We start from the raw sequence: 56,274 nt of genomic DNA, 5'->3' as shown, positions 1-56,274 counted from the left end.
GGGTGATTTATGGCAATCACAGGTGAAAACTGCTTCTTTCCATTCCCTGGAGAGACGAGGGAGACTGATTTACTCCCCATAATCAGCCTCAAATTACCTCGTGCGGGCTGGATGGATGGTATTATCCACCATCTTCCAAGGTGCCCCTAGCGGCCCTGACTGTGTGGCCTTTTCAGTCCTCTGAGTTCGAGGGGGGGGAGGGAATTTCCCACCACTTTCGATTGGAGAATCTCCAAAACACTCCCTCCCTCCTGGTTGCCTAGCTGCAATCTCAAAGCTGTCTAACTCTTCCCCCCACTGTGTGGCCTCTAAAACTGCTTCTGGGAATGTTGAAGGAAGATGGGGGATGAATCCTCCCCATCTTTCCCTGTTACAGGCTGAACTGTCTGCGACTGGTTTCGCCCATCTTCAGGGTCAGACCAGTCTCTGGCATCCAATTCAGACCAGCCCCTGAGATTGGATGCTTTTGTGTGTGTGTGTGTGTGTGTGTGTGTGTGTGTGTGAACCAGACACTCTTCACATTAAAAGAAAATATAAGCAAGCCTGGAAGCAAGATGGTGGTGTAATCTAGAGGCAAACCCAGTATTTCCTGGGACTATCTTCAAAGAGGGCAGATCACTGCCATGGTCTTCCTGGCATTCAAAAGTGATAATGGGATTTAGGATAGTTTAGCCCTCTGGGAATGGGGAAATTTATCAGTGCAGTGGACAATGTACTGCAATTCAGTTGATATCCAAGGGAGTATTTGTTGTTGTTGTTGTTTAGTTGTTTAGTCGTGTCCGACTCTTCGTGACCCCATGGACCAGAGCACGCCAGGCACCTCTGTTCTCCACTTCTTCCCGCAGTTTGGTCAAACTCATGCTGGTAACCTCGAAAACACTATCCAACAATCTCGTCCTCTGTCGCCCCCTTCTCCTTGTGCCCTCCATCTTTCCCAGCATCAGTGTCTTCTCTAGGGAGTCTTCTCTTCTCATGAGGTGGCCAAAGTACTGGAGCCTCAGCTTCACGATCTGTCCTTCCAGTGAGCACTCAGGGCTGATTTCCTTAAGAATGGATGCGTTTGATCTTCTTGCAGTCCATGGGACTCTCAAGAGTCTCCTCCAGCACCACAATTCAAAAGCATCAATTCTTCGGCGATCAGCCTTCTTTATGGCCCAGCTCTCACTTCCATACATCACCACTGGGAAAACCATGGCTTTAACTATACGGACCTTTGTTGGCAAGGTGACGTCTCTACTTCTCAAGATGCTGTCTAGGCCTGTCATTGCCCTTCTCCCAAGAAGCAGGCGTCTTTTAATTTCGTGGCTGCTGTCACCATCTGCAGTGATCATGGAGCCCAAGAAAGTAAAATCTCTCACTGCCTCCATTTCTTCCCCTTCTATTTGCCAGGAGGTGATGGGACCAGTGGCCATGATCTTCGTTTTTTTGATGTTGAGCTTCAGACCATATTTTGCGCTCTCCTCTTTCACCCTTATTAAAAGGTTCTTTAATTCCTCCTCACTTTCTGCCATCAAGTTTGTGTCATCTGCATATCTGAGGTTGTTGATATTTCTTCCGGCAATCTTAATTCCAGTTTGGGATTCTTCCAGCCCAGCCTTTCACATGATGTATTCTGCATATAAATTAAATAAGCTGGGAGACAAAATACAGCCTTGTCGTACTCCTTTCCCAATTTTGAACCAATCAGTTGTTCCATATCCAGTTCTAACTGGAGCTTCTTGTCCCACATAGAGATTTCTCACATAGAGATTCCAGAGCAATACCTCACTAGCCTCTGGTTCCTCTTTCAACAGGAGAATAGATCTGTTTCTCACAGATGAAGCAGACCTCTCTGGAATTACTGGGAAGCCTGAGCTGAAGATTTCCAAGGTAGGCTTCTCAAAATTCTACAGGTTGATCTATATTTTCTTACATCCTCCATTTTCCACCAGAGGTACCCTCGTGTCTGAATTATGTTCAAATGAACATAATTTAGGGTACTTGAACCACAAAGCCACTTCCGACGTAGAAAGGAGGTGGGGTTGCGGGCTTCACCTTCTCACCATGGGCGCGGGGGCTGGCTCTCAGCCTCCGCGCGATTGAGGCTATCCCAGATCGCGTCAACCCCTGGCCAGCCAATCGGCTGGCCTGGGGGGCATGGCCTGCTCCATTTAACGCAGCGGCAGCCTGGGATCTCCCTCTTTGCCACTCCCAGCTGCTCCAGTTTGTCGGAGATCTTATCTCTGCGTTGCCTGCTCTGGAGCTCATGTGTCTGCTTATTCTTTCCCCCTTTGCTTTTAGTTGCTGTGCCTGCTGCTGCCTGCCTTTTCCGGCTGCTGCTTTCCCCCTTAAGAGCTGCAGTTTGCCAGCAGGAGTCGTTTCTTTTCCTGTGAGTAGCGCTTTGTCCTGCAGCCCTCTGCTGCAAGTCTCTTTTCCTGGCTTTGGAGCCTTCCCCTCGTTTCAGAAGCCTTCCCCTCGACCCTGGGTGCTTTGGAGCCAACGCTTCCTAAGGTTTGGAGTTGGTGTGGGGCTGACCAGGAGGGACTGCAGAAGGAGTTGGGGAGGAATTTGTTGCAGCAGCTTAAGCTATTGGTGGCAGGGTTGCCCGAGGGCTCGGGGTTGTGCCGGCAAAAGCCTGTTTGCTGTTGCAAAGGGCAGCACGGCATGTGGAGCTTTTAAATTGGTCACTGTAGAACACGGTCAGGAAGCACTGGGGTTGCTTTTGTGTACATTGTTCTTGTTTGGGGGGGGTGAGGCAAGCGGGGAAAAGGGGTTGTTCTGGGGACTGCATTACCAGCCCGTTTATCAGGTTTCAGCCTAATTCCCCTCCCCCCCATGGCTCACATGCTGCTGGTTCTTTATTGTTGTCAGGGTTTCCGCTGCCTGGCCGTCACCATTTTGTTTTCACCACGTGGTCCAGCACGGGCAGCCATTTTAAGAGAGGCAGTTTCTTGCAAGGCTGACCCCCCTTTTTCACATCCGATGCATTTTGGGTTTTATTAGTATTATTATTATTAAGCTCCGTTGCATGCGAGGCCCTCTGGGAACTTGAATTTATCTGATCATCAGCTTTACTTACCTCCTGTGGGCTACATTGTTTAAAATCTAGTTTAGCTTCTCTGTGCTAGCAGCTTTATATTGTGACATAGCTGGCTACATTGGTATTTAATTGCCTCACATTTCTTAGCCTGCAGTCCCTATTGCATTGTGGGGCAAAAATAAATAAAATTTATATATATATATATATATATATATATATATATATATATATATATATTATAAAAAATAAACTACAGTGCTTTTCATTAAAGTTAATAGGGAGAACCGAACGCAGCTGACTACACAGCATAAAAACAAAATAAAATAATTTAAACAATAATAGTAATAATAAAATTTAATTATATCATTGCAGTTTTATTGCCTTTACGCCTGGCACAGTTTACTTGAATACATTAATTTATTATAAGTGATTTGGAGTTATTTGTTCATAAAGGCTGGTGTTTGTTTTAGTATCTTTCACGTCCCCTTTTGAGGGGGGGAAAGGTAATACAACTCTGTTCAATATTGAGTTGTTATAAACTTGAAGCAGCTGGGTTAGCTCAGTCAGTAGAGCATGAGGCTCTTAATATCAGAGTTGTGAGTTTGAGCCCCATATTGGGCAAAAGATTCCTGCCTTGCAGGGGGCTGGACTAGATGACCCTTTTAAAATACGTAAATAATAAACAAATTGATCAAATTGAAACAAAAAGGCCTGCGGTCTTTAACCTGTGCACCTGGTCTTAACCTTGGCCATTGGGGATTACTGGTTTTTGAATCTGATTTCTTTCCAGGTGTGGTCACTTTAATCAATACTGAACTAGGCCAGCTGGGCTACAGTGTCCTCTTGTAACAAAGGCTTAATTTAAAAAGGAAAAGGCACAGGCTTGTGGTTCTAAACAGTGCTCGGTCTGCTTGACCAATTTGCACAATTAAAGCTTGGAGTACAAGGGTTACTGTTGCGGGCGATATAATGGCTTCCAAGAGAACCCAACAGGCACAATCTTCTGTTTCTCCCCAAGAACTCCCCAATATAAGTGGGTCCTGTGTTCAAGATGGGTCAGGAAAGCCTCCTGTGCCCTGCAACCCACAGGCTTTGTTGCAGTTTTTTCTCTGCTTTTGAAACCCTTTACCAACAATTCAGGCCCATGGTCACTGCGTCCTCTTCCCAAATAGTGAGTGCTCCTGATTGCATACCCATTACTGCACCAAGCAAGGAGGTGCTTGCACTTCTGCCTCCTTATTTAGTGTTCCACATTCAGGTAGCAATCCACCTATGCATCCTCGCACGCGATCACAGTCTACGCGTCCCTGGGCTTCCAGTGCCAGATCCTCAGGTGGTAGGGCTCATGCTTCCAGTTATAACCTTTCTGCCTCTCAGTCTACCCCAGACTTTCCCAGTATTCTACAGGATTTACAACCTCAGCCTTCACCGCGGAAGGGGGCTCCGAAACATCATTGGAGGAAGAGATGCCGGGGCAACAGGAAGTGTCAGCGGCTGCAGAACAGCACCTGGTCACCAATGATGGGCAAGGGAGAAAGAAGTCAAAGAAGAAGCAAGAGAAGTAAGCCTTCTGATTCCGAGGACAATTCAGAAATGCTTCCCTGCTGCCCACCACCCGCTGGGACCTGAGTGACCAGAATTACTGGATGGAGCATGTGGGTCCCTATGTGGAAAAGAAGCAGCCAGATCCCTCTAAGTTTGGAAATTTGAAGCTAAGCGAGTCCCTCACTGTGAGGTTTTCCGGGAGTACAAAAGGGGTGTGTGCCAGGGGCCGAATTCTAAGTATGAGCATGAATGTGAGAAGTGCCTAGGTAACCACCCAGCATCCTCATGTTTTAAAGGTAAACAGCCCTTTCAGAGTGGTAGGGGGCATTTCCACCCGGCGTCTTGAAATGCTCACAAACCCGCCCAAAGAGAAGTTGCAAACCTGTATTAATTCAGCCACAAACTGGTATTAATTTGGCCCTTGGTTTTGGCGTTCTCTTCTGTTAAGCTCTCACCTCTTAGAACCCTTCTCGATAAATACCCTAATAAAGAGGCAGCAAAGTACCCTTGGGAAGGGTTTTTCTTATGGCTTCAAGATCCCTGTTTCATTCCCTCCTAACTCAGGGGACCCCCAAAACAAAACAAAAACAGTTAGGGAAATGCCAGCTATTGCAAAAAAGAAAATAAACAAAGAAATTCTAGCTGGGATTACACATTTCACCTTTAGGTATCGTCCCTAAAAAGACTCCAGGAGAGTATCGTATGATCCACAACCTATGCTCAGTCAATGATACCATAGGAACCTTGTTCTGTGAAATATGCCTCCTTTGAACAGGCTATAAAGGTTATTCGCAGGTTCAGCAGGGGTGCGCTCTTGGCTAAGTGCAACATTGAGTTGGCCTTCCGCCTCCTGCCAATTCACCCAATTCACCCTGTGGCTAGGTTTTAGGTTGAGGGGGCCTATTTCATAGGCAAATCTATGCCAATAGGGTGCTCAGTAGCTTGTGCAGCTTTTGAGTCATTTAGTACAGTTTTGGACTGGGCCCTTTGCTTTAGAACTGGTTCTGAAGGGGTGACCCATTACTTCAATAACGTTTCGCTCATCATTAGTAATAGCCCTGATTGCGCTTCTCTTTTAGAGGCTTTCACCTCCCTGGCTGAGGACCTTGGGGTACCTTGGTGGCAGACAAAACAGAGGGTTCAGTTTCAACCATAACCTATTTTGGGTATTGAATTGGACACAATAGCACAGACATCCGCCTACCAAGGGAGAAGCTAGTAGCACTTAAGGAATTAATTCTGCAACTTCTTCCTCTCAAGGAGGTCACCCTTAGGCAGAGTCAATCACTCTTGGGTCACCTCAACTTTGCATGCCGGGTAGTGTCCCCTGGCTGCCCCGTTTGTGGGCGATTGGCTAAGCTGTCAGCGGGACTGCGTGCTCCTCAACACAGAGTGCGCCTCTCTAAAGTGGTCAAGTCAGACCTGGAGGTTTGATTAAAGTTCCTGGATAAGTACAAGGGCATTTCTTTGTGGCAGGACAATTTGATGCTGTGTTCAGACTTTCAGGTACAGTCTGATGCAGCTGGTTCCCTGGGGTTTGGTGTCTACTTTAGGGGGCGCTGGTGTGCTCAGTGTTGGCCTACCAGCTGGCAAGGAAAACCTATCACGCGTGACCTCACCTTCTTAGATTTTTTCCTATCGTAGTTGCGGTGCACTTGTGGGCTGATGAGTTCAGGAATCACCAGGTATGCTTCTGGACCGACAATCAAGCGGTTGTCAGGGTCCTGTCTAAGCAATCATTGCACTCTCCTAGGGTGGCAAACCTGCTCTGGTCCTTTGTACTTTATTAAACATCTATTTCTCTGCCATACTTACACCTACTGTTAACAATGACATCGCGAATGCTATGTCTCGTTTTCAGATGGACTGCTTCCGCTCATTAGCCCCAGAGGTAAAGCAATTTCCACAGCCATTCCTGGAGCACCTTTGGAGCCTTGGGGACGTGACGTCCTGAAGGGAGTATTGGCTGAAGTAGTCCCGTCCATGCTTAGATCTTATAAAAAGGCTTGGACGGACTTTATGAAGTTTTGAGGCAAATTAAAAAATGCTAGGCTTGACACCCCACCACCAAGGCTGAAGTTCTGCAATACTTGGTACATTTGAGGGAGCTGGGTCGCGCAGCAAAGACTCTTAAACATCCAGTCAGCTGCAATCACCTTCTTCTGTAATGCTATTTACTCCATAGACCCTTGTGCGGATTTCTTAGTGTGAAGGGCACTGGAGGGCTGGCGCAGGCTGCAGCCTCCCAGCAGTGAGGTTAGAAGGCCCATAACCTATGACATTCTATGCCATATCCAAACAACAACAATAAAAATTAAGAAATATCTGTTGGTCCAAGTACAAGGCCTGGTTATTTTTCAGCTGGCCAACAAGATTCTGCTGCCCGGGGAAGTTTATTGAGAGACCTGACCTTGTCCAGATCCAATTTATTTATTTTTTTAAAATAATATTTATTAAACTTTCAAATAGTACAAAAAAGAAAAAGAAAAAAGAAAAGAAAAAACAAGGAAAAAAAAATTCACTCATTACAGTCCAAATTTTCAATAACTTCTTTCCACAACTTCCCCTCACCTCCCCTTCTTGTATTCCATGTCCAAATATTTATCCAACAAGTTCTTATCCCTAAATTTTTAACCTTAATTTGTTATTATATTTAGTTCAATTTATATATCAACTTTTAACTTATATACATCAATCATTTATGCTTAAAGTTTTTTCCTAAGGTCGACCCAGTTTCCCTTCCACGAATTCCCCATTTTTATACTAATAACAACACAAAATTAAAAAGAAAAAAGTAAAAAAAAAAATCAGACACCCTTTGGATTTCCAAATCCCACCCTCCCTTCCCCGGTTTCGATCCCCAAACCGATGTCCATTAGTCCATCTATTATCAGCCTGGCAACCTCACGTCTGAGGCCCTTAAATCTCTCTCAGTCCCTCTCTGCCGGTTTCTTTGGAAGTCCTTTGTGTTTAACACCAAATCTCGGAGGGGCACTATCCCTATAATGTCCATGTTCCTTCCAGCCAGACCTCCCTGTTTAAAGGTGGAGCTCAAATCTTGTTTTTTAATCCTTTTAAGTCCAAATAATCCAAAGGTTCCAACTTCCACCTTGGTCACATTTATAGTCCATAGATCTTCAGATCCCCACAAAAGGAGATCTTTCCATTCCTCATTTTTAAATTCAAACCAAATTTTCCTCTTCCAGTCTTTATTTTCATCCATCTTGACAGGCCTCCGGCTCTCCTTTGCCTTCTGCAGCACTGCAGCCCCTCCTTCCTGTTCCTCTTGTTCAGCATATATCTCTTTCTCCACTTCCTCAATTTTCTCTAATTTCTTTTCTTGTTCAGCTGCCTGGGTTTTATACATCAAGTCCTTTTCCAACTCAGTGGATACATTTACTGTTGACTTCGAAGTTACGGCGCATGTAGACAAAACATGACCTCGCTCATGCAACTTTTGCAACTTTCCCAAGAGAAAAGCAACCTCGTCCAGGTCAGCTAGTATTTTCCGACCTATTTCCATTCTTGTAATGTCCCTGAACCCCCTCTAGAGGGATTCTGGTTATTCAATATTCCTTTCACTTCCCACCCAAAAGTCAAGTTAGTTTGTTTCAGTCCTTCTTTATTTTCAGCAACTTGTAACTATGTTGTATCTAATGTAACCGGCAAAAACATCAGAAATAAAGTTCTCTATTTTTCCGACTTTGACAGCTAATCTGACAGCTGTCAAAATCTTCTGTGTCTCCTCAGCAGGCTCCTCTCGCAGATCACTCCCGGGGGTGGGGGGGTGGCACTCTAACTCAGAAAGTTAGCTCTTATCCTCCAGCACAATTACTTATTGTATCAATCCGTGCAATTAATAACTTTTATCCAATAAAGAATAGGCTCTTCACTCGACCTTAGTTGTCAAATCCTTGCTTTAAATTGTTTACAATGGGGGGGAGACGGACTTCCTCTTTGCACCTCCCCCGCTCGTACCAATCCAAAAAATTTTTTAAGTCCAATTTCCAAATTACTCACGGGTTGTTGTTTTTAGTTTTTAGTCCAAATTTTCAGAAGAAGAAGTCAGCGCTCTCCGTCGAATGGCATGCGGCTTCGCTCGGCAGGGGAAGCAGAAGACTCACAGCACAGCACCGCGCCGCTCCCCGTCCCTCGCTCCGTAGCCTTTAAAAAGGCTCCTTCGCGGGTCGGGGGGGCGCTAACAGTGCCCGCCGAGTCACCAGGTCCACGGGCTTCCGCGCCCGTGGTTTTTGAGGGTCCCCGCGTCGCCGGTGCAACAGGACCCGACCCCTGCCAAGCAGATTCCCTCCAGAGCTCGGAGGGAATCCGCCATTCGGCGATGGCGCCAACCCGGAAGTCTGTCCAGATCCAATTTAGTCCTGCATGTCTGATGTTCCAAAACTGATCAGCAGGGAAAGGGGGCCCTTATTCGGCTCCAAGCAACTAGTCAGAATGGGCCATGCCCAGTAAACGGCACTAGACATTTCATGTATGTGAGACCGACCGTCTCAGGCCCATTCCGCATACATTCGGATGGCTCCCGCTTTGCACTGCATCAGTTCATGCGCGCTATGCGAAGGGCGATTGCTGCCTGTGGTTTACCCCCTGCTGAATTTGTGGCCAACTCCTTTCGGATTGGGGCCGCTACCACAGCAATGCATTTGGGACTCTCAGCTGAAAGGATGAAGGACTTGGGGCGGTGGAAGTCTGATACTTTTAAGGGATATATTCATAAGACCTTGTGATTGTTCACGGTATACCTGACCTGGCTTTGTTACCTTCTTTTGCTGTCAGGAGACGTTGTGGTGCACATTTGGATTACAGGCCACAGCATTGTCCACTGGGCTAGAAACTGTGCCGGCAACTGTGGCCTGGGGTGCAGGCTGGATCTTCCACTAAAAAAATAAAAGTTTCCTGAATCTCATGGAAGGGGGAGCGCTGGGCAGAATTTATGCCTGCAGTGAAAGCCAGAGCGACTTTGGAAGGTCCCCTCATGCTCTGGTTATTCAGCTGGGGGGAAATGACTTGGCCTATTGGAAATGCATGGACTTGATGTGGGACTTTTACAATGACTTCAATGAACTGATTGCTTCATTGCCAGATTCAACCCTAATTTGGTCACCACTGCTGGAGAGGCGTGTATGTCAGTGCCCTATTGCTATAAACAAAGCCAGGGAGCTTTTGGAACATTTGGTGGCGCGTAGAGTGGCAGCCCTGGGGGGTTGGGTCATTGACCACCCCAACAACCAGTTCAACTAAGTGGCCCTCTACTGAGAGGATGGCGTACATCTATCCGATGTGGGAAACAATGTGTGGTTGGCAGATATGATGGCTGGGATTAGGTATTGGTTGCAGGTTTGAGGGTATTGGCGGCAAGCTTTTGCTCGAGTGGCAGTTAGGCATTGGTATTGTTATTGTTATGAAGATGGAAGGGGGGGAGGAAGCGCCATCACCTCCCTCGCATATCAAAGGGTAGTCTGATAAAGGATTCCGGGGGGGGGGGGGCGTGGCCCTTCCTGACCAAAGCCTGTGGAGGTGAGGGCCTCCCAGAGGAGTTCCTATTTGATGTGCATCAGCAGGACTCCCCCTACTGATGGTTAACCCTTCCCGGACTTCAAGCGAACTGGCTGAAGCCGGATAGTCGGTTAGGACCAATGCCTAAGCCAATACCACTCATCACCTGAAACCAATAAAGTTGTGGCCATATTTAGCCCATTAACCTAAAATATCTGTGTTATGTGTCTTTATTTCCACTAGGGGGAGGTGGGAACTCATCATGCAATCTCATCTCTCATGGAAAGGAGGAGCCAAAAATATTTGCTATTCCAGCTATGATGATTAAGAGGCACCAAAATCCTATCTCTCCCTCTGCTATAGCCTAATGGCATGAGTTGAGATGGGACTTGATGAGATGGGACTTGGTGACAGTTGAGGGGAGAGCCCCAATGGAGCTGGTCTCCCAACAGAACTGATGGAGAGACTCTTAAGCCCCAGCTCTCCCTCTTCCCTTGGTCATGCTATCTGGGGCCAGTGGCGTAGCGTGGGGGGTGCCAGGGGTGCCGGCTGCACCGGGCGCAACATCTGGGGGGGGCGCGAGTCCAGAGGGAAGGGACAAGTTCCTTCCTCCGCCGGGCTCCCCGCCGCCACTGCCAGCCTTGCGCCCTAGCGCGTGCGCGTCCCCCGCCGCCGCTGCGGCTGCGCTCCACTCATTGCTCGCAGGAGGAGCAGCCGCTGCAGCAGCGCCGACGCTGTGTGTGTAAGCAGAAGCAGGGATGGTTTGTGCTGCTGGAGCGGCTTCTCCTGCTTTTGCAAAGCAGCGCAGGCGGAAAAAGGAGAGCGAGAGGCTGGGCAGCGGGCGAGGCAGCGGGAAGTGTGTGTGAGCGAGGCGCCGCCGTTGCGAAGCATGTTGTTTACATGCCAAGGGGGTGCCTTGTGGAAACAGGGTGGCGAGGGAGCGCGCAGGAGAGGCAGCAGCAGCGCAAGGCTGACATAGGCTGAGTCAGAAAGTTGGGGGCTTGGAGCAGGGATGGGGTTGGGGGGTGAGAAAGAGGCAGGCGGAAAAGGAGCCACGGGGGGGGGGCAGCACAAGTGTGTGAGTGTGAGAGAGGAAGTGTCGGAAATAGTGAATCTTTAACAGTGCCTGGGGCAGTGCAAGTGTGTGCGTGGGAGCCACTAGGGAAAATTGATAGTGCAAGACAAACAGGCTGTGTGCTTGAAGCAGGGCAGGTGTGAGCGTGTGTGTGTGTGTGTGTGTGTGTGAGAGAGAGAGAGAGAGAGAGAGAGAGAGAGAGAGAGAGAAATGAGATGGGACACTACAAATATGTGTCTCTGTATGTTGTGAAATGAAAGCATAATCAATGCACATGCATGCTCTCGCTCTCTCGCTCTCTCTCACACACAGACACACATAGAGCATGTGTGTTGAAACTGGCAAAGAGGATGTGAAAAGAGGGAGAGAGGAATTTTGTGTGTGAGAGACAGCAAGTGCATGGGTGCGAGTGCTTAAAAAAATAAATGTTAAAAGATAGTTGCATGCCTGGCGCCAGACGTGTACAGGGATATAAATTGCCGGGTTCTGGGAAGGATCGCTCTGTGAGGGGGTCGCTCTGTGTCCCCAGGATGCTTTGGGGGAGGAAGCCATGTTGCTTTACATGTATGGTACACAGAGCCTCAGTCGCTAAACCTAACCTACCTCAAGGGCAGGCTGTGTGCGTGGGAGAACCATGCATGCCAACTTGAAGTGCTTGGGAGGATAAAGAACTAACTAGAGGGGAGCAAGGGAGAAACACCATATATTGATTAAAAAACAACAACACATGGAGATTGTGAATACATGTAGACACCGATTTCTTTCCATACATCCAGTGGCGTAGCACCACCGACGCCTGGCCGGGCACAGGCAGCCTCCGCACCCCGCCGCCGCCGCCATCCCCTCGGCCCAGCCACAGGCGGCGGCTGCTTTTGCCGACTGGGAGGGAGGAGAGCTCCGAGGGGCCTCGCCGCGCCCTGTGCTCCCCAAAACCCTCCGAGAGGAAGCCGGCGGGCGGGCGAGGGTCTCCCAGCGGAAGGGGGCGCCGCTGGCTCCGGCTCTCAGCGCAAGTCTCAGCCGCGGGGGGGGGGGGGGGCGAGGACGGAGCACAGCTGGAAGCCCCCGGACCGGCCGGGAGGAGGAGAGGCGCTCGCCAAGCCTGGATCTGGAGCTCCACCTACAGCCCAAGGAGAGGAGGGGGCGGGGAGGCGCCCGAGGGGAGGGGGCTTCGGCTGCTTCGGCCCGCGGGGGCTCCGCAAATAATAAATTTAATAAATTCCTGCTGAGCCTTTGGGGGGGGGTCCTTGGCTCCTTCGCTCGCCCCCAGCCCCAGTGGCGTAGCGTGGGGGGTGCAGGGGGACCCGGGCGCAACATCTGGGGGGCGCGCGCTCGCACTCGAGTGCTAAAATCCACGGGTTAGGGGGCGCAAATTACTTGCCTTGCCCCGGGTGCTGACAACCCACGCTACGCCACTGTCTGGGGCTGATGGGATCCAAAAACATCAGGAGGGCCACAGCTTCCCCACCGCTGACACAGAATTTTCAAGAGCAGATGATTTGGCCTTTAATGTTTTTGTTAAAAATTGGAATTGCTGTCTCTTTTTTATCAACCTGGGTAGGACTTCTTGTAAAATTATTATTTCTTTTCCATCTATGGTTAACTTGTTCTTACTCTTTGTTTGGAGGATCTTATCTTTCATCCAATTTTCCTTATTGCTGCTTTTCCTCCTTTGTCCATTAGGTGTCACTGTGTTCTTATTTATTCAACTCGCTAGCTTCTATCCTCATTTAAACCTCACTTTCACAATTTTGTCTTTGTCACTTCCTCCTTCTCAGTGATTACTCAGCGTCTTCAAACCCTCGTCATCATCTTATTTGTTAAATTCCCTTCCTTCAACTTCAAAGTGGCTGCTCTACTCTACCCAGCTACAATAACAGGCAGCCTGCACCGCTCTGCATTTTCTAGTAAGTCTGTTTCAGATGGTGTGCTTTTCAAATAGTTTAATTGCAATCTGAGTGATTTCTTTACACTCTTTCTATATTTTTTCTGTTCTTCTGTCTTCCCTTTACTTTTGTGTTAGCATTGTATCCCCTCCGCTATTTTTACTCTTTATTTTGTTTTGGGTTTACTCACTCCGCGAGGGGTCCCCCCCCCCCCCCCGAGTTCCCCTTTTTTCTTCTTGTCTTATTTCCTTTTAGGTTTTGTTGCTGCTGCTACCACTTTACATTTATTTTAATGTAGAAATAGAGATTTTACCCTCTTGTCGATGCTTCAGTGATGTGAGGCTTTTCACTGGTCTGTTTGATCTTCTTCTCTGTGCCTGGATTGCCCCCCACCTCTGCCATTTTTCCTTCGGCGAGGGACACCAAAAAGACACTGCCGAAGTTCCTTTGGCTTGAGCTTCCTTCCAAGACTTTTCAGGGGTCGTTTTGCCAAACGTTGCCCCTCACAGTACCGGTGTACTTGCTTACTGCGATCGGAGCTCACCCGTTGCAGTTGTGGTAAAAACCTATGAGGGAGTCCACTCCACTGTTGGACAGCTCTTACATCAGACGGTTATTCCTAACATTTGGTCTGAATCTCCCTTTTTTTTGTCATTTGAACACATTGGCTTTGGAGCAGCAGAAAAACAACGACAACGTCAACATAACCAACCATGCATGTAGAAAGTCAGTAGGGACATGGAGGGATTTTCAGGGTTTTGCACCCTCGGCCCTATGTATGATTATCTCCCCATGGGGCAGAAGTCATGGATTATGTCAGAGGTGCAATGCGTTCCTTGTCCCCTGGGATCAAGTTCATTCCTTTGAAGCCAAGGTGGCAGAATTGGAAAGTGTACGAGAAGCCAAGACAGCGGTGGAGAAGGCCTTCGGGGAGGTGGTAGCTAGGTCCGGCTCCCACAACGACAACCCCACTGCTGTCTGTCAGGGAGAATGAAGTTCTCAAGGAAGGAGAACATCACTTTGAGGAAGAGGAAGGAATTCCCATAGAAGGGACCTATTCCTTGGGGGGTTCTAATGTAGCCTCTCATGCCAAGGGTACCTCTCCAGTGGGTTGGTGGGGAATTGTGGTAGTTAGGAATATATGTATGCGATGGGCATACAGACTGCAGGAGGAATTGCCTGCCTGGTGTGAGGATTGCAGATGTTGCTTGTCGCCTAGATAGCCTGGGGCCTAGCTGGGAGTGAGCCCCACTTCATTCAATTATACATGGATAGGATTGTGCTCTGAGTCCTTAAGCTGCCACAAAACTCTTTGCTCCAACGGACAGGGAAACAGCTGCTTGCTAGGTGAAAGAGGTTTGGTATACTGCTTTCTTATCACAAAGAAACACAAATGTGCACACACAAACAATCTTGCTTTATTTTACCTCACTCCAACCTTAATAAAGGCTTTAACAAAGATCACTATGCTTCTAACATTCTGCCAAAAGAAAAGAGAGTTTTTTAAACATCCTGCCAGAAAAGCATATAAGAGTTGAATGAGTGAAAGGCAAGCCATTGCAATGATGAATTTTGAATGCGATTTGTCTTCACAGACGACTTCCAGAGGAACACAATGTCTCACCTCTGCCTGTGTTTGCTTTTTGCTGGTCTCTGTGCTTTTGCCCAATGTCACTATACCCCTGACCACAATGAGGATCATGACCATGGCCGTTCTGCTCCTGCTGAAGGTGAAAGAGATCTGCCCTCTTTGAAGATAGCCAGAGGAAATGCTGACTTTGCCTTTCGATTCTACCACCACGTTGCTTCGGAGAGCACTGAGAAGAACATTTTCTTTTCCCCTCTGAGCATTTCCACTGCCTTGGCCATGGTGTCACTGGGAGCTAGAACAACTACGTTGAGTCAGCTTTTGTCAGGACTTGGTTTTAACCCGTCAGATATCACTGAACTGGAAATACATGAGGGTTTCCATCATCTCTTACGTATACTGAACCGCCCCAATGCTGAACTCCACCTGAGCATTGGGAACACCCTATTCACAGATGACCAAGTGAAACCCCTGAAGAAGTTCCTGGATGCTGCCAAACATTTTTATGAGACGGACGTTCTTCCGACTAACTTCAAGAATTCTGCAGTAGCTAAAAGTCAAATCAATAGCTATATAGAAAAAAAAACGAATGGGAAAATAGTTGATGCTGTCAAAGGTCTTAACCCAGAGGCTGTAATGGTTATTGTGAACTATATTTACATGAGAGGTTAGTCAGATGGACTTGTTTTATACAGGTTTTGCTTCTTGGATGTTCTCAGTTTAAGGTTTAAACTTTAAGCTGTGGTTCAGATTTGTTGGTGCTTTAGTCTGGAGTCATCATCTGCCCATTGTGTGAGAAGAATCTTCTCAGACTTCTCATCACAAAGAAGTTCCTTTAATCAATCAGAAAATTGACCTCCACCATTATCGAAACAAATCAAATATATTGTGAGTACCTATTCCTGGAAATGAGATTAAGTAATTGGGAACTAGATTAAGAACAGAGCTATAAAGGCAGGTATCTCAGCACAGTAAGATGCCATTAAAACAGGAGCTTTTATTAAAAGCTCTGAGTATGACAATTAATATATTGAAGAATTAAATGCCATGTATGCTGTTATTGTTCTTTCCATAAGCCAATTGGGAAAAGCCTTTTAATTCTCTGCATACAAGAGTAGGAGACTTCTATGTTGATGAGGAAACAATGGTGAAAGTCCCTATGATGAACAAAGTCAGCTGGTTTGAGACTTACCATGATAAGATCCTGTCCTGCAAGGTTGTGAAACTCCCTTTCAAGAGCAACGTTTCAGCATTATTTATTCTTCCTGACCAAGGAGAAATGAAGCAGTTGGAAAATGCTCTTAGCAAAGACGTTTTGTTAAAATGGATGAATTCAACAAAATCACAGTAAGTGTAGTACATATGTGTAGGTGTAAATATATTGTTATGAGTTTGAGGGGTAGTGATAGGCTGTGTAATGACCAAGTCCCTTGTAATTCCAGAACAGGATCAATTGAGCCTAGATATTGCTGAGACAGGAGTGCAAACATGTTAGGAATGTGGGCTTGGGAGAGCACATCTTTGATTAGAATTCTGTCCTGCCATATGACACCCAAAATCCTCCTGGCACATTTTTTTCAAAGCAATACCTCACTAGCCTCTGGTTCCTCTTTGAACAGGAGAATAGATCTATTCCTTCCAAGGTTTACAATCTCTGGCAACTATGCTATGAAAGGGATCTTAAGAAGAATGAATATTAAGGAGGTATTCACAGATCAAGCAGACCTCTCTGGAATTACTGGGAAGCCTGAGCTGAAGATTTCCAAGGTAGGCTTCTCAAAATTCAACATGTTGATCTATATTTTCTTGCACCCTCCATTTTCCACCAGAGGTATCCTCTTGTCTGAATTATGTTCAAATGGACATAATTTGGGGTACTTGAACCACAATCCTATCTCTCATGGAGAGGAGGAGCCAAAAATATTTGCTATTCCAGCTATGATGATTAGAGGCACCAAAAACCCATCTCTCCCTCTGCTATAGCCTAATGGCATGAGTGGTGCTTGATGACAGTTGAGGGGGAAGCTGGTCTCCAATGGAGCTGGTCTCCCAACAGAACTGATGGAGAGACTCTTAAGCCCCAGCTCTCCCTCCCTCCTTGGTCATGCTATCTGGGGCTGATGGGATCCAAAATCATCAGGAGGGCCACAGCTTCCCCACCTCTGACACAGAATTTTCAACAGCAGATAATTCGGTACCAATTGCTTTGCAAAGACTGCAGTTAGCATTGGAGAAGGAGGAGAAATCTGCTTTGTGCAGACAGTATCGTTTATCACATACCTGCTTTAGTCTGACCTGTTCAGGCACTGTAATTTTGGAGAAGATTGACATCAAGATTTTCAGAAAATTCCTTCAGTTCCTTGAGGCTGACTGATACAAAAATATGATGCTTAGAACTGGTTAGAGGAACCAGATCAATAGGTAATCAGAGTGAGAAACGACCACATGATGTTGTTTCTTAAGACATTCAGTGGATTTGTTTGTTTTGAAGGCCTAGATTTTCTCATAATAAAACCCTGAGTCAGACGCAATCTTGCACTAATTTTTGTTGTATTTCTTTGCAGGCTATTCACAAAGCTTATTTAAATGTCTATGAGAATGACACTGAACCTGCAGCAACTGCTGCCATTGAAATTGTTCCTATCTCCCTTCCTCATGTAATAATTACGCTCAATCGCCCCTTTCTGTTGGTGATTGTTCAGGAGGAAACTGGTACCTTCATCTTCATGGGAAAAGTCACGAATCCTACTGAGGCATGATTGCTCAACTTGTGTTGCAGCACAGAAAACATGGAGTTTCCAGTACGAAGCATGATTGATAAGATGCCTTTAGGTTTAAGAGTGATTACTGTCACATGTTCCCAAACTGAACAAATAAAACACTGATTGAGTTGTCTGCAAAATCACTTGGCATTTTTCTTTCTTTTCTCACAATCTTAAAAAATATGCTGTTTATTTTAAGTGTGCTCTCTAGCGTTCACTCCATGATCTTTTTTTTTGGGGGGGGGGTGGATAGGTGTGCCATTTGAAAGATCAGGTTAGCAGTATTTTATTATTATCTCTTATGCAGGTGTAGTATCCACAAGTAGCCAACAGTTGCAGGGAGAAGGTCAGGTAGCTCAAAAGCTCAGAATGAGCTGAGGCTTTCAGGACAGGTTACAAATAATAAAAGAGGTTTCTTTGTCTATGCCCAAAGCTAGAGGAAGAACAAGCAAGTAGTAGGTCCTCAGGGTGCAGAACAAGCAGAAATTATATTCCGTGTCAGGGTGAAGGCAGACCTGCTCAACACATACTTGGCCTCTGTCTTCACTGAAAAGAAAAGCAGTGCCCAACCTGGTGATAACAGGGGGGGAAAGTAATCCATAGAGGGAGCTGCAGTCTAAGACAGGGAAAAAAGATGGTAATGGAACTTCAAATGAATTCAGATCTGCAGGGCCTGGTGAGCTGTATCCAAGAGCCTCTGTCTATAATCCTGGGGAATTCTTGGAGAACAGGTGAGGTCTTTGCAGTCTGGAGGAGGGCAAATGTTTTCCCCATCTTCAGGAGGGGGAGAAGACATTGGCAGTGTCCTTGACTTCAAGGACCTAGAATAGATAATTAAACAATCTGCCTGTGAGCACTTAGAAAAGGATGCTGGGATTACCAAGACGCAGCATGGTTTTCTCAAACAAATATCTGTATATTGTGTCTCTTGTCATATGTCTTAGGCACGTGCATTTTACCCTACAGTGCTTTGGCTTCCTTGGATTGCTGTTAAATGCCCCTGCAGTTTCATTGCCTAGTTGCCATCTTTCCCATTTAAAGTGTCATAAACATTTTCACTCTTATCGCTATTGGATGTCAGATACGCAGGCAGGCATCGGAGTTTCCCCTCTCTCTGGGAGCTTCCGATAAGGATTAAAGAACCTCAGGCAGGTTTATACTTCATTTGATTTACAACAACAACTACCGAGAGCAGCCCTGGGCCATCTTCTATCAGGATGTCAGTTGCTCACTCTGAATCCCCTCCCCTTCCACAGCAAGAAGTGCCCCAAAGGTCTGCTCCCCACCCCTGTGCTTCCAGTGTTCATTAACCTTTTCACTCCTCTGAGTTCAAGGGGAGGGAGGGAATTCCCCACCACTTTCGATTGAAGAATCTCCCAAACCCTCCCTCCTGGTTGCTTAGCTACCATATCAAAGCTGTCTAACTCTTCCCCCAACTGTGCAGCCTCTAAATCTGCTTCTGGGAATGTTGAAGGAAGATGGGGATGAATCCTCCCCTTCTTTCCCTGTTACAGGCTGAACTGTCTGCGACTGCATTCCCCCATCTTCAGAGTCAGACCAGTCTCTGGCATCCGATTCAGACCAGCCCCTGACCTTGGATGCTTTTTTGTGAACCAGACACTCTTCACATTAAAAGAAAATGTTCTTATAAGCAAGCCTGGAAGCAAGCTGGTGGTGTAATCTAGAGGCGAACCCAGTATTTCCTGGGACTATCTTCAAAGAGGGCAGATCACTGCCATGGTCTTTCCGGTGTTCAAAAGTGATAATGGGATTTAGGATAGTTTAGCTCCCTAGGAATGGGGAGATTGATCAGTGCAGTGGACAGTCTGGCTTCTCTCTGTCACCAGAGAAATAAACCTGTCTCTCTCACACATAGAGGGAGACACTTCTCCCCAAAACCAAGACCTTCTCTTAAGCCCTGGAAGTTTTTTTTACTACAGGCATGAGTTCCCTCCTTTTCCTTCCTCCCCCTTCCTCCTTGGCCTGCCTTCAGGACCTTTAGAAACAGCAGGGTTGGCCCTGTTGATTTGTGCCAGAGTGCCCCTCTTAAATGGGACATTCCAGGATCCAAACAGAATCCAGGATTGGCTTCTGTGATTCGTGATGTCCCACTTAAAATGGGACAATTGGGGGTATGAGATTGCCAGGAGAACCCATTGACACCCCCAATTTTATCCTCACTAGAGGGAACAGTACGCTGTAGACTTGGGACTATTGGTATCCGAAAGAGGTGGCGGAAGGTCAAGATGGCGTTGTTAGTGGTAGCATTGACTTGAGCTCCGCATCAGTTGATGCGTTTTTTATTATTTTTATCAGTCTTTTATTAGCTTTTATCAGCCGCAGTATTTTATCTCTGTCATTTGGCAGCTTTTTTTTTTATAATAAATTTTATTAGTTTTCATCCAATTATACATTTTGTCCAGAATACAATAAATTAAGACTGTTTTGGACTTCCTTCAGCGTCTCTGACAATCATCCATAATTATAACTTTAATACACATTCCCTTCTTTCGTATTGTCATTGTTCCTCCCTATTCCCATTGTTTCTAATAAACAATACTTTTTTTTTTAACAGTGCCTCTTGAAATCCCACTAGCATTGTATTTACGCCACATATGTTTTCCAGATAATCCACAAATTTTCCCCAGTCCTCGATGAACTTTTGATCTTTGGTATATCTAATTTTCCCAGTTAATTTATCCAGTTCCGCATAGTCTGTCAGTTTTAATCTCCATTCTTCTTCCGTCGGTATTTCCTCTTGTTTCCACTTCTGGGCCAACAAGATTCTGGCTGCCGTTACAGCATATTGGAAAAGCTTACAGTCCTTTCTTCTTATGTCCTTTCCTACAATGCCTAAAAGAAAAGCTTCGGGTTTTTTCACAAAGGTATATCTTAACATTTTTTTCATTTCATTATATATCATTTCCCAAAAGCTTTTCACTTTCTTACATTCCCACCACTGATGAAAGAACGTCCCTTCTTTATCTTTGCATTTCCAACATCTGTTATCAACCTTATACATCTTTGCTATTTTTACAGGTGTCATGTACCATCTATAAAACATTTTCATCACATTCTCTTTCCACAATTTTTCCCATTCCTTAAATTGAATATTGCACCCAAAATCTTTTGCCCACTGTATCATTACCGATTTAACCTCTTCATCTTTTGTATACCATTCCAACATTATCTTATACATTTTTGACAGAGTTTTGTACTCGTTATTTATTATGTCTTTTTGGAAAGCTGATTCTTTTTCCGCATAACCTTTTTCCTTCAAATCTTTTTTAAACATTTCATTTACTTGGAAATAATGCAGCCAATCATATATATACTCTTTAACTTGTTCATATGGCTTCAGTTTCCATTTCCCTCCTTCATTGGTTACCAGTTCTCCATATGTACCCCATTTTTCTCTCATATTAGTCTTCTTAACACTCATTACCTCTAGCGGGGACAACCAATGTGGGACTTTTGGTTCCAATATATTTTTATATCTGTCCCAAACCTCTATTAAAGAACCCCTGAAGATGTGGTTTCCAAATCCTTTGTGAACCCTCTTTTTATCACACCATAAGTACGCGTGCCACCGAAATCTGTTATCAAAACCTTCAAGGTCTAATAATTCCTTGTTTTCTAACTTTATCCATTCTTTTAACCAACATAGACATGCTGCCTCATAATACAGTCTCATATCTGGCAGGGTGAAGCCACCTCTTTCTTTTACATCCGTCAGTAACTTAAATTTTATTCTAGGCTTCTTCCCCTGCCAGATATACCTTGAGATCACTTTTTGCCATTCTTTAAAGGTTCCTGTACCCTTTATTATGGGTATAGTCTGAAATAAAAATAACATCTTTGGTAGCACCGTCATCTTTACCGTAGATATTCTTCCCCAAAATGATAGTTTCATTCTGGCCCACACCTCCAGATCCTTCTTTATTCCCTTCCAAACCGGGATATAATTATTTTGATACAAGTCAATATTCTTAGGTGATAACCAAATTCCCAAATATTTAACCTTTTTCACCACCTCTATCTCCGTTCGTTGCTGCATTAGTTCGATCATATTTTGTTCCATATTTTTTGCAATCATTTTAGTCTTTCTCTTGTTCAATCTGAATCCTGCTACCCTTCCAAATTGTTCCATCTCATCCAATACCTCCTTTACACTTTCTATTGGTTCTTCCATAGTCAATACCAGATCATCGGCAAAGGCTTTAACTTTATACTCATTTAGACCTACTGTTACCCCTTTTATTTGCTTGTTTTGTCTAATTGCATTTAAGAAGACTTCCAGAACCGTTATAAATAACAATGGCGAAAGTGGGCAACCTTGTCTTGTTCCTTTAGATATTTTTATATCTTCTGTAATAACATTATTCACTATCAATTTTGCTCTCTGTTCTGTATAGATTGCCTTTATGCCATTGAAAAACTCTTGTCCCACCTCCATATGTTCTAAGTTTTTCAACATAAATTCCCAAATTACGTTGTCAAAGGCCTTTTCCGCATCCACAAACATTAAGATTGCTTGTTTATCACCCCTATCAGACAGATATTCTATAACATTAATTATATTTCTTATGTTGTCTCTCATTTGTCTGCCTGGTAGGAAACCTGCTTGATCTTTGTGTATAAGTTTTGTTAATATCTTTTTCAGTCTCTTCGCTAGAATTCCTGCAAAGATCTTATAGTCTGTTTTCAGTAATGAAATAGGCCTATAATTCTTAACTTGGGTTAAATCCGAATCTTGCTTTGGGATTAATGTTATGTATGCTTCTTTCCACGTTTCTGGAATGTCTCTTTCTTTTAAGATGTTGTTCATAACTTCAATCAACGGGTTCATCAACACATCATTTCTTTGTAATAACTAGATGTAAACCCGTCAGGACCCGGAGCTTTCCCTCTCTTCAACTCCTTTATCACCTCTTTTACTTCTTCTTTTTCTATTGGGGCATTCAGCTGGCCTTTTTGATCTGTCGGGATCTTCCGCTCCATTTTCTCTCTTCGATATCTTTCTATTTTCTTCTTATTGTTCCTTTCTTTATTTCTGTATAATTGCTTATAGAAATCCAAGAATCCTTTCCTGATTTCTTTCGGATCAGCTGTCTCTTCTCCATTTATCTTAATTTTGTTAATTGTACTCTGCTCCTTTCTCTTTTTAAGTTGCCACGCAAGCCATTTTCCTGATTTATTTGCAAACTCAAAGTTTCTCTGTCTTAACCTTTTGATGTTCCATTCAACTTCTTTGTTTATTATCATTGCAAATTGAGTTTGCAGAGTCTTTATTTCCTGCTTTATTTTCAAGTTATTAGGTTTTTTGATCAATTTTTGCTCATTGTCCATAATCTGTCTTAAAATCTCTTTTGTCCTTTTTTCCTTGTTATTTTTCTTCAATGAGTTCTACTGGATAAAGAATCCTCTCATTACTGCTTTGCTTGCGTCCCAAACAATGCTTATTTTCGTACCTTTGTTGATGTTGTCCATAAAATATTCAGATAATTTCTTTTGTGATTTTTCAACAATCTTCTGATCATCCCACAGATTATCATTCATTCTCCACCTAAAAGTTCTTTTAACTCTAATTCTATTGGATTGTGATCTGAAATCACTTTGGCCTGTATTTCAATTTGTTGGATTCTTGGAGTCTGTTCATTCGATACCCATATTTGATCTATTCTTGACATTGACTGATTCGGTTCTGAATAGTGTGTGAATTGCTTCTCCAATGGGTGTCTAAGTCTCCAAATATCAATCAGGTTACAATTCTTCGTCATTGTAAAAAATGTCTTAGGCAACTTCCCTTCTTTGTTCTTTACTTCTCTTAATCTGTCCATTTCCAATGATACCACACCATTCATGTCTCCCATTATTATAATTTTTTGATCCATGTGTTCAAATAATTTTTCCTCCAATAATCTGTAGAAATCAGTCTTATTTCCATTTGGTGCGTAAATCCCGACAATTATCAATTTTTCGCCTTGGAACAATTATCAATTTTTCGCCTTTGAACTGCTATGATTCTCCCTTCTTCATCTTTGAATAATTGATGAGATTCAATTTTGTTTTTGATATATAAGACAACACCCTTTTTTTTCTCTTTATCCGAAGATATGAATTCGTTCCCTAATCTTTTGTTGATCAGAATTTTCCTGTGTCTTTTTGCCACATGAGTTTCTTGTAAGCATATAATGTCCAAATTTTTCTTTTTTAGAAATTGTTCAATTTTATTTCGTTTCTTCTTATCATTCATCCCATTAATGTTCCAATTCCATAATTTTAACGGCCTCATCTCCACAAGTCAGCCCAGAGCAGAAGAGCAATCAGAGTAAAATGGACGATTCTGTAAGAACACAGAACTCAGAACCTACTACATCAAATAGAACTCATTCCCAGTTAGGTGGGGATGCTTTAATGGGTGGAGATCACCCAGAGGAGAAAGCCAAGATGAGCGCTCATGAACTATCCCATGAACTACTATCTGAGGGGGCACCGCTCTATGCAGAAATACTCGCGGACCAATGTCTGCTGACTGCAAGAACAGTGGAGGAAATTAATATCAAATTAGAAAAGGTAACGTCTCTCCTGACGGAGGTGGTGCTTCTGGCAGCCCAAAAATAGCTCACTCAGTACTAAAGAGACCGACCACAGCGTTGCCCTCTCCCTGGACCATCGTGTACAGGGGTGTAACCGGTCTGGACTTGATAACTGAGAGACTACAAATAGGAAAAACAACAAGTAGCTCTCAATATATATCCATTTAATTGTATGCTGCCTTACTGGAAATCAATTGACAGTGTGAAGAGAAACTTTAAGCTTTTACTAAATATCCATTGCAACACTGAGCATGATAAACTTGCTTTACACAGACCCCCAGCACACTAGACTCATGCTGACATTTTCTGACTCAGCTACCCCTAAATAATTCAAAGATAGGATACTCCATTATGCCTTTGGCAGATCCAGAATTTCACCACTCTTTACCCCGGCTGGAATCTGATCAGCCAATGCCAAGTGACGCTCCTCCCAAGGGAAATGTGACACACAGAAAGCCAGAGACAGATTTAATTGTCTTTGACGAAGACCCCCCCGATGGTCCCAGCAATTCACATAACACCATTGATGCCAGGAAATTGGGAAAATGCTGCAACTCAACCCCGAGAACAACAACACCGTGCATATCCTAAGAACGGTTGCATCACTACTAAACCAGTCTGAGAGCTGATAACAATTTCCCCACCACAATGAAGCGAAGCCAGTTATGGAACATGCAGCCTTAACATTATCTCGTGGAATATAGCGGGTTGGGCCAACAAACTAGGGGATGAGCCATTTCGTGAATATATAATGTTTTTTGACATAATAATGCTACAGGAAATGTGGGCAACTGACAACATATTTCTCAACGGTTACCATGCCTATGAAATCAAGGCTTCTAAACCGCTTGGAAGGGGATGACCGAGGGGGGGGGCTAGTAATTCTGGTTTCCACTAAATTGGCGTCACAGGTTACTGAGTGCTCAGTTTTTGAGCAGCTGGCACTGGGGATCACTTTGCATCTGGAATCCAAGAGTATCATTCTTGTTTCAGCTTATATCCCACCTATATAGAGCAAACACAGATCGAGAGCACATGGCGTAAATTCCATAGTTTCCTTTATTCCCTACAAATTAAGTACCTTGGATCGCCTTTTTACCTAATGGGAGATATGAATGCCAGAATAGGCTCAAATGATGATAGCCTGGAAATAAAATTCCCAATATTAAGAGATCTAAAGGAAAATAGCACCCTCTTTCTAAACCCACCCCTCGTAGACATTTGAAAGATTGTCAAATCAACTATGCTGGCTTCTGCCTGGCTTTTTTTACAAATAAGCCTTGACCTTATAATTGCTAATGGGGCACTCCCCGGGGACAGAGAAGGCGAGTACACATTCATAAATACAAATGGAGGCAGCATAGTAGACTACTGTCTCACTAACAGGGAGGTCTTCGAATCAATTTAAAATTTAAAAAATCAACATAGATAATAGGACCGAAAGCGACCACCTACCTCTAATTGTCTCCACTACTGGCCAAAATTCAATTCAGCTCCCTTACATATAACATGAGGAAATAGATAAAGCAAATGATCCAGCATTGCGTGGGGGGGGGGGGAATGGACACATGAGACAGCAATTGCAGTTGAGAATAGATTGAATTCACAAACTCCAATTAAGTTAAGATCAATTATAATAAACAATTTATCAATAGATTCCTCCCTGATGGCTTACAAAAATCTCACTGAGTCCTTGCAGGATGTGGTCTCTGTCAACATAAACTCAGCCGGCAAGCTACGCACTGCTAAAGAGCGCTGTTGGTTTGACCAAGAGTGCCGCACAAAGAAGGAAGCCTTAAGGAATGCTTATTTGTCCTATCGAAACACTGGACTAAATTGCTTACCTACATCTTATTTCAAAATCAAAAAAGAGTATAAAGCCCTTTTGGCCTCAAAAAAAAGGCAGTCCGAACAAAATTCCTGGTCCCTGCTATTGAATGCCTCACTAAACAATGAAACTAAACTCTTTTGGCAACTGGTCTCCGACTCAATGAAAAATAGTTCTTCAGCCCCCAGCTGTGCCATTCCAGCTCAGGTTTGGGAGAACCACTTCAGAAATATATTTATGGAAAATCCAAACCTCCCTTCCAGCTTCCAGGATGATGACAGGGCAGAATTGCCACTGCTACCTCATTGGAGGCCGGTTACTGTGGAGGAAGTCCATACATTAATTGGGAATCTGAAGAGCGGAAAGGCTCTGGGGAAAGACTTTATCCCAGGGGAACTGATTACATCAAACCAGCACTAGTGGGCTCCGCTTCTGGCAGCACTTTTTACGGTAGTAAATAACTCGGGTAAAGTACCATGTAGCTGGAAACATGCTTTGGTAGTCCCAATCTCTAAGAGAGGCTACCCAAATGTATCCTCCAATTATAGGCCAATTAGCCTGCTTTCAATAATTGGAAAGCTGTATGTCCGATGCCTCAGTAGCAAACTGACAACTTTTCTAAATGAACATAATATAGTATCTGAAGCCCAGGCAGCCTTTCGTGAGAACCATTCAACATGCGACCACTGTCTAATGCTCTCCTTCCTAGCCAAGAAGTATACCAGGCCTCTACAGGGTAAACTCTTCATGGCCTCCATGTATCTGAAATCAGCGTTTGACTCCTTCCCCAGATCCCAGCTATGGTCCAAATTGATTTTGCAGGACAAACGGCTCCTCTGTCTTATAAAAGCCCTGTACAATGGAACCAAACTGCAGGTCTGATGCGGTCGGCAGGGACAGTTATCAGTTATCAAACAGTATCCAGATGACTAGGGGGGTGAGACAGGGATGCATTTTGGACCCCACATTGTTTTGTCTATTCTTAAATGACCTAGAAGAGAGCTTAATGGATACATTCCAAAAATAGGAATGAGAAGGACCCCCTTGTTATATGCCGATGACGTGGCCATCATCTCATGTTCCAGACCGGGTTTGAAATATCTGCTTAGGAAATTTTCTGATTACTGTTCTGGAAATGGTTTATCCATTATTTATGAAAAATCTAAAATTTTAGTTTTTGGGTTTTTTTTATATAAATTTTTTATTAAATTTCAAAAGTTTTTTATAACAACAAAACAAAACAATACAATACAATAAAACTAACAAACAAAAAATGTAAAAAACAAGTATAATTTCAACCCTTATTTTCTTGTAACTTACTTCCCCGACTTCCTCATACCTCCCCTTTCTGTATTCCAATTTCTAATTTATTTTTCAGCAAATCCTTCCCTTATTTTTCACTTAATTTTGACCTTTCTTTCTTTTTAACTTATCCATTACCGCTAATAACCACATATTTTCTAATCCAACGTCATTCTAACATTCATTAATTTTACAATATTTCTTTAAATAGTCCTTAAATTTTTCCCAGTCTTCTTCCGCTGTTTCTCTTCCCTGGTTTCGGATTCTGCTTGTCATCTCTGCCAATCCCATATAGTCTATCACCTTCATCTGCCATTCTTCCAAGGTGGGTAGGTCTTGTGTCTTCCAATACTTTGCAATTAGTATTCTTGCTGCTGTTGTAGCGTACATAAAAAATGTTCTGTCCTTCTTTGAAACCACTTGGCCGACAATACCCAAGAGAAAGGCCTCTGGTTTCTTCAGAAAGGTATATTTAAATACCTTTTTCAATTCATTATAAATCATTTCCCAGAATGCCTTAATCCTTGGGCACGTCCACCAAAGGTGGAAGAATATACCTTCATTTTCTTTACATTTCCAACATTTGTTATCAGGCAAGTGATAAATTTTTGCCAGCTTGACTGGGGTCATGTACCACCTATAAATCATTTTCATAATATTTTCTCTTAGGGCATTACATGCCGTAAATTTCATCCCGGTGGTCCACAACTTTTCCCAGTCAGCAAACATAATGTTATGACCAACATCCTGTGCCCACTTAATCATTGCTGATTTAACCGTTTCATCTTGTGTATTCCATTTCAACAGCAAGTTATACATTTTTGACAGATTTTTAGTATCGGATTCTAGCAATTCTGTCTCTAATTTTGATTTTTCCACCTGGAAGCCAATTTTCCTGTCCATCTTAAAGACCTCCATTATTTGATAATAATGAAGCCAGTCTCTCACTTTATCTTTTAGTTTCTCAAAACTCTGCAATTTCAGTCTGTCCCCTTCTTGTTCCAAAATTTCCCAATATCTCGGCCATTTGGACTCCATATTAAGCTTTTTAACAGCTTTTGCCTCCATTGGCGACAGCCACCTTGGAGTTTTATATTCCAACAAATCTTTGTATCTAATCCAAACATTATATAGTGCTTTCCTGACAATATGGTTTTTAAAAGCTTTGTGGGCTTTAAGCTTGTCATACCACAAATATGCATGCCACCCAAAAGTGTTGTTAAAACCTTCTAAGTCCAAAATGTCTGTGTTCTCAAGAAGTAGCCAGTCTTTCAACCAGCAGAAAGCTGCCGATTCATAATACAGTTTAAGGTCTGGCAGAGCAAATCCCCCCCTTTCCTTTACATCAGTTAAAATCTTAAATTTAATTCTGGATTTCTTGCCCTGCCAGACAAATTTTGAAATATCTTTCTGCCACTTCTTGAAACAATCCATCTTGTCCACTATTTGCAATGTTTGAAACAAAAACAACATTCTAGGCAATACATTCATCTTTATAACCGCAATTCGACCCAACAAAGAAAGCTTCAGATTTGACCAAATTACTAAATCTTTTTTCACTTCTATCCAGGATTTCTCATAATTGTCTTTAAATAAGTTCACATTTTTAGCTGTCATATTTATCCCCAGATATTTCACTTTCTTAACCACGGTTGTCAGGGATGCCTCAGGTCCCAGCTCACAAAGGACCAACGCCAGTGTCTCTTTATATACAAAAGTCTTTATTGAAGTTCATTGTTGGTTTTACATCCGTGGCGCGCAGCCCTACATCTGTAACTCTAGACCGTCGAAGCTCCGTCTGACTCTTCCCCTCCCCTACACCAGTTTAACACCCGAGCTTTGCTCCACCTCTTCCTCTGCTCTTTTCTCCTCTGGGTCCTCCTGCCCCCTGGGGTCCCACCCTTCCTGGACTCTTCGGAGGCGGATTCCTCTGACTCCCCCCCCTGTCTCCGGCGGGCTTTGGGACCTGGCTCCCAATCCGGATTTTCTGCTGACCCGCGCGCCTGCACATTTGAACTTGGCGCGCGCGCCCAGCCGGCCACTTTCCTCCTAACGGCTACACTGCTCCTGTCACTGCTTCCTCCTTCGGAGGGGCTGGCTGGAACTGACCTCCGCTCCGCCCCTCCACTCTCCGACGGAGGCGTGGTCAGTTCTGACTCTCTCTCTCTCCCTGCTGGAGAAGACGCTGGTTCTGATCTGTGGGCTCCTTCCCCCCCGCTACGCTCTGGCAGGGAAGCTGGCCCTGATCTCCAGCTGCCGCTTGGGGACTCACCGCTGGCCCCCCTTGCCCTGACCCTGGGCGCCTCTTTCTGAGAATCTTCTGATTCGCTGGAGAGACTCATGGAATCTCTCGGGTCACTGTCATACCCTCCTAAGCTCCCCTCAGATCCTTCCCCTTCGCTCTCCAACTCCTCTTTCCCCTTTGGCTCTGCCCCTGAGCCCCTGACAACGGTTAATCCTGTCTCATTCTGAAACCTCTCTTTTTCAAAAGGTGTTAAATTTTTCTCCAATACCTTAGTTTTTGACTTATTCAATTTAAATCCTGCTACTTGACCAAACTCTTGAATTAATTCTAATACCCTTTTTGTACTAGATTCAGGCTCTTGTAATGTAAGTACCAAATCATCTGCGAATGCCCTCAATTTGTACTGTTTAGCTCCGACCTGCACTCCTTTAACCAACTGGTCCCTTCTGATCATGTTCAGCAAAACCTCCAGGACTGATATAAAAAGTAATGGAGAGATTGGGCATCCCTGACGTGTCCCTTTTTCTATCTTAAATTCTTCCGTAACCACATTATTTACAATCAACTTTGCTTTTTGTTCAGAATATATTGCACCTATACCATTTTCAAACCCTTGGCCTACCCCCATCCCCCGGAGGTTCTTCATCATAAAGCTCCAAGAAATATTGTCAAAGGCTTTCTCAGCGTCCACAAATATCAAAACTGCTTTAGTGTTTATGTTCACTTCCAACTTTTCCAAAATGTCAATTATGTTCCTTACATTATCTGACAAATGTCTTCTCGGGAGAAAGCCCGCTTGGTCTCTGTGAATCTCCTCCATCAAAACTATTTTCAATCTCTTAGCTAAAATGTCAGCAAAAATTTTGTAATCCACATTCAATAGCGAAATGGGGCGGTAGTTCTTAAGTTGGGTCTTTTCAGTCTCTGTCTTCGGTATAAGTGTCATATAAGCCTCTTTCCACGTTTCTGGTGCCCCTTTCCCCTCCAAAATTTCATTGCAAACTTCCTTCAAAGGTTGTAATAACCACTCCTTCAAAACTTTATAGTATCTGGAAGTCAGTCCATCAGGTCCTGGGGATTTGCCCAATGCCATGTTTTGAATGGCACCTTCTATTTCTTGTTCTGTTATTTCCTGGTTCAAGACTCTTTTACTGTCCTGTGAAATCTTTTTCAGTCCATTTTTTCCAAGAAATTGTTCTATGTCCATATCTTTCTGCGGCCCTTGTGAATATAGTTGTCTGAAGTATCTCTGGAAGCAATTCCTAATCTCTGTTGGATTATTTTAGTTTTTGAAATAAGCTTCTCCCGGTCTAAATGGGTGCTGGATGGCCATAACCTTGAACAGATCAAATACTTCAGTTATCTAGGGCTCACATTCCATCATACAGGATCTTGGAAGCACCACTGGCAAACCTCCCTTCAAAAGGCGGAGATCACAAAGCCAGCCATAGTCCGATTCTTTTTCACAAAGGGAGGCAAATATGTTCCAGCAGCCTTAAGGGTTTTCATTGCAAAACCCGTTTCCCAACTCCTGTACGCTGCAAATGTCTGGCATAATGGGGACCTGCCAAAACTAGATGGTTTTCAAGCAAAATTTCTACGATCTCTGCTGCAGGTACCCAACTGTGTCCCCAACTCCATACTTCTGTTAGAAGCTGGTGAATGCCCAATTTCAACTAAAGCGTGGTGGGCTGCCCTAAAACATTGGCTCAGGATTTCAGTGTTTGATCTAGGGAAGGGTTTGTACCAACACCTGACCAATGAGGAATTTGCCAGCAAATGGCAGAAAACCATGGCTAAAAAAGCCTGTCGGGTCTGTCGGGACGCGGGTGGCGTTGTGGGTAAAAGCCTCAGTGCCTAGGACTTGCTGATCACATGGTTGGCGGTTCGAATCCCCGTGGCGGGGCGCGCTCCCGTCGTTCGGTCCCAGTGCCTGCCAACCTAGCAGTTCGAAAGCACCCCCGGGTACAAGTAGATTAATAGGGACCGCTTACCAGCGGGAAGGTAAACGGTGTTCCGTGTGCTGCGCTGGCTCACCAGATGCAGCTTGTCACGCTGGCCACGTGACCCGGAAGTGTCTGCGGACAGCGCTGGCTCCCGGCCTATAGAGTGAGATGAGCGCACAACCCTAGAGTCTGGCAAGACTGGCCCGTACGGGCAGGGGTACCTTTACCTTTACCTATTGGTCTGTCACCCCCTCCCAACTGTATTGCCTGGGTTATGAAGGCGCCCTAAAGACGTTAAAGCAAAGATTATGGGATAATGCACACAGTGACTTGCGATCTCGATCACATGCATTCTTTAGTCTGCTGGCAGTAGGAGTACAATATGGGCATGTCGGAAATCAAGCCTTTATCGGGAGAAACTGGCAACTCTCCCAGGCACCCGGCTTGGTCTCCTGTTGACCTCCCTGGCTGCCTTCCCCAGCAAGATCCAGGCTAGGTCTCGATAGGCGATTCTTCCCAAACGTGGGAAGAACACACCCCTCCCTCCTGCTCCCCTGGCAGGGAAAGGAGATAGACAGAAATGTATTTACATGCCTTTATTTCTGTCTTTGCAGCATTACAGAAAACATGTCTGTACTCTTCAAACTCCAGCAGTCAAGTGACAAAGACTTCCTGTACTTCCTGTACATACGCAAGAGGAAGAGCTCATATTATACTCTGAGCTAATTCCGGTGCATTGCCCTGTGAACTGACTGTCCCACTGTTTCCCACAGACAGTCCCAACATTCCCATCATGTTTTGTTTTCAAGCTACCAGTTTGCAGCTGCATTGCTTCTATATCGTAACATACTCCCCCATATGAATCAATGTGAGCTGCGAACAAAGCTTGATCCAGAGAAGAAAACAAACAGTTGTTATACATATAACAATTCCCTGTTGTTTCAGTTCCACCCTTGGAACTACCCACCACTGGTTTCCCCAGTGTACCTCTCTGGTTGTCTGACTTCCAAGGAATGAGTGCTTCTGCATTACCTTGGCTAGGGAATGTAGTGTTACGCTTAACAACTCCCTGTTGTGTCTTTGTCTCTGGCTTAGACAGACCTTTAACATGTCTTGAGTTGTCAACAATAGTAACACATGCAACAGCTGAGTTAGCAAACTCTTTGGAATACCTCTTGGGTGGTACGCCCTTTGTAATTCTCTCAGACCTGCGTATGAGGTGCTGATCCTCTTTGCTGACTGGTTCATTCTCAGGACTCTTTGGAGAACCAGTTCCAACTGTAAACAGTGGTTCATCCTTCACTTGCGAAGGTCTAGCCATTGTGTGAGAATTCCTCTCAATGACTGTGTCAACTGAGCTCTTTGAGCTATCTGTGTCATTCTCAGTACCACTATAATCAGCAAAATCAGAATCATCATCTGAATTGTCCTGAGTGGGAAATGTGTGAACAATTACTCTCTCCTGTTCAGGAGCACTCTCTAGAAATTTTGTGAGAATCACCTGACCAGATTCAGACAAAATTACTCTGTAGAGACCCTTTTCATAACCCACAAAAATGCCTTTTGCATTCTTTACTCCACCTGGAGCATCAGACTTCACATGAGATCCAAAAGCTTTAAAATGGGCAACAGAAGGTTTTCTATGGAATAGTTTCTCAAAAGGAGAACATTCCATATCTTTTGAAACCTTTCCCAACCAAGTGTACAATAACACGATAAAGATTCAGCCCAATACTCATGTGGCAAATGTGAACTCAGCGATTGCGCCTTCATGCCATTCTGCAATTCTTTGTTCACTCTTATACAAACACTTTTGTTCCATGCACCTGCAGAAACAGCAGCCTTGTGCTTTATCCCTTGCTTATCCAGGAAATCTTGAAAATCCTGTAAAAGAAAAACTGGCTTTTCATCTGTGAAAAGACAATCAATGTTAGCATCATGAAGACTTTTAACCTTATCACAAAACTCCTTAAACCTTGTTAAGGCTTCTTTTGGACTCTGCAATATGTCTATCCACACATAATGAGAGAAATAATCCACACACACAAGATAGTATCTTGCATTGCCTCTAGATGGTGCTAGAGGACCAATCACATCAGCATACACCCGCTGAAATGCACTGGTTACTTTCATCGCCTTCTGGACGTTTTTCAACACACCTGCAAGAGAAATCATGTTTAAATCACATGCAATAGACATATTATAATCAGATTCCTTAAATGACAACAGATATAGTCCATCTTTCTCTCTGGCAGAAAGATACAGCTCTTCATCTTTGAAGATTTTGCAGCTTTCCTTATCATAGGACAAGACCAGTCCTTTCTTTGTGATCTGCGAAACACTCAGCAGATTGAACTTTAAATTAGGAACCAAATACACATTGTTAATAGTCAAGTTCAGACTCTCCAGGTAAACAGTTCCAAACCCGGTCGCTTGGATCTCCTGACCGTTGGCCTGTTTCACAGTGAAGCTTTGCTTCTCAAACGTAGAAAACAGTTCTCGGCACGATGTCATGTGTTGCGTCGCTCCAGTGTCAAGAACAAAAGCGTTTTCCGTTGAAAACGCGGCTTTTGTTGACAGCAATGCCTTTGCAGGTTTCACCTGGGACTTGGTACAACTTTTGCCTGACGCCTCAGGCTTTGCAGAGCTCCCCTTAGCTCCTTTTTGTTGTTGTGGCTTCTTACAGTTCCGCTGAAGATGTCCAGTCTGTCCACAATTGTAACAATGGACAATGTTCAAAGCAGCAGCCTGTTCTTCACTAGCAATAGCAGTGGGGGTGCCAGAACTCCGAGCTTCTCTCCCCCTGTCAGCGACATCTATTGCAGCAAGTCTGTCTCTCTCATTGAGAACCACGGAACAAATCCTCTCCACCGTAAGATCAGCGGCAGGTAGAGAACCCAGTTGACTTGCAACGGTTTTATAAGTCCGATTAAGGCTGTTAATAATCATGAAGCCGAATATCTCTTCCTGAAGAGGGAAATTGCGTTGTGCCATCTGCTGGCGTAAGAATTTCATCTCTGTCAGATGCGCTTGCACATCTGCATCAGGTGCTAGCCTCATATTTGTCAGTTTTTCAAAGTGCAGCAATGCTGTACCACCAGCATCTCTTTAGTGGATTCTTTGCAATATAAACCAAATCTCATGTGCGTGTTCCTCATCGGCGATATGAACAAGTTGCTCATCTGAGACACACAGAATAATGGCCATCCTGGCTCTCACATTCTGTGAATTCCATGCTGGCGTAGGGGCAGCAGGGATGGGATTATCAATCACCCCAAAAATCCTCTGATTCTGAAGCAGGGCCTTCATCTTTACAGACCATGAGGAATAATTGTCATTAGTCAGTGGAGGTGGGTAAGGTAAGCCTCCCCCCTTCTTGGCATCCATTTTTGATCCAAGCCTCAGCTCTCACTCACGAGCTGGTAAAATCCAAAAGTCTATTGGGTTGTTTACTGCTTTGCACCGGGCAGCAAAACCCAGGCTGCTTTGAAAAGTCCCTTTCCCAGGAGCCTGTGCGATAACAAACAAACGTTGGAATTTCCAACAGCTCCTTTCAGCCTAGCAGTTTGGAAAGTCCCTTTCTCAGTCCCAGCCTCGGTCTCGCGATGGCTTGTTTTCCCCTTTACTTTTCTTTCTATGCTTCTGAGGCTAACTATCTCAGAAAATTAGCTCAAAGTACTCACGTCTCGTTGCTTAGCAACTGGACTTGGCAGGCTTGAGCAGCAGACCTTATCAGTCCTCAGGAATGTGAAATATGCGGGCTGTTTCTCCGTGCTGTTTTTATCTAAAAGCGGCTTCTATGTGAACCGAAGAATGCTTCCGTTCGCGTTCACTCTCTCAGCCATAAAATCACCATACCTTGAGGGGTTCCGTTGCTCATAGCTTATCAGCAAAGACGTCTGATCCGGTGCTCAGTCCTTGTAGCTTCCATCCGCTCGCTACCATATCTTCCTTTATCTCCTTGCAGAGGATGAATCCGATCCAACGACCTCTTAGCTACTTTCATGTAGCAGAACCATAGGCTCTCATGCTACCAGATGTCGGAAATCAAGCCTTTATCGGGAGAAACTGGCAACTCTCCCAGGCACCCGGCTTGGTCTCCTGTTTACCTCCTTGCATTCCCCAGCAAGATCCAGGCTAGGTCTCGATAGGTGATTCTTCCGAAACGTGGGAAGAACACCCCCCCTCCCTCCTGCTCCCCTGGCAGGGAAAGGAGATAGACAGAAATGTATTTACATGCCTTTATTTCTGTCTTTGCAGCATTACAGAAAACACGTCTGTACTCTTCAAACTCCAGCAGTCAAGTGACAAAGACTTCCTGTACTTCCTGTACATACGCAAGAGGAAGAGCTCATATTTCACTCTGAGCTAATTCCGGTGCATTGCCCTGTGAACTGACTGTCCCACTGTTTCCCACAGACAGTCCCAACATTCCCATCATGTTTTGTTTTCAAGCTACCAGTTTGCAGCTGCATTGCTTCTATATCGTAACAGTCTTTAAGTTAACATCTTACATTAAAAATCTGACAGTACCAAATTATCGAAGGCTTTTCACCAAAGCCAGACTAAACGTCTTTCCTTCTGCAGTGTTTGATGGCAGGTTGAGAGGAGTTCCCTACCAGGACAGACTTTGCTCGTGTGCTCAAGACATCGATTCCATAAAACATATTTTATTGCACTGTGCAAAATATGAGCAAGCCAGGGCTGAACTGTTATTACCATTGCTGGTACCTTTCCTGGGAAATCAGAGGCTCACTATGTCAGGTTCCTATTGGAAGACAGGACAAACGCTAGAACATTACCAGTGGCAAAGTTTTTATCGGTGGTTGCAAGAACCAATGATCCCTATATTCTGAACAAATTGTTTGTTTAACCTGGAGGTAGGCTGTATGAATTGTGTATTGCTTTGTAATGATTTGTTGGGTCTCTGGACCATAAAAAAGATTGATGATGATGGTATCCAGCAATGCAAGCCATAGTCAATATTTGTTGTTCTTGGCTTAGTCAGTTGTGTTTAATGAAGGAGACTGTGCCCCAACATAAATAGCCACTTACTGGAAAGAGTTTTCTCTGCTTCTTCCCAGAGACCCCTCTGAACGTTCTGTAAGTATCAAGCGTGCCTTTCCCGATGCTGCTACAGCAGAGGGTGGCTTGGAGGTACCATGGGGGTGGTCTGTGTGCCAATGGAGATGTCAGGAAAGGAGAGAAGAGAAGAGAAGAAGAGAAGGTATGAAAAAGGAGGTGATAGTGAAAAATGGGTTGAAAAGGAGGCTGCAGAATAGAAGCAGCTTTATAAATAGGGAGTTGCAAAGGGTGGTTAGAAATAGCTTCAGGCATATACAAACTAAAATCAAATTTGTGTTGGAGATGTCAAGAGGTGGAGGGAACGATGTATCATGTATGGTGGGGATGTGGGAAAATAAAAAAAATTCTGGAGTAACATTCACGAAGAACGAAAAAAGATGTTTAGAACATCATTTGAGAAAAAGCCAGAAGCGTTTCTACTAGGCTTAGTTTCAAAAGACATCCCCAGTGATAAGAAAAATGTGTTTTTATGTGCCACAGCTGCTGCCAGACTACCATTAGCCAAAAACTGGAAAGGGGACACCATTCCCTCAGTAGCGGAGTGGCAAAACAAGCTTTGTGAATTTATAGATCTGGCTAAAATGACAGCAGCTACTAGATTCCAATCAAATCAAAAATTAAAGAAAGAATGGGAATGTGTGGAAGAATACATGACAAAACATCGTTTCAAAACAAGTTTATTGACTGAAGTTCGTAAAGTTAAGGTTAAAAAAAGAAAAGTGACTAATGGGGAATATGTAAATAATAATTTTCCTTAACACAATATTATAGTAATGAATAATATTACTATAACACAATTAACACAATATTATAGTAATGAATAATATTGAATGCTGAGCATGGATGGAGCGAAGTCAAAATGGTATAAATCAGAAAAACGAATAGACAGTAATATATATGTTGATAGTATGTATTGTAAAGAATGATAAAAGGTGTAGCTGAATGTAACAATGCAAAATTAAAATGAAAGATAAAAAGAAAAAAGAAATAGCATCAGGCAAATTTTGCTGTCTTTTACCTTATTCCATTTTGGGTCATTGACAAAGGTTTTAACCTGTGCTTTTTCTTGGGGCACACAGTACTGGCACCATTTATTTATTTTTTAATTGTTAAATGTTTGGAACTTCCTATAGCAACTTCATGATGAGTCTTCAGGATGAGTGCTGGCACATTTGTTTCTTTTTTAAAAAACTAAAACATGGGTTTTAACAAAGATCACTTTGTCCCTAATATTCTGCCCAAGGGGGAAAAAGTGGGTTTTTAAAAAATTTCTGCCAGAATGCCAGACAATAGCTGAAATGCAAGCCAGAGTCCTCCGCACAACAGTACCAGAGAAGCTTAAGAGACCGGAAAGGACAAAAGCAACAAATAAAGATTGTCTGCCATGTTAATATAAAGTAGACATAAACACAATGCCAACATCCTTCATTGTATAGTTGCAATGATCATTTTTAAATGTGATCCCCTCCCCCCAGAGAACTTCCAGAGGAACACAATGCCTCACATCTACCTGTCTTTGCTTCTGGCTGGGCTCTGTGCTTTTGCCCACAGTCACCATACTCTTGACCACAAGGAGGACCATGACCATTCTCCTCTTGCTGAAGGTGACAGAGATTTGCCTTCTGTGAAGATAGTCCAATTCTACTACGACCTTCCTTCGGAGACTGGTGAGAAGAACATTTTATTTTTTATATATAATATTTTTATTCATTTTCAAATACAAATTTATACAACCATTATCAGAATTTATCACATAATCTTTTTTTTTTACTTCCCTCAGTTTCTCTGCCAATCTTCCGTTTTATTTATTTGTTTAAACATTTTCTAATTTTAATATTGCCTTTAAAATATACCTTCCCCAGCCTTATTCCCTTTTTTGCAATATTCCTCATATTTTCACAGAACATCTTGAAAACCTACAAGCGTTGTCTGTTCATCACATATATTTTTCAGATAATCTGTAAATTTCCCCCAGTCCTCGATGAACTTCTGGTCTCGCAAATATCAGATCTTCCCTGTTAGTTTATCCAGTTCTGCCAAGTCCATCAATTTCGATCTCCATTCTTCAACTGTCGGTAATTCTTCCTGTTTCCATTTTTGGGCCACGAGTATTCTCGCCGCTGTTACTGCGTATTGGAAAAGTTTACAGTCTTTTTTACATATTTCATTTCCTACAATTCCTAAAAGAAAAGCCTCCGGTTTCTTAACAAATGTATATTTTAACATCTTTTTCAATTCATTATAAATCATTTCCCAGAAGCCTTTCACTTTCTTACATTCCCACCACATATGATAAAATGTCCCTTCTTTTTCTTTACACTTCCAACACTTATTACATGTTTTATACATTTTGCAAGTTTTACTGGTGTAATATACCATCTATATACCATTTTCATAACACTTTCCTTTAACGCAGTACATGCCGTAAATCTTAATCTTTCTTTTTTTCTCTCATTACATTTTTATTAATTTTCCAACACAATTATACAATTTTCTCCATGTTTTAACAAATTAATCTTTTTTGACTTCCTTCTGCTTCTCTGGTAATCATCCGTATTTACTCTTCAATACGCATTCCCTTGATTGTATTGCCATTTGTCTTCCCTCCCCTTTCTACTTCTTTTTAACAATTCCTCTCAAAGTTTTACAGTGCTTCTTGAAACCCCACTAGCGTTGTTTGCACATCACATACATTTTCCATTCTTGTATCGTCGATACTTCCTCTTGTTTCCATTTCTGGGCCAGGAGAATTCTTGCTGCTGTAACTGCATACTGGAAGAGTTTACAGTCTTTTCTTCTTATTTCATTTCCTGTAATCCCTAAAAGAAAAACTTCTGGTTTCTTAACAAAAGTGTATTTTAACATCTTTTTCAATTCATTATATATCGCTTCCCAGAAACTCCTCACTTTCTTACATTCCCACCACATACGGTAAAACGTTACCTCTTTTTCTTTACATTTCCAACACTTATTACATGTTTTATACATTTTTGCAAGTTTTACCGGTGTGATGTACCATCTATAAAACATTTTCATAACATTTTCCTTCAACGCCGTGCATGCAGTAAATGTTAAATTTTATTTCTTTCTTAAATCTTTTTTGAACATTTCATTTACCTGGAAGTAATGCAACCAATCATACACAAGATCTTTAACTTGTTCATTCATATGGTTTTAATTTCCATTTTCCTCCTTCTTTAGTTACCATTTCCCCATATGTAGCCCATTTACCTCTCATATTAATTTTCTTTACACACATAACCTCCAACGGGGAAAGCCAATGTGGAACTCTCGGTTCCAAAAGACTTTTATACCTGTCCCATACTTCTGTTAGCGAATTCCTGAAAATGTGGTTCCCAAAGCCTTTATGAGCTTTCTTCTTGTCACACCATAAGTAAGCGTGCCAACCAAATCTGTTATCAAAACCTTCAAGGTCTAGCAATTCCATATTTTCTAGTTTAATCCAATCCTTTAACCAACATAGACATGCTGCTTCGTAATATAATTTCATATCTGGCAGGGCGAAGCCTCCTCTTTCTTTCACATCTGTTAATAATTTAAATTTTATTCTTGGCTACATTGTTTACTATCAGTTTAGCTCTCTGCTCTGTATATATTGCCTTGATTCCATTGAAAAACTCTTTCCCAACTTCCATATGCTCCAGATTTTTCAGCACAAAATCCCATACTACATTGTCAAATGCCTTTTCAGCATCCACAAACATTAATATCGCTTGTTTCTCATTCCTGGCAGTCAGATATTCCAAAATATTACTTATATTCCTTACATTATCTTTCATTTGCCTGGCAGAAACCCTGCTTGGTCTTTGTGGATAATTCTTATCAATATTTATCTTTTTCATTCTCTATTATTTCATTCTTTCATTCAATATTATCTTTTTCATTCTCTTCGCTAAAATCCCCGCAAATATTTTGTAATCCGTATTCAACAATGAAATAGGTTTGTAATTTTTAACTTGTGTTAAGTCCGAATCCTGTTTTGGAATCAAAGTAATAAATGCTTCTTTCCACATTTCTGGGATCTCCCTTGCTTTTGGGATATTATTCATAACTTCTTTCAATGGTTCCATCAAAACACTTCTCATTTCTTTGTAATATCCCGATGTAAATCCATCTGGTCCCGGAGCCTTTCCCCTCTTCAGTTCTTTTATTACCTCTTTGATCTCTTCAACTTCTATTGGGGTGTTCAGCTGGTCTTTTTGTTCTGTCGGGATCTTCTGCACCTTTTTATCTTTTAAATTTTTTTCTATTTTCTTCATATCATTCCTTTCCTTATTTCTATATAATTGCCTATAAAAGTCCAAGAATCCTTTCCTAAATTCTTTTGAATTAACTGTCTCTTTACCTTTTATGATAATTTTGTTAGTTGTATTCTGTTCTTTTCTCTTTTGGATTTGCCACGCAAGCCATTTACCTGATTTGTTAGCGAACTCAAAGTTTTTCTGTCGTAACCTTTTAACATTCCATTCTACTTCTTTATTTATCATTGCAAATTGTTTGGAGTGTCTTGATTTCTTGCTTGATTTTTGATTTATTTGGTTTTTAAATTAATTTTTGCTCATTGTCCATAATCTGCTTTAAGATTTCTTTGTTCCCTTTTCCCCTATGCTTGTTCTTCAGTGAGTTCTGCTGAATAAAGAATCCTCTCATAACTGCTTTGCTTGCGTCCCAAACAATATTCATCTTTGTACCTTTGTTGGAATTGTCTATGAAATATTCCGTTAATTTCTTTTGTGCTTTTTCTATAATCCTCTGATCATCCAACAAATAATCATTGATTCTCCATCTAAAGATTCTTTCTTCAAAACCTTTTAGTTCCATTTTTATTGGACTGTGGTCTGAGATTACTTTAGGTTGCATTTCAATTTGTTGGATTCTTGGAGTCAATTCATTCGATACCCATATTTGATCGATTCTTGACATTGACTGATTCGGTTCTGAGTAGTAAGTAAATTGCTTCTCCAATGGGTGTCTAAGTCTCCAAATATCGATCAAGTTACAATTCTTAGTCATTGTAAAAAAAGTCCTAGGTAGTTTCCCTTCTTTATTTGTTCCTTCTCTTAATCTGTCCATTCCCAGTGAAACCACTCCATTCATATCTCCCATTATTATGATTTTCTGATCCATATATTCAAAAAGTTTTTCTTCCAAAGCTTTATAGAATTCAGTCTTATTTCCGTTAGGTGCATAGATCCCGACAATTATTAAATTTTCGCCTTGCCATTTGATCTGAACTGCTATAATTCTTCCTTCTTCGTCTTTGAATATTTGTTGAGATTCAATTTTGTTTTTGATATATAAAACAACCCCTTTTTTCTCTTTGTCTGAAGATATGAATTCATTCCCTAGTCTTTTATTGATCAAAATTTTTCTGTGTCTTCTTGCCACATGTGTAAGCATATAATGTCCAAGTTTTTCTTTTTTAGAAATTGTTCAATTTTATTTCGTTTCTTTTTATCATTCATCCCATTAATATTCCAATTCCATAATTTTAGAGCCATGATAGAGACCAATTAAATAAATTTACGTTGATTTACTTATAACCTGTCTTCCTTTTCTCCTACTTCTTCTTCTTCTTTTTCGGAACTCTCTTCTTCCATCGATTCTGACTCGTCCTTGGATCCTGCTCCTCCTTCTGCACCTTTGACTTCTTCTTCTTCCACTTGCAATTCTTTGTATCTTCTCGTAAACTTCCCTATTTCTTCAGGGCTTGTCAACTTATGTTTCTTAGTTTTGTAGAAAAAGGAAATTCCTTCTGGAAATTCCCATCTGAAATCAATCTTGTTCTTCTTAAAAATCTGCACCAGTGGCTTGTAAGGATCTCTTCGTTTCAACAGCCTTATCGGAATATCTTTAAAGATGGTGATGTAATTTCCATCTATATATAATCTTTTCTCTCTATTCTTCTGTAGTATCAAATTTCTCATCTCTCGATCTTTTAACGTGATTAAACAGTCCCCTGGAAATTTCCTTGCCTTAGTTGTTCTTACTCTCATCCTGAATGCATTTTGTACTGTTTTTGCTACTTCTTCTACTGGAATCTCCAGCCACTGTGCCATTTCTGTGATCAGTCTCTCTTAAACATTCTCATTCTGTATTTCCAGTACAGATCTCAGCCTCAGGTTGACTTCCCTCTGTCTCAGTTCATTCATAGCAATTGCATCTTTAATTTCCTCCTGCGATTTATTTATTTCTATCATCTCCACCTTCATCCTTTCTTCCTCTTGTTTCACTTCCCTCATCTCCAGTTTTGTCTTTTTCAACCCCTCTTCTAGTGATTGTGTTCTTTTGGAAACCTCTTTTATTTGCCCTTTCAGTTCATTAACTGTCTCATCAATTTTTTTATCCATTTCCCCAATTTTATTATCCACTTGTTCCATTTTATTATCCACCTGTTCTAATTTTGTTTCCAGGTTCTTTTCACTTTGTTTAATTTCTGCAAACATTTTCAATATTTCTGCTCTAAAATCAGATTCTTGCTTGGACGGTCTCCTATCAGTTGGTGTCCCCCCTTCCATCCCTTTCTTTTGTTGATGTGTCATTTTACCCAAAATATCCTTTATCACGTTCCCCACCTGTTCAAATCACAGCAAATATGACCAATTTACAAATTTTAAATTAAAAAGAGTAGCAGAGATGGAAAACCCAAGATCTTTTTTGCAAATAAAGATATCTTATAAATTCCAAAAGAAAAGATTAATTAGAAATTAATTAGTCCCCCTTTAATAGTTTAGGGAAAGTTAAAGGGCTAGTCACAATCCTGTCCAAGGTTGAAAACAATCTTCTTGCCCCCACTTGGGCTAATCCTTAATTGGGCTCTTCCTTCTGTATTTGTACTTGCCTCAATTGTAGTCCAAATAGAATTATAATCCAAATAGAATTTAAATCCAAAAAAATCAAAGTTTATTAGAGAAATGAGGAACTTAATTCCAAATCCAAATTATTATATTCCACTTAGGATGAGATGGTCCTTCCACAATATCAATAAGGAGAGCCAATTAAACCTTTAATTTAATGTCTGGATTATCTGTTTAATATTCCAAGAAAATGATAATGAGTGTCTGCAGAGAATAACCACAAATATCCAAAGAGGAAGGTTCCACTGAGAAAAGAAGAGCAGCACAAGTAGGGAGTGGAGCGAAGGTCACTAAAAAAAACACACACAAAGAAAATTCCACCAACATTGGAAGAGGCACAGAAAAAGAAGTTGTACTGTCTTATTCTGTCCACTAGGGGGTCGGTACCCAAATCCGGGGTGAATAAATTGATAAATCCAAATAAACAAAGTCCAACTTTTACTTTGATATGCCAAAATTATAAAACCAATTAATAAGGAGATTGAAATAAATTCCTGTACGTTGCAACTGCAGCCTTTTCAGATTTCACTTCTATTTCACTATTAACAATGGAGTCGGAAGCTTCTTAGAATCATAGAATCATAGAGTTGGAATAGACCACAAGGGTCATCGAGTCCAACCCCCTGCCAAGCAGGAAACACCATCAGAGCACTCCTGACATATGGTTGTCAAGCCTCTGCTTAAAGACCTCCAAAGAAGGAGACTCCACCACACTCCTTGGCAGCAAATTCCACTGTCGAACAACTCTTACTGTGAGGAAGTTCTTCCTAATGTTTATGAGATGCCTCATAAGGCATCTTTTCCAGGCCTTTGACCATTTTGGTTGCCCTCCTCTGGACACGTTCCAGTTTGTCAGTGTCCTTCTTGAACTGTGGTGCCCAGAACTGGACACAGTACTCCAGGTGAGGTCTGACCAGAGCAGAATACAGTGGCACTATTACTTCCCTTGATCTAGATAAAGGTTAAGGTAAATGTACCCCTACCCGTACGGGCCAGTCTTGACAGACTCTAGGGTTGTGCGCCCATCTCACTCAAGAGGCCGGGGGCCAGCGCTGTCCGGAGACACTTCTGGGTCACGTGGCCAGCGTGACAAAGCTGCATCTGGCGAGCCAGCACAGCACACGGAAAGCCGTTTACCTTCCCGCTGGTAAGCGGTCCCTATTTATCTACTTGCACCCGGGGGTGCTTTCGAACTGCTAGGTTGGCAGGCGCTGGGACCGAGCAGCGGGAGCGAACCGCGCCACGGGGATTCGAACCGCCAACCTTTCGATCGGCAAGCCCTAGACGCTGAGGCTTTTACCCACAGCGCCACCCGTGATCTAGATGCTATACTCCTATTGATGCAGCCCAGAATTGCATTGGCTTTTTTAGCTGCTGCGTCACACTGTTGGCTCATGTCAAGTTTGTGGTCAACCAAGACTCCTAGATCCTTTTCACATATACTGCTCTCAAGCCAGGTGTCACCCATCTTGTATTTGTGCCTCTCATTTTTTTTTGCCCAAGTGCAATACTTTACATTTCTCCCTGTTAAAGTTCATCTTGTTTGTTTTGGCCCAGTTCTCTAATCTGTCAAGGTCGTTTTGAAGTGTGATCCTGTCCTCTGGGGTGTTAGCCACCCCTCCCAGTTTGGTGTCATCTGCAAATTTGATCAGGATGCCCTTGAGTCCATCATCCAAGTCGTTGATAAAGATGTTGAATAAGACCGGGCCCAAGACAGAACCCTGTGGCACCCCACTAGTCACTCTTCTCCAGGATGAAGAGGAACCATTGATGAGCACCCTTTGGGTTCGGTCAGTCAGCCAGTTACAAATCCACTGAGTGGTAGCATAGTCAAGACCGCATTTTACCAGCTTCTTTACAAGAATATCATGGGGCACCTTGTCGAATGCCTTGCTGAAATCAAGGCAGGCTACATCCACCAGGCTTGTAATTCTGTCAAAAAACGAGATCAGGTTAGTCTGACATGACTTATTTTTCAGAAATCCATGCTGACTATTGGTGATCACAGCATTCCTTTCTAGGTGCTCACAGACTGTTTGCTTAATGATCTGCTCCAGAATCTTCCCTGGTATTGATGTCAGACTGACTGGGCGATAATTATTTGGGTCCTCTCTTTCCCCCTTTTTGAAAATAGGGACAACATTTGCCCTCCTCCAGTCTGCCGGGACTTCGCCTGTTCTCCAGGAATTCTCAAAGATGACTGCCAGTGGTTCTGAGATCACATCTGCCAGTTCTTTTAATACTCTTGGATGCAGTTCATCTGGCCCTGGAGACTTGAATACATCTAAACTAGCCAAGTATTCTTGTACTATCTCCTTAGTTATTCTGGGCTGTGTTTCCTCTGCTGAATCATTTGCTCCAAATTCTTCAGGCCGGGCACTGTTTTCTTTATTGGAGAAGACTGAGGCAAAGAAGGCATTGAGGAGTTCAGCCCTTTCTGTGTCCCCTGTTTGCTTTCAGCCCTTCCCCTGTTTGTTTCAGCCCTTTCTGTGTCCCCTGTGTCCCCTTTCTGTGTCCCCTGTGTCTCTTTTCTTTATCTTTAAAAGCGAAAGTGGGAAGACAAAGAACTTGGCTCTCTATATGTCCTCCGTTCCATCAAAGATCTCTATTCACCACAACAGTTCCTTTCTGTTCCCCCTTTTAAATCTGATACTTCTTTCAACCTCTTTAGAACTTGGCAAAGTTACTTTTAGCTTCTTTATTTTGTTTCTAAGAGTTACAGGGAAAATGGAAACAATAGCCACTAGCGGCAACTTACTTTCGTTTTCCAGCTCTACATATGTTGCTGCGTCAAAGCTGATTCCAGATGACAGCCAAAATCGGGGGAAAAAATATCTTTATTATTTCGGAGCCTTCCTTAGTTCCAGGTCTTGCAGTTTTAGGTTGATTTAGGTCCAAATTTCTTAATTTTGAGAGCGAAGCGCTGTTCTTTGCAAGCTCGGGGCTTCGCTATTCGGATGCAGCAATGGCTTCCCGATAGCCCACTAACCCGTTCCGCCGTACTCTTTGCCCCTTTTGGGGGTTACCTGACGGCCATACGGGCAGCTTTAAGGGCACTGCCGGGAACCAGACACCCCTGGACACCCTCCAGAGGCTTTGTAGGGGGCTACCGCGCCCTGTAACACCCCTTTTCCACCCGAAATAGCCGGGATTCTTCTCAGCGAAGAATCCCTCGCTTGCGACAAGATCACGCTCCACCGGAAGTCGTAAATCTTAATCTTTCATTCCATAGTTTTATCCAATCATCCAATTGTATATTATATCCAAAATCCCTGGCCCAATGTACCATCACCGATTTAACTTCTTCATCTTTTGTATACCATTCCAGCAACAATTTATACATTTTTGATACAATTTTATAGTCGTTACCTAGTATTTTTGTTTGAAATTTTGAATCCTTTTCCACATAACCGCACTCTTTACAATCCTTTTTAAACATTTCATTAATCTGATAATAATACAACCAATCATATACATACTCTTGAGAAGAAAATTTTCTTTCCCCCTCTGACCATAATAATAATAATAATAATTTATTATTTATACCCCGCCCATCTGGCTGAGTTTCCCCAGCCACTCTGGGTGGCTCCCAATCAGTGTTAAAAACAGTACAGCGTTACATATTAAAAACTTCCCTGAACAGGGCTGCCTTAAGATGTCTTCTGAATATCAGGTAATTATTTATCTCTTTGACATCTGATGGGAGGGTGTTCCACAGGGCGGGCGCCACTACCGAGAAGGCCCTCTGTCTGGTTCCCTGTAGCCTCACTTCTCGCAATGAGGGAACCGCCAGAAGGCCCTCGGCGCTGGATCTCAGTGTCCGGGCTGAACGATGGGGGTGGAGACGCTCCTTCAGGTATACAGGACCGAGGCCGTTTAGGGCTTTAAAGGTGAGCACCAACACTTTGAATCGTGCTCGGAAACGTACTGGGAGCCAATGCAGGTCTCTCAGAACCGGTGTTATATGGTCCTGGCGGCCACTCCCAGTCACCAGTCTAGCTGCCGCATTCTGGATTAATTGCAGTTTCCGGGTCACCTTCAAAGGTAGCCCCACGTAGAGCGCGTTGCAGTAGTCCAAGCATGAGATAACTAGAGCATGCACCACTCTGGCAAGACAGTTCGCGGGCAGGTAGGGTCTTAGGGCAGGTAGGGTGGAGATGGTAGACAGCTGCCTTGGACACAGAGTTAACCTGCGCCTCCATGGACAGCTGTGAGACTCTCCCAGCGGCTTCATATAGATATTAAAAAGCATGGGGGAGAGGACAGAACCCTGAGGCACCCCACAAGTGAGAGCCCAGGGGTCTGAACACTCATCCCCCACCACCACTTTCTGGACACGACCCAGGAGGAAGGAGCGGAACCACTGTATGACAGTGCCCCCAGCTCCCAGCCCCTCTAGATGGTCCAGAAGGATGTTATGGTCGATGGTGTCAAAGGCCGCTGAGAGATCCAGCAGAACTAGGAAACAGCTCTCACCTTTGTCCCTAGCCCGCCGGAGATCATCAACCAGCGCGACCAAGGCAGTTTCAGTCCCATGGTGAGAACTGAATCCCGATTGGAAGGGATCCAAATGGTCCGTTTCCTCCAGGCGTGCTTGGAGTTGTTCAGCAACCACCCGCTCAATCACCTTGCCCAAGAATGGAAGATTTGAGACTGGGTCTGGGAAGGCTCCCTCACAGAGGGAAGCATTCACCACCCTGCAGAGCCCATCACCCAGCCCTTCCCGGCTCGCTTTTATCAGCCAGGATGGGCAAGGATCAAGGAGACAGGTGGTCGGTTTCACTTGTCCAAGCAGCCTGTCCACATCCTCGGAGGTAACAGATTGGAATTGATCCCATGTAACAGGACCAGACAGAACTCTAGCACTCTCCCGCCCTGGCCCTGCTCCCACGGTGGAGTCTACCTCCTTCTGAATCTGAGCGATTTTATCTGCAAAAAACTTTGCAAAAGCATTGCAGGAGATCTTGGGGCCCCTACCAGGCCCCGGTGGTACAGGTGGTTCCGATAGATTGCGAACCACCTGAAAAAGTCTCCTGCTGCTGTTTTCTGCAGATGCAATGGAGGCGGCGAAGAAGGCCCGTTGCCACTTGGTAGGCTCGACGTTGAGCTCTAGCCGTGTCCGGTCTGATTCAGAATGAGTTTTCCGCCACCGGCGCTCTAGCCGTCTCAACGATTATTTCATCACCCTCAGCTCCGGGGAAAACCCTCGGAGAGGGCGCTTCGGAGCCAGACAGTCAATAGCCCTGGTTAACTCCGCATTCCAGCGTGCCACCAGGGAATCAGCTGAAAGGCCATCAACTTGGGATAAAGCATCCCCTACCACTCTCTGGAAGCCAATTGGATCCATTAAGTGGTGGGGGTGGACCATCCGAATTGGTCCCACCTCCCTGCAGAGGGGAAGGGTTGCGGAGAAGTCCAGTTGCACCAGGAAGTGATCTGACCATGGCACTTCTTTTGTTTCGCTTTTAGTTAGTGTCAGATCACCAACATCCATAGAGGTGAACACCAAGTCTAAGGCATGTCCATGGCTATGAGTTGGGCCAAACTTATTCAGGGACAGCCCCATGGAGGCCATGCTTTCCACGAAGTCCCGAGCGGCCCCTTGTAAGGTCGTGTCGGCATGGATGTTAAAATCCCCCAGGACAACCAAGCTAGGTGTCTCCAGGAGCATATCCGCCACGACCTGAAGCAGCTCGGGCAGGGAATCCTTGGTGCGGCGGGGAGGTCGGTACACCAGTAGAAATCCTGTACTGCCCCTATTGCCCAACTTCCAGAACATGCACTCAGAGAACTGGGTCTTCCCAATAGGACACCTGGTGCAGACTAATGACTTCCTAAAAATCACTGCAACTCCCCCTCCCCGCCCACATGACCTGGGTTGCTGTGCGTAAGAGAAACCTGGTGGGCAAGCAGCGGCAAGGACAGGCCCATCTGCTTCATCCAACCAGGTCTCTGTCACACATGCCAGGTCAAATCCTCCATCCACAATCAGGTCGTGGATGGCAGTGGTTTTATTCATCATTGACCTGGCATTGCACAGCAACACTTTCAGGTCATGTGGGTTTCCCTTGCTGATTCCAGTATCCTTCCGGTCAGGACCAGACCTGGAGGCAGGGATAGTCCTCAGACAATGACTAAACCTGCCTCCTCGGTAATGACATGGTCTGGTCTTAGCGGCCTTGGGCCTAGTGTCACTTGGAGCTAGAACAACTATGTTGAGTCAGCTTTTGTCAGGACTTGGCTTTAATGAGATTAAGTAATTGGGAACTAGATTAAGAACAGAGCTATAAAGGCAGGTATCTCAGCACAGTAAGATGCCACAAAAACAGGAGCTCTTATTAAAAGCTCTGAGTATGACAATTAATATTTTGAAGAACTAAATGACATGTATACTGTTATTGTTCTTTCCATAAGCCAACTGGGAAAAACCTATCAATTCTCTGAATACAAGAAGAGGAGACTTCTATGTGGATGAGGAATCAAAGGTGAAAGTCCCTATGATGAACAAAGTCAGCTGGTTTGAGACTTACCATGATAAGATCCTGTCCTGCAAGGTTGTGAAACTCCCTTTCAAGAGCAACGTTTCAGCATTATTTATTCTTCCTGACCAAGGAAAAATGAAGCAGTTGGAAAATGCTCTTAGCAAAGACGTTTTGTTAAAATGGAGGAATTCTACAAAATCACAGTAAGTGTACATGCTATAGTGGAAAGAGTGTAGTACATATTTGTAGGTGTAAATATATTGTTGTGATTTTGAGGGGTAGTGATAGGCTGTGTAAAGACCAAGTCCCTTGTAATACCGGAACAGGATCAATTGAGCATAGACATCACTGAGACAGGAGTGCAAACATGCTAGGAATGTGGGCTTGGGAGAGCACATCTTTGATTAGAATTCTGTCCTGCCATATGACACCCAAAATTCTCCTGGCACATTTTTCCCCCCAAAGCAATACCTCACTAGCCTCTGGTTCCTCTTTCAACAGGAGAAGAGATCAAGCAGACCTCTCTGAAATTCCTGGGAAGCGTGAGGTGAAGATTTCCAAGGTAGGCCTCGCAAAATTCTACAGGTTGGTCTATATTTTCTTGCATCCTCCATTTTCCACAGAGGTACCCTCTTGTCTGAATTATGTTCAAATGAACATAATTTGGGGTACTTGAACCACAATCCCATCTCTCATGGAGAGGAGAAGCCAAAAATATTTGCTATTCCAGCTATGATGATTAAGAGCCACCAAAAACCCATCTCTCCCTCTGCTATAGCCTAATGGCATGAGTGGTGCTTGATGACAGTTGAGGGGGGAGCCCCAATGGAGCTGGTCTCCCAACAGAACTGATGGAGAGACTCTTAAGCCTCAGCTCTCCCTCTTCCCTTGGTCATGCTATCTGGGGCTGATGGGATCCAAAAAAAATCAGGAGGGCCACAGTTTCCCCACCTCTGACACAGAATTTTCTAGAGCAGATGATTCGGTATCAGTTGCTTTGCAAAGACTGCAGTTAGCATTGGAGAAGGAGGAGAAATCTGATATATTTGCAAGCTTTGTGCAGACAGTATCGTTTATCACATACCTGCTTTAGTCTCACCTGCTCAGGCACTGTAAATTTTTTTTACGATATATACAATATCTTTATTGTCATTGTGCCACACAGAACAATGAAATTGAAAATCTACATAAAACATTCAAAAACCCCTAAAAACTCTGAAACCCCATTTTAAAATGCAATATACTATAGTGCTGATGAACCATATGCTGTGTGTATTACTGCAGCATATTTTTAAAGTATATTACTAAATATGTCTTTTATCCAGTTATATAAACTTTTGTATTTATCTGTTTATGTGCTGGCTACTTTTGGAAACCTAGTGTTTATAATATTATAGGAGTAATAGGGTAATATTATACATGATGTATGTATGAAAGAAGTGTTCCTATTTTTTTGCATAATGAGCCTGGTATTGGGATCTTGCTTCTCATCAACAGTAAGGGAGAGAGACAAGAACTAGGGAAAAATAATTATGGAGAAGATTGACATCAAGATTTTCAGAAAATTCCATCAGTTCCTTGAGGCTGACTGATACAAAAATATGATGCTTAGAACTGGTTAGAGGAACCAGATCAATAGGTAATCAGAGTGAGAAACGACCACATGATGTTGTTTCTTAAGACATTCAGTGGATTTGTTTGTTTTGAAGGCCTAGATTTTCTCAGGATAAAACCCTGAGTCAGACACAATCTTGCACTAATTTTTGTTGTATTTCTTTGCAGGCTATTCACGAAGCTTATTTAAATGTCGACGAGAATGACACTGAACCTGCAGCTACTGCTGCCATTAAAATTGTTCCTAGATCCCCTCCTTATGTACTGGCGTTCAATCGCCCATTTCGGTTGGTGATTGTTCAGGAGGAAACTCTTCATTGGAAAAGTCACGACTCCTACTGAGGCATGATTGCTCAACTTGTGTTGCAGCACAGAAAACATGGAATTTCCAATATGAAGCATGATTGATAAGATGCTTTTAGGTATCAGAGTGATTACTGTCACATGTTCCCAAACCGAACAAATAAAACACTGATTGAGTTGTCTGCAAAATCACTTGGCATTTTTCTTTCTTTTCTCACAATCTTAAAAAATATGCTGTTTATTTTAAGTGCGCTCTCTAGCGTTCACTCCATGATCTTTTTTTTTGGGGGGGGGTGGATAGGTGTGCCATTTGAAAGATCAGGTTAGCAGTATTTTATTATTATCTCTCATGCAGGTGTAGTATCCACAAGTAGCCAACAGTTAAAGGGAGAAGGTCAGGTAGCTCAAAAGCTCAGAATGATGGTAATGGAACTTCAAATGAATTCAGATCTGCAGGGCCTGGTGAGCTGTATACAAGAGCCTCTGTCTATAATCTTGGAGAATTCTTGGAGAACAGGTGAGGTCTTTGCAGTCTGGAGGAGGGCAAATGTTTTCCCCATCTTCAAAAGGGGAGGGGGAGAAGACATTGGCAGTGACCTTGACTTCAAGGACCTAGAATAGATAATTAAACAATCTGCCTGTGAGCACTTAGAAAAGGATGCTGTGATTACCAAGACCCAGCATGGTTTTCTCAAACAAATATCTGTATATTGTGTCTCTTGTCATATGTCTTCTTCTTGTTGTTCAGTCGTTTAGTCGTGTCTGACTCTTCGTGACCCCATAGACCAAAGCACGCCAGGCACTCCTGTCTTCCACTGCCTCCTGCAGTTTGGTCAAATTCATGCTGGTAGCTTCGAGAACACTATCCAACCATCTCGTCTTCTGTCTTCCCCTTCTCCTTGTGCTCTCCATCTTTCCTAACATCAGGGTCTTTTCCAGGGAGTCTTCTCTTCTCATGAGGTGGCCAAAGTATTGGAGCCTCAGCTTCACGATCTGTCCTTCCAGTGAGCACTCAGGGCTGATTTCCTTAAGAATGGATCTTCTTGCAGTCCATGGGACTGGCACGTGCATTTTATCCTACAGTGCTTTGGCTTCCTTGGATTGCTGTTAAATGCCCCTGCAGTTTCATTGCCTAGTTGCCATCCTTCCCATTTAAAGTGTCATAAACATTTTCACCCTTATCCCTATTGGATGTCAGATACGCAGGCAGGCATGGGAGTTTCCCCTCTCTCTGGGAGCTTCCGATAAGGATTAAAGAGTCTCAGGCAGGTTTATACTTCATTTGATTTACAACAACAACTACCTAGAGCAGCCCTGGGCCATCCTCTATCAGGATGTCAGTTGCTCACTCTGAATCCTCTCCCCTTCCACAGCAAGAAGTGCACCAAAGGTCTGCTCCCCACCCCTGTGCTTCCATTGTTCATTAACCTTTTCAGTCCTCTGAGTTCGAAGGGAGGGAGGGAATTCCCTGCCACTTTCAATTGAAGAATCTCCCAAACACTCCCTCCCTCCTGGTTGCTTAGCTACCATACCAAAGCTGTCTAACTCTTCCCCCGACTGTGCAGCCTCTATATATGCTTCTGGGAATGTTGAAGGAAGATGGGGATGAATCCTCCCCTTCTTTCCCTGTTACAGGCTGAACTGTCTGCAACTGCATCCCCCCATCTTCAGAGTCAGACCAGTCTCTGGCATCCGATTCAGACCAGCCCCTGACCTTGGATGCTTTTTTGTGAATCAGACACTCTTCACATTAAAAGAAAATGTTCTTATAAGCAAGCCTGGAAGCAAGCTGGTGGTGTAATCTAGAGGCGAACCCAGTATTTCCTGGGACTATCTTCAAAGAGGGCAGATCACTGCCATGGTCTTTCCGGTGTTCAAAAGTGATAATGGGATTTAGGATAGTTTAGCTCCCTAGGAATGGGGAGATTGATCAGTGCAGTGGACAGTCTTGCTTCTCTCTGTCACCAGAGAAATAAACCTGTCTCTCACACACATAGAGGGAGACACTTCTCCCCAAAACCAAGACCTTCCCTTAAGCCCTGGAAGTTTTTTTTGTTTTGTTTTTTACTACAGGCAGGTGTTCCCTCCTTTTCCTTCCTCCCCCTTCCTCCTTGGCCTGCCTTCAGGACCTTTAGAAACAGCAGGGTTGGCCCTGTTGATTTGTGCCAGAGTGCCCCTCTTAAATGGGACATTCCAGGATCCAAACAGAATCCAGGATTGGCTTCTGTGATTCGTGATGTCCCACTTAAAATGGGACAATTGGGGGTATGAGATTGCCAGGAAAACCCACTGACACCCCCAATTTTATCCTCACTAGAGGGGACCGTACGCTGTAGACTTGGGACTATTGGTATCCGACAGAGGTGGCGGAAGGTCAAGATGGCGTTGTTAGTGGTAGCATTGACTTGAGCTCCGCTTCAGCTGATGCGGTTTTTATTATTTTTATTAGTCTTTTATTAGCTTTTATCAGACACAGTATTTTATCTCTGTCATTTGGCAGCTATTATATTCACAAACCTGAGTTAAGGGCTAGAGTTAAAAGTCTTAGAGAAAGTCTTGGAAAGTCTTGAAGAAAGCCTTAATTAGCTGCAGCTCAACTAAACCTACCAACTGCTTATCAGCAGGAGTGGAGAATAAACACCCTCTCGTGGGAGGATGCCGAGCTTCCTGATTTACAGCAAAAATTAGTAGCGGCTCCTATCTCTGGGAAAATTTCTAGGAAAAAGAAGTGACCAGCCTCATCTCCACAAGTCAGTCCAGAGCAGAAGAGCAAGCAGAGTAAAATGGACGATTCTGTAAGAACACAGAACTCAGAAACTACTACATCAAATAGAACTCATTCCCAGTTAGGTGGGGATGCTTTAATGGGTGGAGATCACCCAGAGGAGAAAGCTGAGATGAGCGCTCATGAACTATCCCATGAGGGGGCATCGCTCTATGCAGAAATACTCGCGGACCACTGTCTGCTGACTGCAAGAACAGTGGAGGAAATAAACATCAAATTAGAAAAGGTATCGTCTCCGGCTGCAGACTGTCGCTACATCAAGGTAAAAAAGTAACTGGAATATTAACTTTGAGCTTGGATACTTTGAGCCTGGAAAATACTTTGACTTTGTTGCACTCAGAGGGTTGTTGAAGGGCAGTAACATTGTGGCTCCTTAAGAAACTTTTAAGAGACTTTGGGACTGTTTTAAGAGACTTTGGGACTGTTTTCTATGTAAGAATACGTTTATGTTAAAAACTGCAAAGAGAACTTAGATATTTCGCCCTCTAGAGGAGATTTGGGTGGTTTCAGCAACAATTGGACTATATCCTGCTGAGTTATTGCGTGGCTATTCCCTCCCCCACCACTAAGGATAAATGAAGACACAGGACACCAGAATTTTAGGTTAATGGGCGAAAATGGCCACAACTTTATTGATTACAGGCAAGAGTGGTATTGGCTTTAGGCATTGGCCCTACCAGACTAACCGGTCTAACCGGTGAGGGTTAAGCACCAACAGGGGGAGCCACCCGAGATGCATATCCCTAGGCGCTCCCCGAGGGGTTACCGCTCGGGGGGGCGCTTTAGGCCCTAGCCTCCGTAGGTTTCGGACGAGGCGACGCCCCCCGGAGTCCTTTAACGAACTACCCTCCAAGCCTTGGGGGAGGTGATGGCGCTCCTCCCCCCCGATCTCATCTGCGTGACAATACCCCTGCCAATGCCTACCGCCACACGGGCCGCCTCAAAGCGGCTCGCCGCCAATACCCTCCGCCTGTAACCAATCCCTAATGCCCTGAAAAATGTCCGCTAACCAGATATCATTGCCAGCATCAGATAGATGCACGCCATCCCCGCGATAGAGTGATACGTTGTCATACTGGATGTGCGGGTGCCCAATGACCCGTCCACCCAATGCAAACACTCTACGCGCCACCGAGCGCTCCACGATCCTCCTGGCTTTGTCCACAGCCACGGGATTCACCGCGTCCCGCCAGCATCTCCTTTGCAGCAAAGATGACCAAAGTATTGCGATATTGTCGTGGGCAGCCTTCAATCCCTCAAGGTCATTGATAATGTTCCACATTAGGTCCACCCCTTTCCTGTAAGCAAGGTCATTCTCGCCCAGTTGAATGACCATAGCGTCGGGGGCGCCTTCTGTAGCGATTTTATTTGCAACTGCTGGGAGGAATTCTTCCCAGCGCATGCCACGCCTAGAGATCCATGACACTTCAACGCTGCTGGGTAACCGCAATTCAGGATCCCAGCCCCTGTTCTCTGCACGCTGCTTGGCCCAATAAACTATGCTGTGGCCGATAAACCACAACCGGACCACACCGATACCTGGAATGAGAGAATAAGAGAACCAGGTCAGGGGAATGAAGATACTAGTGACAAGTCAGGGGGGGTGCGGTGTAGGGTTGGGGAAGACGGCCGGGGGGTTCGAGAAGCTACCGGATGTAACCCTTGTACGCGTTAGATTTCCAACGCCCCATATCCATTATCCCTTCGGCCGGCAAACCCATGTGAGCCGCAGTGGTCGCTGCCCCAATGCGAAAGGAGTGCGCAGCGTACTCCTCCTGAGGGAGACCGATGGCTGCGATCGCTTTTCGCAGGACCCTCGTG

The 56,274-nt window shown here is 43.7% G+C and overlaps 2 protein-coding genes across 3 annotated transcripts; both read left to right on the top strand.

The window, feature by feature from the left end:
* Nucleotides 1–12,941: 12,941 nt before the first annotated feature.
* Nucleotides 12,942–17,495, top strand: LOC144326947 (serpin A3-5-like). Its single transcript, XM_077924405.1, has 5 exons — nt 12,942–13,057; nt 14,632–15,291; nt 15,701–15,971; nt 16,244–16,391; nt 17,189–17,495. The coding sequence occupies exons 2-5, from the start codon at nt 14,652–14,654 to the stop codon at nt 17,381–17,383; spliced, it is 1,254 nt and encodes a 417-aa protein (XP_077780531.1). The 5' UTR covers nt 12,942–13,057; nt 14,632–14,651; the 3' UTR covers nt 17,384–17,495.
* Nucleotides 17,496–36,274: 18,779 nt separating this feature from the next.
* Nucleotides 36,275–51,860, top strand: LOC114585608 (serine protease inhibitor 2.1-like). 2 transcript variants are annotated; one of them, XM_077924403.1, is made up of 5 exons: nt 36,275–36,409; nt 37,867–38,058; nt 49,684–49,954; nt 50,253–50,313; nt 51,534–51,860. In XM_077924403.1, exons 2-5 carry the CDS (start codon nt 37,887–37,889, stop codon nt 51,705–51,707), a joined length of 678 nt encoding a protein of 225 aa, XP_077780529.1. In that variant the 5' UTR covers nt 36,275–36,409; nt 37,867–37,886; the 3' UTR covers nt 51,708–51,860. The 2 variants fall into 2 exon arrangements, with proteins under 2 accessions (XP_077780529.1, XP_077780522.1); XM_077924396.1 differs by lacking the exon at nt 36,275–36,409 and having other exon boundaries at nt 37,646–38,058.
* The last annotated feature ends 4,414 nt before the right edge of the window (nt 51,861–56,274 follow it).

Source organism: Podarcis muralis, chromosome 1, assembly GCF_964188315.1.
Source record: "Podarcis muralis chromosome 1, rPodMur119.hap1.1, whole genome shotgun sequence".
NCBI lineage: Eukaryota > Metazoa > Chordata > Lepidosauria > Squamata > Lacertidae > Podarcis > Podarcis muralis.
The sequence above is the reverse complement of the archived record's forward strand: the minus strand, read 5'-3'. Positions and strand labels throughout refer to the sequence as shown.

Coding starts and splice junctions, on each gene's coding strand:
- LOC114585608 (XM_077924396.1), top strand. CDS start 37,833: ATGATCATTTTTAAATGTGATCCCCTCCCCCCAGAGAACTTCCAGAGG. Junction 38,059..49,683: donor CGACCTTCCTTCGGAGACTG/GTGAGAAGAACA, acceptor TCTTTCCATAAG/CCAACTGGGAAAAACCTATC. Junction 50,314..51,533: donor GTGAGGTGAAGATTTCCAAG/GTAGGCCTCGCA, acceptor ATTTCTTTGCAG/GCTATTCACGAAGCTTATTT.
- LOC144326947 (XM_077924405.1), top strand. CDS start 14,652: ATGTCTCACCTCTGCCTGTGTTTGCTTTTTGCTGGTCTCTGTGCTTTT. Junction 15,972..16,243: donor ATGAATTCAACAAAATCACA/GTAAGTGTAGTA, acceptor CTCTTTGAACAG/GAGAATAGATCTATTCCTTC. Junction 16,392..17,188: donor CTGAGCTGAAGATTTCCAAG/GTAGGCTTCTCA, acceptor ATTTCTTTGCAG/GCTATTCACAAAGCTTATTT.